Consider the following 71,633-nt stretch of genomic DNA (forward strand, 5'->3'; position numbering starts at 1 on the left):
GGCAAAGGCATGGAAGGCAGAGTAATAGTAATAGTAGGGTACAATGGCAAACACATGGTATGGGTAACAATAGCCAACAAAAGAGGAAACTGTGATTTTAAAAAAACAATTCTTTGTAATGGAATGTGTAATGGTGTGGACATCATATTTTTTTTTTTTTAATTTTATTGATCACTATTTGAAGGACAAGAAGTCTTTATTTTTTTATTTATTTTTATGATCCCACTTCATCTCACATTGGAGAACAATTTTGGTGCTTGGTTATGGACAATAGGTTAAGTGTCTGGTTATGGAGAACAATTTTGGTGTTTGTTTGGCGTAATGATGTGCACGAGGTGTTTGGTGTTTGGTTATGGAGAAAAACATTGAGCAACTTTGTATCTTTTGTTTATGCAATTAAAATGTTTGTAATGTAGACAACTTTGTATTGTACATTATGAATTTACCAACTTGCCAACTTATGGAAAGAGCCATGGTTATTTCATTGCCAACATGAACAAAATATGGCTAACTTAACCAAACAAACACGGCTTTACTATATTTGCAACTTATATCATTGCCATAACTTACACAAACAAACATGGCAACTTACATCATGCCATGTTGCACAAAATATCTTCATTGCTAAACTTATTTTATTTTGCCTTTTCTTTTTTGTTTTACAAAAAACAATGACCATATCATCACTTCCAAAATGTGACATTACAATAGAAAGAAAAAAAAAAAAAACACCACAATGGACAACAAATTCCCTTGGCCATATAATTATATGCATTACAACAAAAGCCATGACCTATACTTCAAAAAACATCATCATTGCATCGAAAACCACCATCATTACATTATAGGTAAAGCAAGATTATCTTCATACCAAAGCCAACAAAAATATCATTTTCATTGCCAATTTAACTTTGTCTCTTTTACGAAACAACAACAGTCATATCATTGCTTTCAAAATGTGTCATTACAATAATTAAAAAGCACGACAATTACAACAACAAAAAAAAACCCCATTACCATAGAACTATATGCCATTACAACAAAAATCACTATCATTACATAAAAAACCACCACCATTACATTATATACTACATGCCCATGTTAGGGACACTATCCTCAAATTTTAAAGTTGGATAACCATCCTCATCCACCAAACCAATACTTATGATATAAACACAAAAACCACCATTAACACACACAAGATCTTTACTTTGAACTTTTCTATTATTAATTCTTCTTAATATCCTCTTCACTTTCCAGAGCAAGCCAAGAGTGACCTCTTTTTACTCTTTCTTCCAAAGCCACATCATAACACTTGAAATACCACAAAATTTACTCACTTGGACAACAAATATCAAAATAAAGACACATTTAACACATGGAGAAACAAAGGCCAACAATATGGAACATTGAATTTACTTAATAACATTCATATTACCCCATAATTTCTATATCCAAGGAATACCCTACTTGGATTAACATCAGTTATGATATTCTTACAAAAGCTATATCGCCATAATAGCAGATTAGAATGACAAGATTTGATGGGTGGCTCTCGGTGTTTGATCTAGGTATACAACTGTAGTTGTTGTATTCCTCCTCTATCGACCTGGGTTTCATCTCTAGGTAATGAAAATTATAAGAAAACAAGAGTCGAAGATTAGGGAAGGCATGCGAGAAGGTTTTGCACATTTACGTTTCATTTAAATAATAAATTTGGATTTATTTGAGTCATTATTAAAGAAAGCACCATGTGAAGGTTTTGCATATTTTCATTTCATTTGAATGATGAATTTAGATTCATTTAAGTCATTGAACTTCCATCCTTATTTTGGTTACCATTTATATATATATAAATAACTTAAAAGTTAAGTTCGGTTTGTTATTCGATCTTCATTTCAATTTCCATTTCCATTTTTCTACTGCGTAACAGTAACAATATTGCAGCGGGTTGGTTATTCTGACTGCTCCTCTCGACTTGAGACTGCAGCAAAAGCTACAAAGATCTCTCATCCTCCCCGTCTTTCTTTCCTCTCCTTCTTCCATTGCACTTGCATGTAATGAACAGTCTGAGCTTTGTATTTGGTACGTCTCAGTCTCAGCTCCCACGCATCGATGCCCACTACTGGCATCATTCTTGCCCTCCGATCTCATGCTCCATTCGTAATCAGAATCCTGCCAATAGACGCTCCCACGCCGCCAAATCTAAACTCAAATTCAAGCCCAAACCCTCCTCCTCTGCCTCTGATCGGAACCTTCATATCGTTATCGACCCTGCTTACCTCTCCCACCAAGTCTCCTCATCGATACAGCAACTCTTCTGCGCATCGCACTCCAAGTTTCGTCACTTTGTGTTCTCCAGCAAAGAGGCTTTTGAAGATCTGCAGACGATGGTCTCCATCGATCGTGATCGGCGAGTCGTCATCTCCTGCCGCCGCTCTACGCTGGAATTCGTCAGTTATTTGATTCTGTGGTGCTGTGCGATTGTTCTTGCTTTTAGGGTTTTTGGGAATTTGAGGGTAGGGTTTTGGAGTCGATTCGAGCTTGGATATGGTGCCTTGGTTCGGAGGGACCGGAGTCTTGCGGGTCGAGAGGTTGTTGTGGGGAAGAATAAGAAGAATAAGGGTTTTTGGGTTATGGGTAATCCACTTTCTCCCGCACGAGGGACCGTCCCTGTAATTTCAGAAAGGTTGCCTATGAAACGGGCGAGGATGGAGGAGAAGTTGCCAGGGTGGTGGCCCGTATCGCTTCCATCTCCGGTTATGACAGGGAACAAGGAGGAGCATCAAAGAGAGGCCAACAGATTAATTCGAGGTAAGTTCTTGTTATTTTAGCATAGAATGTTGGTAGTATTTGTGTAGCATTTTGCAAGGACTGCTGTCCCTTTCAGTATGCTAGAAAACTGTGGCACTCACTAAATGTGAAACGCAAGAAAGTATTAGGAAAGTGCTTTTAAACCAAACTGTACCTAATTGCACTCTGTTATGACATGATCATTTAAAGCATTATGTGTTTTCTAAGTTTCTGACTTGTAGAGTTGCTGCATTTGATATCATCTTGAATTGACAGTTTTTTGTCAAAGGGTGTTGGGGTTTTGTATGCAATTGAATTCGTCATGGTTCTCGTGAGAGGGGTTTTTCTATTTTTATTTATTTATTTATATATATAGAGAGGAAGAGGAGGAGCTTTAATGGACGTAGCAAGGACGCACTCCTTGCTAGTTTTTGTTTGCTTGTTTTTGGTTTTGTTTCTGTTTTTGTTTTTTGGTTCAGGTGGGGTGGGTGAGGGTTATCATCGTGAGAATTACAACAGTGAGGACTAGCTGTAGAATTTTAAAAAGTTAAGAAGTTTATGCTTTATATACCCCAATCATTTTTTCTTCAAATCTATCATTATAATGTTCTCTTTACTATATTACTCAAGGAGCTATCTCAAATTCCTTGTTTTGGGGAGATGCCACAAGCTGGGATCATGTAAGACCCTGATAGTGTAGCCAACAATGCTAACAGTTTATATATAATATATTACAAAATTAAGACAAGTGTGGCTAGGACATTATTTGCTAGTGCTAGGCTGAAATGGTAACTGCATCAGTGAATCAAGGTCTTGTCTATGTGTGTGCGTGTGCATGGCAATAATAACTTTGTATAATTGTTAGGATAGCAACAGGTTGACGTCCCAACGAAATTAATTCTCATATCCCTCCCATTCTCATGGATGAAATTTTTTTCATTCTCATCCTCGATTCATCAGGAAGTAAAGTAGATCCTTGGTCATGCCTCGCACCATCATCCATGTTCTTGCTTTGCACCTGTGCCACCCATAATGATATAAATCTCTCTCGCTGTCTCTCATGCAAGTGTTGGGGGGGGGGGGGGGTTTGTAAGAGGTGTATTGAGTAAAATAAATCAAAAGGGCATATCTATAAATAGATTTTCAATAAAGTTTAGGGAATTAGCAGCATAAATAAAATGAATTATTTTATCTAAAATTAACAATATAAATGAAAAAAGTTATGCTCATGATAAAGAAATTGCCAACATTTAGTTATGGGGATTGGTTTGGGATGGGGATTTACCTGTCTCAGTGCTTATTGGCAGGGTGAAATTAATCTTTTAATGTAAGAGCAATTTGGGCATGTAATTTGGCCATGTGTGCCTGCTAACATGGTTAGATCAGCTGAATAGTTAGCCTAGAATTTAAAGATTTAGTTTTGTTTTAAGTATTTGTTCTTTTTTTAAATTAACTTTAATGACTTTTCTAATGAACTTCTGCCTAGACTTTTAAATAGTCTTATTACTAGCTTGTTACTTTGTAAATGAATGGAGGGCTAGGAATAAAAGCATTAAAAGTGAGATTAAGGCTAGGATTATAGGGCTTCTGCATCTTGATATAAAATACTCTCTTGGAGGCTCTTATATGCTGTTCTCTGGAGTTAATTCAGTTTTTCTTTTGAGTTCCTTAGGGGTGGTTTAGTATTATTGTCAAAAATTATGAAAAGAAAACCAAAACTAAAAAGCAGACACAAAAGCTAAAAATTGAACACCTATTTGGTTAATATTTATAAAATTAAAAAAAATTAAAAAATTGACTTAAATAGCAATTATTATAATTATTTTACTTAAATATTATAATTAAAAAAAAATTCACTGTTTAGTGCTACAACTACAAGAACAATATTTGATGGAAAGATGCTCTATCAATCCAAACTAAATCGAATCAGTGGTTTCACTTGGAGTGGGGATGGTGTGTCTGCTGTCATAGAACCAGGGGCGAAGCTAAAGAAAAATGCAGAAGTGATTTCCCCTTGCAAAACCGCTTCGTAAGTAGATTAGTCTAAGCTAGTCTTAGTCTTTTTTTTTTTTTTTTCCTTTTTATTTTATTTTATTTTTTGAGAGATATTGGTTAAGGAGCTAGTAGTTAGGGTAAATCCTAATGTTATTATACCTCAAGAATCCAAATTGGCAGAAGCAGATGGTTTTTTAGTTAGCTGTATTTGGTAATCTAGGTTCAAAGAAGTTATCCTTTCTTCCTTGGGAGTGTCAGGTGTCAGGCGGTATAGGGGTTTAATGATATGTTGGGGTGGCTATTAGTAGATATTTTATTTATAGGTGCTTTTTCGATGCTTGTGTTGCTAGATGGAAGGCTTGGTGGGAGTGTTGGAGTACATCCATCTACAAGCCCATTGATTTTTTTATTTTTATTTTTGGGGTTGGGGGGGGGGGGGGTCATGGTTCCATATTATTTGAATTTGTGAGAAATCAGGTGTAGACCAGGGTGACTGCTAGCATGAGGAAGTTTTTATTTATTTATTTTTCCAGGTTGTTGGCTTTTAGATATTCTTTTGCTTGATGGTCAAAGTCACTTCGACAGTATCAGGGTATAGGTGATTCCCTTGCATTTATTGTTGCCCTACTTCGGACGATTGTTCTCTGCAATTAGATTCTAAACCAGTTATGTGGGTTCTATTCCTTAATATTTGAGAATATGTGGTCAGCCTGATACTCTTTTAGGAGTAAGATTGAAAAATGGTGGAGAGAGTGTCGGCTTTGTGGTTGGGAAGGTTTCAATTTTATAAAAAAAATGAAATTCTTGAAGAAAACTGAAAACATGGAATCGTAGGCAGGTCCCACTTGCATTTTCTGTTTTTCAAACATTGTTCATGAGGTTTTGTATAAACCTATTTCAGACCATGGTCATGTGCTATTAGATTTATGTGGGTCTCATTCCTTCGCATTTGAGAATTCGGCCCACCACTCATTTATGACAAAAGATTGAGAAATGGAGGAAAGAGTGGTGGCTTTAGGGTTAGGAAGGTTTTGAATTTATAAGAGTTGGAAAGGTTTCAAATTTATAAACAAATTCGATGTTCCTGAAAAATAAACTGAGAACATGGAATAAAAGGACTTTTAAAGAATGAGAGAGAGGAAGAATGATATTGGTTTTTAGATGGGAGGGTTGGACAGATTGGAGGAGTGTGGGCTGCTGAAATAGGAAGATGGGGCTAGAAGGATTCACCTCTGCAATGATTTGGAGGTCACTAGTTGGCAGCAAGTTGAGGTTAAAATTGGTCATGTAGGGAGATTGTAATTCTATGCTGGTGGTCCCTTGGGTGGTTAATGAGAGGAGGAAGAAGAGTTTTGTTAAAGAGTTTTCCCAAATAAATTGGAATTTTCTATTTGATGATAGGATTCCTGAATCAATTGGGATTTCTAATTAATTTATTATGATTCCCAATGAATTCTATTTAATGTTAGGATTATTTATGTAGGAATTTTTATTTAATGTGTTGGGCTTCCCAAATCAATTGGGATTGGGTCCATGAAGGACTTGGATTGGGATATCTTATATTCCTAATAGGATTAAGTTTCTACCCTATATATATGTAACCCTACGGGGCTTTTCCATCCAAGCAATAACATGATTCATAGCCTTCGGCTAATTTGGAGGCAGATCCCCTTGAAGTGATCAAACCCTCTTAATATTTTCCCTTCTTAAAATTTCCCTAATTTCTTCACGATAAAACCCTATGGTCTTATCGTTTGGTATCAAGGCCGACGTTCTTGTGGATGTCATTAACCCGCCATCAAAAACAAGATCTTGGAATTCTTGATCCTCACTCATACGCAATGACCTTAGAAAATTCAGTAGACTCCTAGATGGAAGCTAGCCTAAAACCTGAACTTAGCAATATGTTTAAGTCTCAATTTGAAGAGATCTAGGCATTGCTCTATAAACTACTCATTACATCTTCCCACAAAGAGAGAGAAGATGATGCCTCTACATCAACTAATTGTATGGAGCAGCTGTACTTGCGTGAAGGAGGTTACTAAGGAGAGCGTGATTGTGGTCCTTCTCGTATGAAGGTGGAATTTACTTGATGGGACAGTGATGATCCTACCAGTTCGGTTTCTAGGGATGAAAAATACTTTTGCTTTCACCGCACTCTAGAAACATCTAAAGTTGAGATTGCTTCTATTAGTTTGGACGAAGATGCTATTCAATGGTATAATTGCTTTGAAGCTCATTATGGAATGCCTTCATGGGCAGAATTTGTTTCTAGATTATTTGTCCGATTTGGGTCCACTGGATATGAGAATATCAATGGAGAGCTTGCTAAAATACGCCAAACTAGCATTGTCTTGGAGTACTAGACACAATTTGAGCTACTATCAAACGAGGCTAAAGATTGGAATGAAAGCCACTTTGTTGGTACTTTTATTTGATAGACTCCTACTCGACATTCGACATGAGGTCAAAGTATGTGATGCAATTTCCTTTAAATGGTTAGAAGAAGAGAAGTTGGGGGAAAATGACGTCGTTCCAAGAAGACCATTAGCAAGTAGAATGTCAGCAGCACTATCACACCACATGCTCCTTGCAATCCTCTCATCAAATGATTAACTTAGGAGGAACTTAAAAAGAGAATGACAAAAGGTTTGTGCTGGCATTGTGATGAAAAGTGGCATAGAGGGCACCATTGCAGAAATGGATGACTGTTGATGATTGAACCAGTGTAGGAGGTAGAAGAGGTTGAGAACGACCCGCCTTATTCAGATCAAGAAAGTATGGAATTTGATGATAATGATGAATATCACTTCTTTAGTTCATGCTTTAGCTGGTTGTGCTAAGCCTCAAACCATTACAATTAGTGGCTTCCTAAAATGCCAACTTGTTACTATCTTAATTGATATGAGCAGCACTAATAAATTCATGTACATTAAAATTGCTAAATGGCTAGCCTATCTTGTGGAGCAATGTGAAAAGTTTGATGTGAAGGTTGTAGATGGAAGAACCTTGACATGTTAGAGCAAGTGTCCGAAGGTTGAACTTACTATGCAAAACCATGGCTTGTATGTTGATTTCTTTTTGTTGCCACTAGAAGACTATGAAGTGGTTTTGAGTATTGAACGATTAAGGACTTTAGGTGATATAGCTTGTAATTTCTCTAAACTAGTTATGCAGTTGGCTGTTAATGGCCAAAGAGTGACTCTTAAAGGCAAACATTGTGGTATTGTCACTAAAGTTTCAAGCCATTGTGTGGAGAAGCTCCTTAAAAAGGAGCAACATGGTTGCTTGGTACAACTTTGAGCACCAAAGTTCCAACTTCAATGTGGCCAGAATGAAGGGCTAGACCCTCTTATTTCAGAATTTTCTGACCTATTTATAGAGCCACAAGGATTGCCACCTCAATGAACACATGATCACCATGTTCCTCTATTGCCAGGTAGTGTTCCTACTAATATCTGTCCTTATCGCTATCCTTATTTTCAGAAAGCAGAAATAGGAAAGATAGTGAAAGAATTGTTAGATGTGAGCATAATTCAATCAAGTGTCAATCCATATTCTTCTCCTGTCTTATTGGTGAAGAAGAAGGATGGCTCTTGCTGGATGTGTGTTGATTATCGAGCACTGAACAAGAACATTGTGAAGGATAACTATCTATCCTTCTTGTGGATGAATTTTTAGATAAGTTGGGTGGTGCTCGACAGTTCATCAAACTCAACTTAAGATTAGGCTATCACCAGATTTGGGCACATAAGGATGACAATTAGAAGACTGCGTTTATATAAACTCATGATGGCCATTACGAGTCCTTTGTTATGCCTTTTGGGTTAACCAATGCGCCTTTGACCTTCCAAAGTCTCATGAATGACATTTTCTGAACTTACCTACGTAAGTTTGTTCTCATATTTTTTTATGATATACTGATATATAGCTTATCTCTTGAAGATCCTTTAGGTCATTTGTGAATTGTACTCGTCACTCTTCGTGGGCATCATCTGTTCGTGAAGAAATCTAAATGCAGTTTTGCTTGATCACATGTGGAATTCATTGGGCAATTTTGTTTCTCAAGAAGTTATTTCAATTGACCTTTCTAAAATAAAAGTGATGATAGACTAGCCTATTCCACAAACAATCAAAATGTTGCAAAGAATTTTGGGGTTAAGTAGTTACTACCGCAAGTTTGTCAAGGATTATGGAAAGATTAGCACTCCGCTAACCGCTTTACTGAAATAGGGTGCATTGAAATGGAGTGAGAAAGTTGAACAAGCCTTTGTCAACCTTAAGCATGCAATATCCACCACACTAGTTCTTTGCTTGCCAGATTTCAACAAGTTGTTCATCATCGAGTCTAATGCATCAGGAATTGGCATTGGTGCAATTTTAATGCAAGATAAATGCCCCATTGCTTTTAATAGTAAGGCTCTTTCTCCATCCCACATCAGCATGTTTGTTTATGACAAAGAGATGCGAGCCATAGTGCATGCAATTACGAAGTGGATATCATATTTAATTGGTTAGTATTTTCAAATCAGAACTGATCACTAGAGTTTGAAGTACTTTTTGGAGCAACGAATCTCTTCCATGGAACAAAAAAAGTGGGTCACTAAGTTGTTGGGCTATTACTATGAGATTATCTATGAGAAAGGGACTAAGAATATGGTGGCAGATGCACTCGCATGACTTCTTGAACAAGTTGAACTTATAGCTATTTCTGTACGTGCATGTACTATTGAACAAATTAGGAAGGGATGCTGGAAAAATTTGGAGACTAGAGGCATTATCCAAAAGCTACAAAAAGAGCCAACTTTAGTACCTCCTTAACTTTGGGACTCTTTAAACTTACTATATAAAGGGAGGATTTTATTAGTGCCTAATTGAGCCTACAAGCAAACCGTACTACAAGAATTACACACATTATTGACTATAGGTTACTTTGGTTTTCTTAGAATCTACAAGAACATTTCTTAAGAATTTTATTGGAAGGGAATGAAGGGTTAAATAAAAAAGTTTGTGTCAAAATGCGATGTTTGTCAACGATAGAAAGGAGAAACTGTGGTGAGCCCAAGCTTTCTACAACCTCTTCCTATTCCAAAAGAGGCTTGGACTGATATCTCCATGGACTTCATTAAGGGACTACCAACTTCTCATTGTGAGTCTACTATTTTTGATGTTGTGGACTGTCTCACAAAATATGCTCATTATTATGCCATAACTCACCCTTATACTCCTATAAGTTTTGCTATTACCTTTTTGTTTAGAACATTGTCAAGTTGCATGGAATTTCGTAGTCTATTGTTAGTGATCGTGATAAAATCTTTACTAGCAACTTTTGGAGCTTTTCTGTTTGCAAGGAACACAATTGAATATGAGCACTACATATCATCCACAAGCAGGTGGGCAAACTAAAGTTTTAATAGGTACTTGGGGACTTATCTTCATTGCTTTGCTAGCAACAAATCAAAGGATTGGGTGTGATGGTTCCCATGGGCGGAATGGTGGTACAATACCACTTATCATTCCTCCATCAAGTTGACTCCATTCGTGGCTGTCTATGGTCAAGCTCCTCCTGTTCTTGCTAGGTATTTAGCTGGATCATCCAACGTTGATCAAGTCGACAAGGAGTTGCATGATCGAGACAAAGTAGTTGAACTCCTCAAGGAAAATCTTGTTGTAGCTCAAGATCCTATGAAACAACAAGCTGATAAGCATCATAGTGAAAGGGAATTCTCAGTGGGAGATTGGGTATTTCTCAGGCTACATCCTTCCATACAAATATCTGTGATTGTTCATTCTTTAATGAAGTTGTCTTCTCAATTCTATGGGCCTTATAAGATCCTAAAATGTATTGGCCCTATTGCTTATCGTCTTTACTTGCTAACTGGGTCTAAGGTACATCAAAATTTTCATGTCTCTTACCTAAAAAAGAAGTTAGGGGAGCAAGTTATTGTGCAGCGCCACTTGCCTAATGTTGCACATACGGGTGAGATCAATTGCAGCCACAAGCAATTTTGGTTGCCAGTGGTCAAACGTAGAAGTTGAGACATCATAGAAGTTTTAGTTCACTGGTCTCACTTACCATCTGAAGATGCAACTTGGGAAACTTATCAATCCTTGGAGGGGAGATTCCCAAAGTTTATTTCTGCTTAGCCTTGAGGACAAGGCTGATTTGAAGGAGGTGAGAATGTTAGGATTCCCAAATCAATTGGGATTTTCTATTTGATTATAGATTCCCAAATCAATTGGGATTTCTATCTAATCTATTATGATTCCCAATGAATTCTATTTAATGTTAGGATTATTTAATGTTGGGATTTTTATTTAATGTGTTAGGATTCCCAAATCAATTGGGATCGAGTCCATTAAGGACTTGGATTGGGATATTTTACATTCCTAATAGGAGTAATTTTCCTTACCCTATATATATGTAACCCTATGGGGCTTTTCTATCCAAAAAATAACATAATTCATAGCCTTTGGCTAATTTGGAGGCAAATCCCCTCGAAGTGATCAAACCCTATTTTCTTATACTATTTTCCCTTCTTAAATTTCCCTAATTTCTTAATGATAAAACTATAGGGTCTTATCAAGAGCTTAAGTTAGATTCTGGCTTTATGGTGAGAGATCATGAGCAAATAGGAGAGTTGATTATAGACTTTTATAGGGGCCTCGATTGGAGTCCCACTGAGGAGGAAAGAGCTTTTTGGTTAGTGAGGCCTTTTGAGATTTTGGCAGTGTTATAGACGAAAAGAAATAAGGCCCTAGCCTTTGATAATTTCACATTAGATTTTTTCATGATAGGAGGTGATTAAGGATGGTATTATGGGTTTTTCCATGAGTTTTACACCAATGTGGTGGTTGGTAGGAGCGTGATTTTACTTTCACTAATCTTATTTCTAAAAAGGAAGGCTTCAATAAGGCTAGAAATTTTAGGCCTATCAGTTACTTAACCAGTATTTAATGATTTTGACTGCTACCCAAGAGGTTTTGGCAAGTTTTAGGTGATATGGTGAGTTTGGAGCTGAGTGTTGCTATAAAGGATAAATTGATTTTGAAAGTTGCGTTGGTTGCTAATGAGTTGGGGATGTTGAGAGTAAGTGTGCAAGGGGTGCTACCATTGAATTGGACTTTGAAAAAATTTATGATAGTTTTGTTGGTATTTTTTAAGATAGCGTGTTGGGAAAGGGTTTTGGGTTGGTATGAAGAATTTGGATAAGAGGTTGCCTGTCCTCTAAGATAATGTTTATGATTGTTAACCGGCCTAGGAATTGGTTTTGTGCCTTTTGATGGGTTGAGATAAGGGACTTCTTTTTTCATTTCTATTTAATGTGATGGTCAATGTGTTGTGGGTAACGAGTTGCCATGCCAAGGGGCTATGCATGATTCAAGGGCTTGGGGTAGGCTGGGACAAGGTTGAAGTGTCTAATCTTCAGTTTACAAATGATACCATTTTCTTTTTAGATGATAATTTTGTGTGAGGTTCTTGTTTTGTTACATTTTTATAGAATGGTACTTGGCATTTATATGGATCACTATGAGTTAGGAAAGTTTGTATTATTGTGTCTTGGCCTTCGTCTTATTTAGATCTTGCTTTAGGGGGCGATCCTAGATTTGATACTTTTTGGGATTTGGTGATTGAGAGAGTGGGTGGGATATCAAATGGTTGGAAGAGGGCTGGCTTTGCATGTCATGTCATTAAGGGGTTCCTTACTCTTGTCAGTGCTTGTCTTTTGAATATCCCTATTTTCGTATTATTTTTTAGAATCCCAGTTAAGAAAATGATCCTCAAATCATCACCTGTACCCTATTAACAATATAATCTGTTACAGGATGCTGTTGTTAATCATTGTGAGCAAGATGTGGTAGTGCCATAATGATGAAGTCGAATGGTCAACATGATTATTTCTACTATTTTTGCCTCAAAATGTTTAGAATAGTTTGGTTGGTGTAAGATTTTGTATTTTTCTTGTTCTTATCATTCATATTTACAATATTAAACATATTTTAAATAGCTAAATTAAATTTTGATGAATTGTACATAATTACCATAAAAAATATATATATTTGAATAATTTTTACTAGCAACAAGAAGCATTAAACTTTGGCTAGCTGGAGTCTGTTGTCGTTAAACTCATCATGGCCTCGATCCTTTGAAAAGAGATCAAAAAGGACTTGGAGGACCTGGGTTGTACTTCATAGGATCTCTCTAATGCCTAAGTCAGGAATTCAAGGAGTGAAGAAAGAATGACGACAATACAAAGATTGTGTAGTTGTTCGATCCCTTACCTCCTCCTTAGACTTCCTTTTTAAGTAGTTAAGATGCTCTTGATATTTAAAGGGAGTTACTGGAGTTATCCACTTTTATTACCCCCCCCCCCCCCCCTTTTACTCAAGGGTTGCACAGCCGTTATCAGCCCTTCTTTATACATTTGGTAATACAAAGGTACTTCTTGGTCACACCTTATTGCAGATATTTTTTGCCTCATCAGGGTCAGCTATATGAATTCTTTTCTACTACTTTGCTTAATCTATGGTAATATTCATTGAAAGTTGAGAAACATTTACTAACAAAAATAATTTATTTATGTTTGATTTTTTTTTTAATAAATTTTTTCTCCAGATTATGTTTATAAAATAAATGACTTTTGCCGGATGGTCTTTTTGTTGTTTAGGGTTTGTGTTGGGATGCTGAGGTGGAATGCTCAGTTGATTTTGGCCAACTATTGCACACACGTAATTTATTTACTTATTATGTAATGAAGAATATAGTTTGGTTGCACGTAAGGTTTCCATTGGGGTGAAATTGTATGTATGATTGGCCTTTTTGGTTTGGCATTTTTTGTTGAACATTTCTATGTAACTTTTTTTTAAATGGCAAATTTGTTTCGACAGTTGGACTTAAATGTGGTTTTATTGCTTAACTTTGTGTTTGTTGTAGGTAACAATTCATATTCCTCAAATTTCCATATATCTCATCACAGTGCTTTGCTTCCTCAAATCAGAAACTCTTCAATTTGATTTCCAGCAATCATGGAGCGTAGAATGAGTGGAAAGGATATTTTGGAAGATGATATAGTTCAAGTAAGTGCCTTTGTGAGCCTCATCTGATTTAACATGTATCATGATGTGACAGCTTCTAGAGCTATTCAGTTTTTCCCCGTAAATTACAGAACTTAAAATATTTATGTGAATACTTCAATGATGAATCTTTTTATAAATATTTAAAATATTTCAATTGTGTATTTCAATCCATTATCTTGTCGATGCTTTTCTTTTCCTTCATTTGTACTTTTTATTTTTTTTGTGCAGCAGTTATCGTCGCATCTGCTATACAATTTATTTGTTACACAAATCTTCCATTTGGTTAAAGAATTTTAGATGTTGAATTTGTATCTCTTAATCTCTTATGTCATGCATATTTCATTTGAAAAAAAATTCTTCAGTAGTTTAAATGATTGCTTATTTGCTCACAATCGTCTGCTTAATTTTGTTCTGCCAAATGTCATGCTTAATTTGAACATTGATTATGCACATCTTCTTTGAATCATACTATCTTACTTTGGAATAAGCACTGATTATGCATTCATACGAAGCACAAACAGATTTTGACATCATCAAAATTAATTCATAGGTTCAACAAGCTGTAACCATTGAGATGTATTAGTACTGCCACTCTTTGTTGGCCACATTTATGAGCTGTTAATTTTTTTAATATAAAGAAAAAGAAAGTATACTAAGAGAGAGTACATATGAAAGAGGATAAGAAATCTTTGAAAAGAAAACAATAGAGAAAAATAACCCAAAACAGAACTGCCCGCCCACCCTCCAAAAGAACTGAACAAAAGCTACCTAAGAAAGCCCCTTTTCAAACCCTTCCCATCGTAGTTAATACAGCACAGAAAATTGGCCAATTCCTGTTGTCCCTTCCTAGCTTTACACTTACCACCATCCAAGCGGACCTTCGTCCCCTCCTGATCAGCTAACTGTAAACCCAGTTTATCTAGCAAATGTAATAGTGAGACTCGGACAGGCAAAATACCAGCTTCTGTCTGCTTGATCTTGTCTCATTCCTCGTCTATTCCATTGTACTCCGGAGCATAAACTCCTCTAAAACATCCATTGGATGTGGAGGTCTATAGGAGAGCTTCACGAGTGAATCAGAAGAATCTGGTCCAATCCCAAGTTGTGCACAAAACCTCATCTAGAAGTAACCCCTCATCATAATCAGAATCACTATCCGGCTCACACAGTTAACACTCGTCAGATATATCACCCTGTTTCTCCTCAAAAGAATTATCCTTACTAACCTTTATTATTAAATCTATCTTTGATCCATTCAGGGGCTTTTCAATGTAAAAACTGCCACTACTATGCCCTTTAAAAAATTTGACTACCCTCACAGCTGCTGTTATTTGCCACAGCTGAGGATTCCCTTTTTTTCCATGCCCTTCCACTCTTGAAGAGTATAAACCCTTGGTATTGCAGGTTCTCCTGCAACCCGAGACATTGTCGCCCATTCCATCCCCACCTTGTCATTACCAGAATTCTTGCATTCTAGATCTCCGCCCAGATCAGCCGCATCATTAACCTCCGTCTGATCTTTCTTGCAGCCCTGAATCCTTTGTCTAACATCCATTGGCCATAGGAGCCCCTTCGGAAAACTCACCAGTGTTAAAAAAACAGCCCTTTCCCCTGCTCTCGGCCCTCTAGACAGAGGAAGGGCTTGGACAAGATATTCTTCACTTGAACAGGAGATGCAGTGGCGTGCCACAACACTAGGAGAAGAACATAGCTAAATGGATCAATTCCTTTGACTGGTCCTTTTGAGCTTCCAGTTCTTCTGGAATGGAATCAGGTAATTGAGGCTCTCCAGCAAGTTGGAATTGGTGTCAGGCCCTTGGTTAGGCTGACATAGAGGAAACCATGCCTGATCAATAGGGTTCACCAATTCCCAAGGGTGTATAAGGTGCCTGAATTGGTGCTTTTCTAGGGAGGGGAAAACAAATTGACCATTGAAGACATTGCCCAATTCACAGTGCAATGTGGAGAAGCTGACGACTATTTGAAGTTTAGGTTGGTTGCCAACTCCTTGACTAACTCGGCCTTTACATTCCTTATCCTTATCCTCCAAGCTGATTTGGATACTGGCCGACAGGTTTGGGTTGGAATGGACTGATCATGAGCTTGCCCTCTTTGATTTCAAATTGGCCGATTAAGGACTTGCTCCCTAGTCTGTCCATTTCCAAAAGCTCATGCTGCCCACTTGCACCAACAACTCCTGCCAGAGAAGATGTACAACAAGTCTCTGTCTCCTCTCACCTGTATGCTTTCTGCACAGCAAGCACCCCCTTCCCTGCATAAACCCTAGCATCCCCAAAACTTCCTGAACCACCAGCCGTCGCTGCTCCAATACTCACCAAGCCATCCACCCTTTGCTGCCTATGAACTACTGGAGGTACCTTCCAGCTTTGGCAATTAGGGGCGTACAAAATTTACCGAAAAACTGAAAACTGACCCGAAACCAGACCGAAATAAGTTCCGGTTTGGTCTTTCGGTTTTCGGTTTGGGTTTTCATTCTTAAAAATAGAAAAATATGGTTCTTGGTTTGATTTCGGTTTCCAACCCAAAACTGAACCGAAAAACCGAAAAATCTAATAAATAACTAGCTGAATTAGAAACTGAATTGCAATGGATGCAGTAGAGGCTGCGTCTTAATGGGTGAGAAGCCTTGCGCCACAATAGTTGTGCTACAAAAGCAAAGGCAAATGATCCCCAGCTGATGACTTGCTCTCTGTTCTGGTGTTGCCGCCCTGCTGCCAGATCTTGAAGGGGCATTTACATGGTTTGATTCCCCAAGTTCTCTCTGCATACTCTCTTATTGTTCTATCGCTGCTGAATCTCCCAGAGCCAGCTGCGCTGAGGATGCTCATCTGTGTCCACCTCACTTGGTCGATAAATGCCTTATCAGCAGACACCAGCAGCCTGTGCCTCAAGATAGCTTTTGAAGTCAACCATCCCGCACCATCTATGCTGTCATATAATGACTTTAAGTAGTCTTTGAAGCCAAAATAGCCATCCCGCACCATCCTTACAACACGTGCAAATTGAAGTGATGCCTTAACAGCAGCTCCTTTCTCACGCAATGCTGGAACTTCATGCACTTTAGCACCAAACAAAAACATGTTTTCTGCTCCTACTTCTTCATTAATTTCTATGGTAGACCCATCTGCTATAGCTAAAAGCAAGCATCCATTTATAAAAAATTTCATGCTTCCTGTTCCCGATGCCTCATGTCCAGTAGTGCTTATGTGTTGTGAAAGGTCACTCCCTTGTATTACTAACTCAGCCAGAGTCATTGTAGTCAGGTATGAAAACCAGTTTTAGAAGGTCTCCGACATCTGTATCATTATTAATTTTTTTTGCCACAGCATGACAAAGTTTGATAATCTTCTTTGCATTCTGATAACTGGGTGCAGCTTTCCCTCCAATAATGCAAACGTGAGGTACAACCTTCTTGCTATCATCCTTCCCTATATTCTTTATACAGCCTCCGCACCTATTCTTGTCCCACATCAATGTGGTAGAGATTTGAAGTCTCTCCCCAGTTATAAATACAGGTTATCCCTTCCCTTTATTACCAACCCTTCCCTTTGTTACCAACCCAGCTACTAGCTGATGGGCTGAGGACTTACATTACTGCACCTGACCCACATTGGAATCCCGTGGCCCTCTCCAATAAAGCCCGTTTCCAGTAAAGGCCCAGTTGATTTGTAATGAGCTTTGACCATTACTAACATTGGCTGAGGTTCAATTCAGTTAGAAACCGAAAACCGAACCGGAGAAGTTTTTTTTTTAAACCGAACCGTTGGTTCACAGTTCGGTAATGGTTTTTAATTATAAGAACCGATATGTTTCGGTTCAGTGTTCGGTTTTGGGTAAAAACGAACCAAAAGAAACCGAGTACACCCCTACTACAATCATGAGTCCATGAAGCTTGAGCGACATCATTCCCACCCTAACTTATTTTTTCTATATACCAACTTTAACAAACTCGTATCCCAATTACATGTTATCAGTTAATCAGTTATACAAATGTGTTGACACCTGAGGTCTTGTTCTTTATTGCCTTCCCCTCATTTTCATATTGCATTAAACTTGGACCATAGTACTGTGTGTTGTATGCATTTAGATGTTCTTCCCTGTTTTTTCACTCATCCATGTTGACTTCCTTGTTTTCTCCCTGGGGATGGATGCACCATAATAGGCTTTTATGATCAAACGAGAAACGAATGGAAGGCAAAGGTTATTGGCACCATAGTCGGCTTGTAAGTAGTTCCGGGATTTTCTTGTAAGAAGGTTTTTCTAGTTGTAGTGTCTTATTGTTATGAGAATTTGTTGTATACCTTATTTTTAGAAGTTTCAGTTGAAGTCGTATAATTTTAGTCTTGTTCTGTTACATGTTGAGCTTAAAAGGTTTTTAAGTTTTTTTAAGGGTTTTACCAAGTATTTCATTGGCTTCTTGCTGAAAAATGGGACCAAAAGGATTGGTATGAATAAAGACCGAAAGGAAATTTCAGAAACAGTTTTCTCTCTTCCTTCTTGTTCTTCCAACCCATCAAACTCATTTCGTTTCAATTTACTTTTAGCACGATATCTGGTCCCTGTTATTGAACATGATTTCCTTCACCTTCTTATTTTTTTTATTTCTGATTTGATTTGCTTCTGAGCTTAATGTAAATATTTTTTGATGATTTATGCATATTTTCTTATGCAAGTTACATTAGAATTTCTTGATGACTTCTCCATTACTGAGGAGGAACAGGATATTTTTATAGCTAGGCCCATTTGGATGTTCTTTATGCTACCCAAGATGACTTTCATTGTTGGAATGGTTCTGTGTAAATTTCTTACTGTGGATCAATTGAGTTCAGTGAATTGATCCCTTTCTAATGTATTCTTGTTATCAATTGCAAGGCAGGCAAGCTTCTATAATGACTTTCGCCTTTACAGTCCAGTTTCCCATGGCATTGGTTGACTAGCTCATGTAGAGTTGAAATACCAAACCTGGATTGAAGGATGGAATTGACATTTGAATTATTGAGTGCACCATATGACTTATGGCTGTATATACATTTTGTAACTCAGTCTGTTCACAATAATTTGGGTAACGGTGTTTTATTGAGTTTACGAGTTACGTAATGAGCCAATGTGCCGAGCCCCCCTAGTGAGACTTTTAAGAGTTGGTTGTTCTTGTTGGTGTTTGTTTACAAATTACATTATTCCTTCCTCAATCTGTTATTCAGTTGAAGTTATAACAGATTTTTTATTTGGGAAAAAAAATCTGTTGGTAAGGTGAATTTATTTTACAGTCATTGTGGACTTAGATTCTGAAAATTTTTGATATCCAGTTCTAATCTGTTGCTCCATTAGCTGGCCTAAGTACTGTACTGAATTTTCTTGGCATGTGGGTGAGCAGTTGCGTCAAATATGCAGGAAATCTGGAGCAAGGGTATCCTTTGACACAACCAATACACGAGATTCTTTCTATCGCTTGTCTGTCGAATTTGTCTTAAATTTATGCAGCCGGTATGACTTTTTAGTACGTACATATTAAAGTGGGTCCTATTTGTCTTGTTTGTTAGTTCTACTGTTCTAACACGTTTTGGGAATTTGCAGTGCAACAGTTCCTTCTAGTTTTGTTCAAATTGACGGTGAGGATGCCTGCCAATTTGTCGCAGGGCTTGCTGATAGCATAGGGATTGAGCACATTCGTGCTGCTAGAATTGTGTCTGCAGGGGTGGCTGCACGTACACGTTCATGTTTCTTACAAGCATGGGTAAGCTTTGAGTTCTTATTTTGAGGACATAATGCTGCTATGTGATAGCATTTGGAATGCTATCAATCTTAGGAATTCTTAGGCATAGAAACACTGCTGAAGTTTGGAGTCATTGAACTTGTATTTTTTTTTTTCTTTTCTTCTTTTCTTTTTATTTTTTTTTTCTTTTCTGTTAGTGAAGTTCTCCCTGTGATTTACTAATTTGAAAGGAAACCATCTTAAATTGTAACATATCATATATAATTGGCAGGGTAATTTTCTAAATCATTTATTTCCTGCTGAAAATTTAAATGTTTTGCATGATACATTTATTCTTTTAATGTTGTGTAGCTCCTTATTGCATTTTCTGTTCCACATGGTATCCATTTAATCACAGGCTTTGCAAATGCAAGGTAGAAGTTCAGAAGCAGTAGCAGAGCTGTCAAAGATATGTCTTATTCACCATGTATTTCCTCCTGAGGAGTCCTCTGTATGTTCTTTTTCAGAGTTTAAATTCTATATGCATAAATTTTTTCATGTCAACTGTATAAAAAATTTAAAAATATAGCAAGTTCTTTGTTAATTCTGTGAATCAGTCCATCTTTTCGACCTTTTATTTTATGGAAAAATATACTGTTATTATACATTTGTCATTTCATGTCTATATTTGTCATAACTTCTATTGCCTACCTATCCTTTATTTAATGGGAATTTTGTCATCATCCGTCTTGGCTTATGCCAAATGTGAAATGTTTCAAGTTGGGTTTCTCTCTTCTATTTACTTTTCCATCTCTGTTATTGCTCAAATTTGCAATTTTTAATTATTTTATGGGCTTTGTGGTGTGGGGTGGGGTTGGGTTAAGGTTAATATTGTTTTTAGATATTAAATGCTTGATGAAACCTGGCATGTTTATGTTTATGTTTTTTTTTTTTCGATAAATAAAGGGAATTTTTTGAAAAGGCATCAAGAGATGCTGAACTGAGATACATAAGATTGACTATCCTAAAGGCTGTCACAAAGATTACATTAAAATCATTTACAAAAATTCCAATGCCAACTAGTAGCTGCCGTTAACCACTGCTCTTTGCTTATCTGAAGTGCTGAGGTTTAGTTTTTAAACACTCTCCTATTCCTCTCTTTCCAGACTCACCAAAAAATTGCTAGGGGAATGAGAGACAAAGCCTTTCTTTTCTCTTTTGTTGCCCAAATCCCTCTCCAACCCACCATTGTCCAATCAAATTCAGAGCCAAATTCCAATGATTCCTGGTCCAAGGGCAATGAAGGACAATTTGCTCAACTGATTCAGCATCACCCATACAAAGGGGGCATCTATTAGTGATGGACAGCTGCCTTCTCTGCAAGTTATCCAATGTCAGGGTCTTACCGTGTGTTGCCTCCCAAGCAAGGAAGGCCACTTTTGTGGGGGCAGCTGTCTTCCAAATTTGAGTCTAGGAGAAATTATTACTGTTAGACTTTGAATAACAGAGCTTTCTGTAGGAATGATTTAACAGTGACAACCCCATTCTTATCCAAGATCCAAATTGGGCGATTTGTGCTCTTTTGGTGCTGAAAGTCGTGAAGATAGCTGTAGAAGTCTGTTAGCTGATGGAGTTCTCAATCTTCCACATTTTTGAGGAAGGGGGTGTTCGAAAAGAACCTCTGATCTGTGGTTTGGAGGTGCTGGCTGATGTAGACATCTTTGTCACAAGACAAGTTGTTGGCTGGAAATAAAACAAGAAGGCCTTCTAGTTGCGCCGCACATAATGCCAAAAGTAAATGTTGTCCCCATTACCCACATGGAATCTTGTATAAGAAAAGAAATCATCCCAACCTTTCCTGATGAAATTCCACACCGCATCACTGTGTGGTCCTTTTCCAGCCAGGGAGATCCTATCATTATGATCAAACTCATATTAATGGTGATGATTCCCTGCCAAAGGTGATCCTTCTCTATCGTGAATCTTCATAACCATTTTTCAAGTAGGGCTTTGTTGAAAAGGTTGAGGGACTTCAAACCCAAGCCTCTTGAATGAATGGGCTGTTTCACCATATCCGATTTGACAAGCTGGAGCTTGAATGCTGCCCCTAACCTCCCCGACCTCCTTTGAATTCCTTGAAGTCTTTGGGCAACGGAAGCTAGGAGGGGCAGGAGGGACATGAAGTAAACAAGAAGATTTGTCAAAGGTGTTTTTAATGAGAGTGAGAGTAACACCTTTTGACAAAAAATTCCTCTTCCATCCTTCCATTTTTTTTTTTTTTTTTTTGAAATTTTCAATGATGGGATCCCACACACTTTTATCTTTAAATTTGGCACCGAGAGATAACCCAAGGTAATTGATAGGGAAAGTTCCCATCTTGCATTGCAAAAGGCCAGCAAGAAGAGGCCCATCAGCAGTTCGGAATGATTTCACTTTTGCCAAGGTTAACTTTCAAACCAAAGACCTCTTCCAACCCTGCCAAGATATTCAGAATGTGGAGAGGGTCATCTTCACAAAAAAAAAAAAAAGGAGTCATCCACGAACAAGAGATGAGAGACCTCCAAATACTGTCCATTCTTGCCAACTCTTAGGCCTTTAATTAGCCCATCTCGGGTAGCCTTTTCAACATGAGGCTTAACTCCTCGATAAGCTCAATGAACAAGAAGGGGGATAAAGGATCCCCTTCTCTTAGTCCTCTGGAAGAATGAAAGAAATTAGCAGGGTACCTATTGATAAGCATTGAGAAACTTGGCGTGTTGATGCAATGAGCGATCCATCTATGCCAACACTCCTTAAAGCCCATTTTTTCTAGAACGTAAAGATAAAAGTTCTAGTTAATGTGATCAAATGCTTTTTCCATGTCGAACTTGCACACCACCTCATTTTTCATTTCCCTCCGATAAGTATCCACCACTTCATTAGCAATGAGGGCTGCATCCATGATCTATCTTCCTACCACGAAGGCATGTTGATGCCCAATAACTTCTGGAATGGCTCTTTTGATTTTCGTGGCGAGGACTTTGGCAAAAATCTTTTAAATGCTTCCCACCAAACTAATTGGGCGAAAGTCCTTTATGTAAGGAAAGTGGCATTGATATTGCTAAAAAATCTACCTGATCTAAAGAATTCCTCAAAAGTGTTGATAAAGTCCTGTTTGAGCGTGCCCCAATTTGACTAAAAGAATGACAAGGAGAACCCATTTGGCCCTAGCGCTTTATCCCCTTTGCAATTTCTGATGGCATAGAGAATTCCTGCTTCCTCAAAAGGTCTCTCTAGCCACTCTGCAGTGGAGGAGCTGAGAGATTTAAAGATGATGCCATCGACTATAGGTCTCCAGCTTTCAAATTTAGCGTAAAGAGTTTTATAGAAGTTATAGGTGTCCCTTTTAATTTCTTCTTCCCCTGTTGAGGTGTTCCCCTGGATTTTAATGCTTGAAATGATGTTCAGTCTGCGGTGAGCATTCACTGTTAGGTGGAAAGATCTGGTGTTCAGGTGTCCCACTTTGAGCCATAGGGCTCTATATTCTGCCTCCAAGATCTTCAAGACTGATAGCAACGGTAAGCTCCTTTTTCAAAAATACTTTTTTGGCCCTTTCGTTGGTGTTGAGCCCTTGTCTTAGCTCTGGCTTGTCAAGGACCTTGATGTCATTAAGAGTAGGGGTGTTATTTTTTTATTTTTTTTATTTTTATTTTTGTGAATATCCCAGAAGGTACTTTTATTTTTACACCTTGAGCTTTTCTTTCAAAACCTTCAATTTTGAAACTAACATAGAGCTAGCTTTCCCCTTAGCTTGCAGTGTGGGCCACCAAACCTTAATGAGGTCCAAAGCCATTGTGTTTTAGCCGCATGTGTTTAAAGCGGAATAGGATTGGCCTGCATTTGACTCCTCTTGTGTCAATGAGGATAGGGAAGTGATCTAATGTGGGCTTGGGGGATGCTCCTGAGTGGCTTTGGGGACTTGTGTACCCCAATTTGCTGAAATGAGGAATCTTTCAATTCTTGAGAATGAGGGTGGTTCTCTAGAGTTGGGCCCAAGTGTAAGCACTGCCTATGAGTGGGATACAATGAGGGCATACACATTGATGAAGTCCAGGAACTCTCTTATACAATTGTTCTCCTCTACGTCCCCACTTCTTTTACGAGGATACACAACACCATGTTGAAGTCTCCTCCAATAACCCATGGCATGTCCCATCGGCTTTTAATCTCCAAGAGCTTAGTACAAATAGGTGTCTATTAGGTCCTTTGCTTGGGCCATAGGCCTTTGTGAGAAGCCATAGAAAACTGTCATATATATTTTTGAATTAGCATGAGACAGAGTAGGAGTTGATGGAAGGATCAAGCATCTTGGAAACATTCAGATTCCACAAAACAAGGATGCCTCCTCCGTATCCCACGACACCAAGGGTGATCCAACCACAAGTCTCTCGGACCCAAAGATCTCTGCCCAATAAAAGTTCTATAGTTTCCACTTTGGTTTCTTGTAAACAGACAATGTCACCTCTTCATTCCTTAAGAAAGGATCTGATTAGGCTCTTTTTGGATTTGTCATTTAATCCCCTCACATTCCAAGAGATTGGTTTCTTCAACATGATTTAAAAATGCAGAGCCCTGACTACTACTTGCCTACACCTAATCTGTACATCCTTTCAATTTTTCATAATTTACTGAACGTTCCAGGTGTTTTAGCTCCCTATTAATGTTCAGTTTCTTGTTGCTGCCCATTGATTTTTTTGGAGTTGTGTTGTGCCTCCTCTCTTCTTCTTCTTCTTCTTCTTTTCTTTTTTTCCTTCTGAAAAGGAAGGTGTATTCCCAAGAGGGGGGGTGAATTGGGATTTTAAAATTTCTTTCATTGATTCTTTAACTTATTTTAATACAAGCAAAGAAGGTTTTCAATTTTAAGTTCAGCGGAAAATTAACTTTGTTAAAACCTTTATGAATGTATATGCCAAGTTGTTTATTCTTTTCAGCAACTCAATATCATCCAATCAACACAAACTTAACACAATCCACACTAGAAAAAGAGTTCTGCTCGTCAAGATTCAATAACTCAAAGTAGAGTTTGAGAATGTATGCTTGCTGATAAAAAGCCCTGTGTTTATGAACCTGTTTTCTCAATATAAACCACAATTCAAACTTCCAACAATCTTCCAAAAACTTAGACTTTAAATAAACTTTCAATTAATTAGTCTTGGGTGTTAACCAATCAACGTACTCTCTTTAAGGTTTCCGCAATTTATATTGATCAACCAACGTATTCCCTTTTGGTTTCCGCAATCCCAAAATCAAATTAAATCTTGGTTTATTTAATTTCCAATCCACGTAGTGTATATGATCAAAAAATTAAAATCCAACCACGCAGTTAATATAAACAGGAAATTAAATGAGAGTAGGGAAGAGAGTGAGATGAGAGTTTTTACGAGGTTCGGCTATACCCGCCTACGTCCTCGCTTTAGGCAAACACACCAAAGGATTCCACTATACCACTCCTTTTGCTGGTAGGAGCAACCTTACACATTCATTTGACGGGTAGAAGCAGCCTTTTACAATCTCTCCTTCAATTAAGGTGGAGCCCCCTCTCCAAGCGATACCCCACGCTCGGTCCAACAACGATTCAAGAACCTAAATCGTCTACAAAACAATAACAAGTTTTGGTGTACAAAGACACTCTCAACAAGAGTATATTAGTATAGCAATTCAACACTAAAATATACTTCAATTCAAAATAATAATTGAAAGAGTTTGAAGCCTTTAGAAAAATATCACTGTGAGCTTTCTTTCTTGATTGAAAGAATTTAGTATAGGCTCATAATTGTGTAAGAGATTCCCAGCAAACCTCAGTAGAGAATTTCATAAAGTAATTACACAAGAGAGTTTTTGAGAGTATTGAAAGTTTTGAGAGCAAGAAAGCTTGATTGCTGTAATTGCTTGGTGTGTTTGAATCCTTAGCCTTGGGGAGGTATTTATAGATGATTAATCAAGAGTATGTATTTCGTGTTCCCCAAGTGACTTGGAGTGTTTCCCAAGTTTTCATAATGGTTAGAATTTAAAAAATCAAATTTGGAAAGTACCCATTATGTTTAAAATTTAAAATCTCAAAGAGTCAGTCGACTGGAAAATATGAGTCAATCGCTTGGATCCATTTAAAACACTGTGATTTTCAAAGTCAGAGCGAGTCAGTCGACTGGGTCCTCTCGGGTTGTTTCAAAAACAATTCAAATATTTGTTAGTCACCTGGAAAAACCGTGTCAATCGCCTGGATAGACCAAATTTTGATTTTTAATTTATTTCCAAATTCTTTTTGCTCTCTTGCTTTCCCCAAAATAATTTAAGACTTTTGAAAAGTATTTTCCGGGGTTTTTCAAAACATGGTCTTAAGTCACTGAGATTCCTAATGAGTTTCAAATCCAATCAAATTATCAGTTGAATGAAGTACTTACATAGAGACTCTCTTAAGACTTTAAAACACTTTCAAAGCTTGGAGTCTTCATGCTTGTCCTTTGTTGAGTCATTTCTTGTCTTTGAGCTTCAAATTCTCTAAACTTTTAGCAAGTCCTCTTTGATATTCATGCTCTCATGATCTTCAAGCTTTCATATTCCTTTTCCATGGAGTCTTGCAATCAGCTTTTGTATTCATTTGAACTTGAGCTTAATGACTTGATTTCTGAAGTTTCATCACTTGCAACAAAACATGTTAAGTTCCTCTGATTTGTTATCATCAAAACAAGATTTTAAACCTTGTATGGCCAACACCTTCTTCTTTCAATCTATTCAAACAATTTCATAGCCCTATCTTCAAAACCTTTGAAAGAAGTGCCAATAGCTTTGCTGACCATTTTCACTTTCCAAAGCACCCAGTCAGAGACCTGCTCCATAAAGTGTGCTTTTCAGGTCTAATCTGGTAACTCTTTAAAGTTGGGGATGCCTTGCTCATCAGCTGGACTGGGATTGATATGTAGGGCCTCTGAGTGGATTGTAGGACAGGAAGTAAGGCAAGATCAATGGCAGCAACCAAAGTATTTAGGGGCCTTGAAAATGATTCCTCAGTGTGTTAGAAGCAATGACTAGAGGTGGGGGGTTCCATTAAAGGGGTCTAACATAACAAGGACGCCTTCCCGGTTGGCCTATGTGGACCTTCATGGAGGTTAAAGGGCCTGAAGGAATTGGGTACGGTTGTTGAGGAAGGTTTTGAGACTGGGATCCATAAGGAAAAGCCCCCTCAAACTTGTCTCTGCCCATCTTCAGGTTTGTCCTGATCTTGACAAAAGAGGACTTCCAGTCTATCTAGGCTTGAGCTGTTCTTTTCAATAACACTTGTGAAAGAGTGCAGAAAACTAGATGTTGTCCCCATCCCAAAAATTTCCTACAGCTGGGCTACTCTTGGGATTAGTTGAAGGAGTTTGTCGTGGTAAGGGCAAGCGCAGTGGGGTCATAGCTGAGCAGTGCCAGCTTTAAAAGGATCACTAGGGTTGCAGAAGGAGCTGAGGTACACAAACCCCCCAATCTTGACTTGAGAAGGAGGACAGGGGTTTGTGCTGCAAATCTAGCATTGGGCTTCCAAAAAGAGGGTGGAAGTTGGCGTCAACCCAGTTCGACTGTGGCATCAGAGATTTTGTGCCACCCCATTGAATTGTAATCCTCTGGAAAAGCCAAATTTCTTCGACTTCTATTGTTAGTTTTCAAAAGGGAGATGAACCTTCCATGCTGGTTTAGTTTCAGGAGAAGCAACAGGCTTTTCTTTTTGTTTCTCATCCTTTGAAACCATGTAGTCGAGGAGGTGGTTATTTTCAAGCTCTAGCAATCATCCTAGGCTCGAAGGAACCATGGTAGTTCTTTAATCTCCAGAAACATCTGTGCATCAACCATTGCGCAACTCCATGAGCCTTAGGATGTCAGTGTTTTAACCTTCTATGGCCAAATTGAATGTTTTTCTCTCAATTCACACTGAATGCTTTGCATCAGCCATGGATGAAGGCAGGAAGTTGATGGTGAGGGCGTCCCCACAGTTGCAGGGAACAAAAGGAGCAGAAGGGAGAAAAGGTTTTTAGTGAGGAAGGGGAGAAAGGGATTTCAGCGAGAAGGGGTAAAGAGAAATGGTTTAGGGTTTTTAGTGAGAAGAGAAGGTAGGGGGCAGAAAATATGGGAGTTTAAGGGCTTTCGACGAGGGAGGGATCAGGTTCTAGATTGGGAGAGTCTGTGAAGATGTTGTGCAAATTAATGCGTGCCGAATCGGATCGTGCAATGCAGCAACTAACGATGAACAATACGGAAACACAATCACACAGATAATAAGAGCAATAAACACACGACACAAGAATTAACGTGGTTCGGCAGAATGCCTATATCCACAAGAGCAAGCGGCTGCTGAAATTCACTATCTGTCTAAACCAGGGTTCAACATTGTATTTATGCTAACCCTACACGTACAGAGGGATTAGAAAGTTCCCTAAATACCCCTATATCAATTCTTGGAGGATTTGCCTCTGAATCTCCAACCTATTGATCTTCCCAATTCAAAATTCAAAAGTAGTGCTGAACAAAATCATTGGTGGTTTCATCAAACCGTTGACGGTTTCCTTCTAAATTAGATTTTTCTTGAAACCATCGATGTAACCGTCGATGGTCTATGCAAAATCATTGACGGTTTTCTTCCTGACTTGGCTATTGGAAAATACCGTCGATGTCCCTTGCTAACCGTCAACGATTTTCTTTTGCAGACCAGCTTCCTTGTTTTTCCTTAGCATGTTTTCTCTGTACATGTGTTCCACTGAATATGAGCCACATACTACAACAATTTCCACCTTGGCGAATATTCACCCCTTAGGAGAAAACAAAAACATAACTCGCAGCTCCACCTATGACAATAGGTTGGGATGCCTCCCGTCTAGCATCTAGAGATGTTGATCAAGTCCAAGCAATGCTTGAACTTGTCTGTGGTAATAAGCTTTGTCAATATGTTTGCTGCATTCTCAATAGTGTGAACTTTCTCAAGCAGTAGTTCTCCAGAATAGACCAATTCCCTGATCCTGTGAAACCTCACATCTATGTGCTTAGTCTTCGCATGATACACCTGGTTTTTCACCAAATAAATGACACTCTAACTATCACAATGTAGCTTAACTCCACATTGCTGAATACCCAGCTCCTTAACCAATCTTGTAAGCCACAAGGCTTCCTTGGCAGCTTTAGCCACTGCCATATACTCCAGTTCAGTTGTAGATAGTGCAACTAGAGATTGAACCCTAAATCTCCAACAAATAGGCCCTTCCATAAGAGTGAATACATACCCTGTAGTAGACCTCCTGTCATCCAAGTCTCTTGCATAGATTACATCCACATATCCCACAATTGAAGGATCACCTTGTTGTTTGTCAAACATGATGTCATAGTCTGTAGCACCCCTCAAGTATCTGAAAATTCACCTGACTGCATCCCATTGTTGTTGACCAGCATTTGAAAGAAATTTGCTCACCACACTGATAGCTTGTGCCAAGACCGGTCTTCTACAAACCATAGCATACATCAAGCACCCCATTGCACTAGATTTATTGTTACTTGGTCCGCTCCGGAACTTGCTTCTACCATGTTCCTGGTTACCCTTCACCTTGTGAATTCTCATCGCTGGCTTTCTTCCTCTGATGAAAACCCAAAAGAGCACTTATGATCTCCTCCAATTCAAGAGTTTCATTTCCCTAAATTAGAGTTGAAACCAAATTTTCTTACGTAGGCGACGCAGGTAGGGAATTCAGCAGCATCAACGCCTTGTCTTCGTCTTCGAACTTCACATCAACTCGCTTTAAATCATTGATGATTTGATTGAACACGTTGATGTGTTGGTTTAGATCCGAACCCTTTGACATCTTAAGTCTATACAGTTTCTGCTTAGGATAAAACTTGTTCGTCAACGATTTGAACTTATACCGACTTTTAGTTTCAGCCAAACTGTCGTCATTGATTCCTCATCCATGACATGATACATCACGTCATCAGCTAGACAAGCCTGATAGTCGCCACAACCTCGCTTCCAGTTCCTTCCAACTCATGTCGTACATGCCTTCTGGTTGCCTTCCGTATAAGGCCTTCACCATACCCTGCTGCACTAACAAATCCTTAACCTTCATCTACCATAGTCCGAAATTTTCCGATTCGTCGAACTTGATAATGTCGAATTTCGCAAAAGAAATCCTAGCCATTGTAGCCAATAGCTTTGTTACCAATTTGTTGTGCAAATGCATGCAGAACTGGATCATGCAATGCAGCAACTAACGATGAACAATACAAAAACATAATCGCACAGATAATAAGAGCAATAAACACATGACACAAGAATTAACGTGTTTCAACAGAAGGCCTACGTCCACGGGAGCAAGCGGCGGCTGAAATCTGTCAAAATCAGGGTTACAACATTGTATTTATGCTAACCCTACACGTATAGAGGGATTAGAAAGTTCCCAAAATGCCCCTGTGTCAATTCTCGGAGGATTTGCCTCTGAATCTCCAACCTATTGATTTTCCCAATTCAAAATTCAAAAAAAGCGTTGAACAAAAATGTTGACGGTTTCCTTCTAAATTAGCTCTACCTGAAGCCATCAATGGTCTATGCAAAATCGTCAACGGTTTTTTTCCTGACTTGGCTATTGGAAAATATCATCGACGTAATCATCGATGTCCCTAGCAAACTATCGACGGTTTTCTTCTGCAGACCAATTTCCTTGTTTTTCCTTAGCTTGCTTTCTCTGTACATGTGTTCCACTCAATATGAGCCACATGCTACAACAGAAGAGGTGACCTCCATTGTCGCGAAGCAGGGGGGGAGGATTTGATGAGGTAAGACGATGGGGAGAGGCATTGCGAGAGATTTCCTAGCATGTTTATTATCTGCCTAGAAAATGGAAATCCAAACTAGTGCTATTTAGGATAAGAAAAACACGACTCAGGTTAATACAATACTTTTATCAAAAGCTGCAATTATCTCTAAAATGAGGTTATGTTTTTTGTTTTTTTAATTATTATTATTTTTTTTGGGGGGGTGGGGGAGGTTGAGGTTGTGGTTTCGTTTTGTAAGAGGTTTGACAGCACTTGGTGGATTTCCTTCCCCTTTTTGGAGTTTTAAGTGTTAATTGTCAAACTTCTGAAAGAAAAGGAAAAAAAAAAAAGAGGAAAGAGGAAGAAAAAGGGCAGCATGGTGGTTGTGGTTTTATTATAACTAACTTTTCATGATTGGAAAAGGAAGAGTAGAAAAACCTCATTCACAGCCTTATGCTTTTTAGTGATATTTGTAAATGGTTTGGGATCAATCCTTGTCAGTGACCCTGTTAAGAACTTGAAATGATTTGATGCTTCACTGGGTTTATTTTGTCATGCTCTAGGATTCAGTTCATTTTTGTATGCTCTCGTTCAGTTCATTTTTATATGCTGTCTGCTGGGGGACCCAAGTACCGCAACTTCTTAATGATCTGCTTTGGTTCAGTTCATTTTTATGTGCTATCTGCAGGGCAAGCAAAATAGTGCTACTTTATTATGACCTATTTTGATTCATGATGGATGTTTTTCTCATTGCAGCCTGAGATGGAGATGGTGGCTCTTGGCCTGGAGAAACACTTAAAGGTAGACCAGAGAGAGTCTTTAATGAATATGCTTGTTAGGACTTGTGGTGAGAACTGCCATAGAAGTGCGGCAGAAGCTCTTGGTTTGGTGCGTTCATATATTTCTCTCCCTTACAAATATTGATCTAGCAAAAATGATCTCCTTGGTAAGCTTTTATCATGTGTTCATGCCAAAATGAAAGCATTTGACCAGTTGACCCTATTTGAATTATTGAAAGTGAAAGGAACTTAAAAACTCTTAAAAGTTCTGGAGAAAAGGCAAGGGTCCCTATCCCTTCTTTTTAGAATTACTTGTAGTTTTCCATATTAATAAAATGATCTATTTTCAAGGAACTTTAAAACTCATAAAAGTTTTGGAGAAAAGGCAAAGGTCCCTATCCCTTCTTTTTAGAATTACTTGTAGTTTTCCATCTTAATAAAATGATCTATTTTCTTTATATCTGTAATATCCTATTTCCAAAAGAAGCCAAGTGATTCTAAAACAAGTGTGGCTGAAGAAGACACCTGCATCTCATTTTCCATCTGTTTATTGGCACTTCCTTAGTTGAACTTTGAGAGTTTCCCAGTGCCTCCAACTACTTATAACGAGTCTGAACTATTGTAAGCTCTTCATTAGTGTAATTTGTGGAGTTTGTTTCATTGTAAATATGCTGGATGGAATTGGCAAATACTTATTTCATCAAATTTTCTGTTTCATGGTTCCAATTTATATGCATGTGTTTATTTATGTAGTTTATTTTTCAAACTTGTATAATTTGAGGGCAACCATTGATTAAATAGTAAGGGTGTTACTTTCATTGAAGGTCAGAGATACAAATTACGAAAATGGTGTTTCCAAGAATGGAGGTAAGATTGTACACATCTCACACTCGCTAGCTCCTAGATGGCATGTGGGAGCTTTGTGCATTTTGTCTTCATTGTTTTTTTGGGTGTACGTATTGACCATCTCCGTCCCCGTCCCTTAGGGACATCCAACGGTTAAGGTTCGAGTTTTTTGCGTTTTCAATCTCAAGTTCTAATTTTGTGAGGGGTAGGATTGTGAAATAAATCTAAGATAAGATATGGATTATCACTGTTATATGGATCAGACCGAATGGGGCCTCTAATGGTATAGTAGACCCACAAAAAAATCACTCGTCATAAAATTTGACCCTAACACTTATATTTCATTGTAGCTCATCACTTTTCTTCATTTCCTGTTTTACATTCTTGCAGATGCTCCCCCATGAAGGTCCGGACTGTCAACGTGGAATCCATTGCACTGAAAGTTGATTTCATTAAACAAAAAATTACACATATTTTTTTTATATTTAAATTTTGAAGTTGAATATCTAATCAGATATTGGTGGTTGATTTGTTCCCCTGAAATTACTATCCTAAGAAAAGCTTATGTAATAGGTGTAGCCATTTCATTCTAGAACCCTGCTTATTGGACGAGCTTAGCTCGAAGTTGGAGCTGGGTTCTGATGCTTCCTTGTCTTTTTATCCAACCCAGAGACCAACTTGTAAATAATTTAAAAAAAAAATTAATTTGTTGACATTTAAATTTTATTGAAGTTAGGAGTCGCAGTACATAACTTTAGTTTTAATTTAAAGTCATATATTTTATTTGATAAATAATATTTTCTTATCAGATGTAATAATTATTATTTTCTTGTAATAATATGAACATGTCATGTTGTGAAATAAATATGATCATAACATTTGAATAAATCAATTTGCATAAAGTGTTATGATTATACAAATGTTAAATAATGAAGACGTTTTAGCAAGGAAATTATTATGGCGCTTTCCTTTATAACCTTTCGAAGTAAATTTAGAATATTATGAGATGGGCGAGATGTTCAAGTGGAAAATATCACCACTTATTTGAATCTTTGAAAGTTAACATCTGAGATTTATGTTTACTTTCCAAAGCCCATGTTACAATTGGTGTATTTTCAAGAAGGGGGTGGTGAATTAGGTATTTAAAATTCTATTTAGGTTCAATTTAAATTCACAATCAGTATAACTCAAATTAGGGTTTGTCTAAGTAAATACTAATAACGCAGCAATATAAAACTGAGCAGATAAATAAAACAAATACAATATGCTCAGTATTTTTTAATCATTCACAATAATGAAAATATAAATATTCAAGTACAGAAATTAAATTTGCGAAAATTAAAATCACACAAAATGTTATCAAGGTTAGTCTAGTATATGATTATTTAAAAGGGTTGTATGAGCTTGGGGATGTTTAATAGTAGTTGATTTGGTATTTGAGTTGATAAACTGGGGTTTTTGAATCAGGGTTTGAGTGAGTGTCGTAGGCATCATTTTGGGATCCTTGCTAGTGTAATTTAGTTAAGGGGAATGGATTAAGCCAATTGATTTGAAATTTCACCTGTTAAAATGAAAATTATTTGCATATTTACATGATTATCCCACGAGTATTGAAAGCCAACCGTTTAAACTGAGATTTTTGAGCCTATGACTATAATTATTATTTGCGAAAATGGAATGATTAAAATAATGGGTTTTATGAAATTATGGAGATAATTTGATGTGTATTTTCAATAAAACTGATGATGAACATGGGTTAGCTTTTGTTATTTTTGATGATATAGTTATGAGTATTATTTTAATTGTGTGGCATGAGTAAAATGAATTTACTGTGTTAAAGTATGATATATTTATCAGATGTTGGAAATATTGAAATGTGATTGAAAACTAAGATGTAATCCCAAGAGGGGGGAGTGAATTGGATTTAACAATTTTCTTTTAATTTCTTTTAAAATTCCTTAACCTCTTTTACTTCTTTTATTGAATTCTTGACTTCTTGTTGATTTAATCAATACACAAGAGAATGAAATTTATTTCTTCAACGCTAACCACAACTCAAGTTCCCAACAATTCATAATTTAAATATACTCTTAGTTAATTTATCTTTGGGTGTTAATCAATCAACGTACTCCCTTTGAGGTTTTCGAAAAGTATTGATCAACTAATGTACCCTCTTTCGATTTCCGCAATCCCAAATCAAAATTAAACTTTAAGTTTATTTAATTTTCAAATTTACGTAGTATATATGATTAAGAAATTTAAAACATTCACGCAGTTTTATATATGCTGAAAGTAAAGAGAGTAAAGGAAAGAGAGTGAGATTAGGTTTTTTACGAGGTTTGACTTATCCCCAACTTACATCCTTGCCTTTGGCAAACCACCAAAAGATTCCACTAATTTAGTTCCTTTCCTGGGCGGAACAACACCGTTACACACTCCTTCAGTAGGTTAGAGCCCGCCTCTCCAAGTGATACCCCTCACTAGGTCACTCCTTCAATTAGGCTAGAGCTGCACTTCTCCAAACGATATCCTTTCGTTCGGTCCAACGATTCAAGCACTTAAACCGTCAATCAATCTACAAGACAAGATTGAAAAGAAGGTGTACAAGAGATGCTCTCAAAAGAGCAGATTAGTACAAATTCAATTTATATACTTCAAAGTAATTCAAATATGAAAATCAAATTGAAGCTCCAAGAGTATATCACCTAATGGTTCTTTCAATTGATGAAAAATTTAGAACTTAATGCACAATTTCAAAGGTTTGAGCCCCAAGCAATCTATTTTTCAAAAATATGTCTGTTATAAAATTTAAAATATGCTGCATGGCAGTAGCTTGAGAGCTTTCAGTCAGGCGCCTATCAATAAATTACACCGTTAATTTTCACAGGTAGTAGGGTGGCAGTCATCTGTCACCTTGTGGTCAAGCACCTGTCACTGAAATTCCCTGTTTTAAAAAATAGGCAGAAGAGTGACAACAGCCTGATGAAACCTAGACAGGCATCTCAGTTTGCACTGTCAGGGGCCTGTCAAGGTCCAAACAAGAGTCTAATGACCTTTTTTCTGTGTATTTTAAAAACCTTTAAAGTGTCAGCCTACTAACAATATTCAGTCAGGCTCCTGTCAAGTTAAAAATTTGGTTTTAAAATATTTTTGTATTCACTCTCTTTGCTTCTCAATTCTTGGAATGTCAATTTGTTCTCTTTGAAAAACATGTTCCAAGTTTTAAAATTAAGGTCTCTAAGTTTCTTTATGCCTAATGAGCTTCAAAATGAAATTTCATACTTTGAATATACTTGAAGTACTTACAATACATGTCCTATTGTCTTTCTTCATTTCTTGAGCTCTTTGAGAATCTTTACGAAATCGTTGCTTTGAGTTCTTTTAAATCCTGAGCTTCATTTTTCCTTGAGCTTCCAATATTGATCTTGAATTTGATATGAGCTTTCAAAATTTAATTACTTGACCATATGAAGTATGCTTGACTTCAATATCTATTTTTCCTTAAATATCACAACTTTGAAGAATATTAAATAACCTTACTTTGTTATCATCAAAATTAAGAATCGTAAGCCTTGTTTAGGCCAATAGTGATGAAAATATATACTGCATGTGACTTGTTTAATCAAAGCAGAATGTGAATGTTAAATTACATTGTATGATTTGAGAACTCCGGCGGACCATAATGAGGCACAGTATTGTTGCGCATGTTTCTACAGAGCTTAGTGCACCCACATGTCTTAGAAAGAGTGTGGAGACGGGATGGTCGATTGGGTTGAGAAGGATAGAGTCCCTTTTGGAGTTTAGACCAATATGGGAACAGCCAATCTGACTTACAGACTGAAGAGGTTGTTACTAATTTAACTCTGGTGGGTCGACCAGGGTTAAGTCCAGCCTTCGGACCGCATAATCTGTCATAGGGGGGAAGCATGACAGTGATTATCCATCTAGAAGTGAGTTCTAAATACATAATTGTTAATTTAACCAATTTATAATACGAGAACAGTGAAATGTGAATGTGAAATGTGGAAGTGAGGTTTATGTGATGTGTGATTATTGTGAAAGGTCTTAGGGGACGACGATACATAACGCCCCAATGATGATTAATGTGTAAGGTTGGATTGAGGGACGGTGATATGTAATGCCTTAATCTCAGCGAATGTGAATTGTAATATTAAATGTATTATATATTATAGTATTATATTTATTTGGGGCAAGGTAAACTCTCCGCCCGAGGGCTTGTTGAGAAAGGCGAGTGCCTTAATAGGTATCAAATGTAGCCATACCAGACTGCATGATGTATTAGGGCGGAGGGAAGCTACTTGTATGAGCGCGTAATCTTCCCTATTCTCAGGAACCTTCGCTAGTAAACATTTGTGTGAATGTGTGTGAATACGAGATAAACTATCCACCTGAGGGCTTATCGAGTAAGGTAAGTGCTCTGATATGCTTCAGTTGTAGTTATATGTTGCATAAGGTATTAAAGTAGAGGGTGCTACTTGTATGGGCGGGTAATCACCCAAATCTTTGGGAAGTCTCGTTAGTTAAATATGCTGCATGTGTGTGAGTAGGGATAGAGAATGATTTTATAATTGTGGATTAATTTGTAAATGATGATTATATATTTTGTATGCAAACCTTATGATAGCCACACACTAGTGTTAATCTATTCCTTTTTACTGAGATATGTTTCACTCGATATGAAATTTTATCTTTTTTAGGACCTCCGCGTGATCAAACTCAGTGAGCTCGAGGCTGGCCTAGTGGCGTAGCATTTTTGTGGAGAGATGGTATAGACTTTTGATGTATATATTTGGGTTTTTTTTAAGTTTTTCGAGATGTATATATTTGAATATTGGATGTTGGAGGGTGTTATCTTTTGGGTTATGTATATAGAACTCTGGTATGTCATAAAGGATGTTAGTTTATTTTTCTGTTGCGTAATTGATGTTATAGTATCAGATACATGTAAATGGAAACAAGTGGCACCCAGGCCCCTTTGGGCGGGTTCGAGGCGCAAGGTGGTATCAGAGCATTAGGTTTTAGGTTATGAAGACTTAGGGATGATTAATACCAGAGTATAGGAGCACGTGACAATGAGGATAGGAAATAGGTAGGTTACGTAGTGAGAGTTATTGGATTTTGTCTTGTAGCCTAGAGGCAGAAGTATGCGGACGGTTTTTGTGATTTTTCTGAAGCAATCGACAGTTTCAGACAAACCAAGACAAACCTTAGATGTTTTTCGTTTCTGAGTTGTGAGACTGGTTCTTAAGTTGAGAATTTTGACGTATATTGGATTTTAGTTTAATGATTGTGTTGAATAGGTTATGATAATGGAATTCTTAACTCTTTTCTGTCCTATTTTTAGGATGGATCCTAGAGGTAAAGATGTTGATACTGGAGAAGGAACTTATGACTCAGAGGCATCTAGTGAGGAGGACTTTGATACCTCCACTATCTTGAGGGGTATAGCCCATCAGGTCAGGGCAAAAATGAGGAAGGATCCTAGAGAGCAGAACTGTTCATCTGTAGACCAAGGTTGTAGCATCAAAGAGTTCATGAGATTGAACCCTTTGACTTTTGAGGGAGGACCTGATCTAGTGATTGTAAAGAACTGAGTTTAGGAAATTAAGGAGATAATGGAAGTACTCGGTTGCACGAATGAGTAGAAGGTCTGTTACGCCGCGTTTAAGATGACAGGAGATGCGAAACGTTGGTGGCTTTCTGCGAAACTGTTAGAAGGACAGAGATTGGTAAAGGAGGCACTTGGGAATGATTCAAGGAGTTGTTCTTTGACAAGTACTTCCCTCCGTCCATTAGAGAAGAAAAGGTTGAGGAGTTTACCAATATGACCCAGGGAAATATGACTGTTGGGGAGTATGCATTGAAATTTATGGAGCTATCTCGCTTCGTACCATTTATGACTCCGAATGAAACAAGAAAGGCCAAAATGTTCAAAAAAGGTCTGAGACGAATGATCTTTGAGCTTGTGGTGGGGTTCTAGGTCCAGAACTTCTTGGACTTGGTGGATAAGGCCTCGGTACTAGAGAAGAGCTTGCAAGGTAGTACAGAGCCGACAGAGCAGAGAAAGAGGCCTACACCTCCAAGTTTTCAAGTTGAGGCTAGTCAGGGATCATGGAAGAGAGAAAGGGATGTTGTGGGCCTGAGGCAGAAGATGAGGGATCGAGGTTATTCTGGTTAGCAGGATGATTCATCTTACTCCATATGTCGTAGATGTAACAAGAGGCATAGGGGTGACTGCTAGACTGGGGGTCCTAGCTGCTATAGGTGCGGTAAACCAAGGCACATTGCAAAGAATTGTTGTGAACTACTTCCTATTGCACCTGCACCGATCCAGGGAAACTAGCATGTACCTCGAGGTGGAAGTGGTCCAGCACGTGTGTAAACGATGGTCCCGACCGAGGCAGATATTGCCAAGGGGGCAAGTACAAGTTTATGTTTAAGATAATGAAGATTTTATTTAATTGTAGTTAATGTAGAAATGCAGATAGTGGTATATTTGAATTGTATTAGATGTAGATAGTTAATGAATTGTAGAAATGTGGAGATAATCGGGTAGCGAATTTCGAGGACAAAATTTCATAAGGGGGGAGAATGTAAAGACCCAAAAAACTTATGGAAAATAATGAAGGAATGAAAAAGGGGAAATTTTTTTTAGAAACAATAGGTTTCGTCGACAAATCCCTTGTTTTCGTCGACGAAGGTCCTTCAATGGTTCATCAGCGAAGTTCAGGCGTCATTGACGAAGAGATCTCGAACGACAGAAATTTCAAGATTTGGGTTCGTCAATGAAGTCCTTCTTTCGTCGAAGAACGTCCTTCGCTAACTCATCGACAAAGACATCATTTCGTCGACAACATTGGCCGAGTCAACGACTTATAAAAAGAATTTTTCATTTCTTCATTGTTAAGAAACCTAATTCCTCACTTTCTTTCTCTAAAAAATGACGCTTCTCTCTCTCTCTCTCTCTCTCTCTCTCTCTCTCTCTTTGATTTTCTTGCCATTCGTTGCTCGTTGCGACGATCAGAAGCGCTACGAGGATCTAGGGGAAATTCTCTACAAATCTAGCAGGGTGGATTCTTGAACGGGGTCTTTCCAGGCTTTTACCCAAAGTTGAGGTAAGGGTAGAAATGAGTCATTAGTCTAGTATTTGAAATTTCATCGGTTAAAATGGAAATTATTTGCATATTTATATGATTATCCTAGGAGTATTGAAAGCCAACCGTTTAAACAGAGATTTTTGAGACTAGGACTATAATTATTATTTGCGAAAATGGAATAATTAAAGTAATGGGTTTTCTGAAATTGTGGAGATAATTTGATGTGAATTTTCAGTAAAATTGATGATGAACATGGGTTGGCTTTTGTTATTTCTGATGTTATAATTATGAGTATTATTTGGATTGTGTGGCATGAGTAAAATGAAATTACTGTGTTGAAGTATGATATATTTATGAGATGTTGCAAATATTGAAATGTGATGAAAATATATATTGCATGTGAATTGTTTAATCAGAGTAAGATGTGAATGTTAAATTGCAATGTATGATTTGAGAACCGATGGACCATAGTGAGGCACAGTACTGTTGCGCGTGATTTCTACAGAACTTAGTGCACCCACACGTCTTAGAAAGAGTGTGGAGATGGGATGGTTGATTGGGCTGAGAAGGGTAGAGTCCCTCCTGGAGTCTAGACCAGTATGGGAACAGCCAATCTGGCTTATAGACTGAAGAGGTTGTAACCAATTTAACTCTAGTGGGCCAACTAGGGTTAAGTCCAGCCTTCGGGCCACACAACCTGTCATAGGGGGAAGCATGACAGTGATCATCCATCTGGTAGTGAGTTCTAAATGCATAATTGTTAATTTAACCAACGTATAAAATGTGAACAGTGAAATGTGAATGTGAAATGTGGAAGTGAAATTTATGTGATGTGTGATTATTATGAAAGGTCTCGGGGGATGGACATATGTAACACCCCAATAACGATTAATGTGTAAGGCTGAATTAAGAGATTGCGATATGTAATGCCTCAATCTTAATGAATGTGAATTGTAATATTAAATGTATTATATATTGTAGTATTATATTTATTTGGTACAAGGTAAACTCTCCACCCGAGGGCTTGTTGAGAAAGGTGAGTGCCCTGATAGGTATCAGATGTAGTCATATTAGCCGCATAACATATTAGGGCGAAAGGGAAGTTACTTGTATGGGCGGGTAATCTTCCCTATTCTCGAGAACCTTCACTGGTAAACATTTGTGTGAATGTGTGTGAATACAAGATAAGCTATCCACCTGAGGGCTTACTGAGTAAGGTAAGTGCTCTGATATTCTTCCGTTATAGCTATAGGTTGCATAAGGTATTAGAGTATAGGGGTGCTACTTGTATGGGAGGGTAATCACCCCAATCTTTGGGAACTCTTGTTAGTAAAATATGTTGCACGTGTGTGAGTAGGGATAAAGAATGATTTTATAATTGTGGATTAATTTGTAAATGATGATTATATATTTTGTACACAAACCTCATGATAGCCACACACTGGTGTTAATATATTTCATCTTAATGAGATGTGTCTCACCCGATATGAAATTTTATCTTTTTCAGGACCTTCGTGTGATCGAGCTTAGTGAGCACAGGGTTGGCCTAGTGGCATAGCATTTTTGTGAGAGAGAGGGTATAGAATTTTGATGTATATTTTTGGGTTTTGTTTAAGTTTTATGAGATGTATATCTTTGAATACTGGATGTTGGAGGATGCTATCTTTTAGGTTATGTATATAGAACTCTGGTATGTTATAAAGGATGTTAATTTATTTTTCCACTACGTAATTGATGTTATAGTATTAGATACAGGTAAATGGAAACATGTGGCACCCGGGCCCCTTTAGATGGGTTCATGGTGTCACACAAGTGTCTTTGACAATACAACAGTATATGGCCAAATTTGTGGAGCTATCTCGTTTCGCCCTATACATGATCCCAGACAAGCCGAAGAAGGCCTAGAGGTTTAAGAGAGGCTTGAGGCAGGGAATACGTGTGCAGGTAGTGGCATTGTTGGCCCAGAGTTTCTTTGAGCTAGTAGACAAGGCCATGGAAGTGAGGCCAGTATTCAGGAGAGTGAGGGGGTTGCGAACCATAGGAAGACACCCCTTCCACATGGGTTTCAGACCTGCACCAGCTAGGGATCATGGAGAAGGCTTGGTATTTTCATGGGCCAACGACAGGCGATGGGACATCGAGCCCATCAGGGGAATTCATCACGTTCTACTTGTCCCATATGCCATCAGAGACATTGGTGCGAGTGCAGGGGTGGATCAGTTAGCTGCTTCCGCTGCGGTAGGGCCGGACATATGGCGCGAGACTGCCGCGCGACGTTGAATAACGCACCCCCACAGCATCAATATCGAGGAGGTACCTAGGCACCGCGCGGGAACTACTGAAGGGGCACCGCCCAGGCATGGTTGTATTCCTTGACTCCAGACGATGCCAAGAATGCGGGAGATGTGGTAACAGGTAACATTTATGTGTTTTCAAATAAAGCTATTTTGTTGTTTAACTTAGGAGCGACACACTCTTTTGTATCTCGTGAATTTATCAAATTGTGCGGGGTAGAGACTCAGTTGTTAAATGTCGAGTTAGTGGTGGTCACTCCTATAAGGTCAGTTTTAGTGTGTAATAAGGTGATCAAAGACTACCTAGTGGAGATTTAGGGGAGAACGCTGCCTACTAGCTTGATTGTTTTTGACATGAATGGTTTTGATGTCATTCTGGGGATGGACTGGTTAGCATCCAATTAAGCGAGTATTGATTGCCACAGGAAGTAGGTAGTGTTCAGATCTCTTGAGGAGCAAGAGTTTAAATTTGTTGGGTCGTGTGTGCACTCTGTACCACAGATCGTTTTAGCTATTCAAGAAAAGAGGCTACTTCTGGAGGGATGCCATAGGTACCTAGCATTTATGAAAGAAGCATTGAATGAGGAACTTAAGCTAGTGGATATTCCCCTTGTAAGGGAGTTCTCAGATGTTTTTCCTAAGGACTTACGGGGATTGCCTTCTAATCATGAAGTAAAGTTTGCCATTTATTTAATTCAAGGGATGGCACCGATTTCTAAGGTTCCATACAGAATGGTTCCGTCTGAACTAAAGGAGTTAAAGGAACAATTACAGGAGCTACTTGACAAGGGGTTTATCAGACCGAGCGTATCACCTTGGGGAGCATCGGTGTTGTTTCTAAAGAAGAAAGATGGATCGATGAGGATGTGCATCGACTATAGGAAAATCAATAAAGTGACAGTAACGAACAAGTACTCGTTACCTCGTATTGATGACTTGTTCAACTAGCTACAGGACACATAGGTTTTATCCAAGATTAATTTGCGATCCAGGTACCATTAGGTGAAGATTAAATCATAGGATGTACCAAATATGGCTTTACGCTCTAAGTATGGCCATTATGAATTTTTGGTTATGCATTTTGGTTTGACAAATGCTCCTGCAACATTCATGGACATGATGAATAGAGTGTTCCACGAGTACTTAGATTAGTTCAAGGTTGTGTTCATCGACGATGTCCTAGTTTATTCGAGGAGCCCTGTGGAGCATGAAGCTCATTTGAGACTGGTACTTCAAGTCCTTAGAGAAAAGAGGTTATTTGCTAAATTTAAGAAATGCGAATTCTTGTTGGAACAAGTTGCATTTCTAGGACATGTGGTGTCAAAGGAAGGTATTTCAGTAGACCCGAGCAAAATAGAGGCGGTAGTTCATTGGGCAAGACCGAAGAACGTGCAAGAGGTCATAAGTTTCTTAGGTCTAGCAAGATACTATCGCCAGTTTCTGAAGAAATTTTCTAGATTATCAGGTCCTCTGACATGACTTACGAGGGAGAACATGAAGTTTGAATGGATTGGTGAGTGTGAGCAAAACTTTCAAGAATTAAAGCAACGTCACTGCCCCAGTTTTGACCATTTCGTCAAGAGAGGGTGGATTAGTGATCTATAATGACGCATCTCAGAAAGGCTTTGGGTGTGTCTTAATGCAACAGGGAAAGGTTGTATGCTTGTTGCCAACTTAAAGAGTACGAGAAGAACTATCCGACACATGATATGGAGTTGGTGGCAGTAGTTTATGCGTTAAAGATCTGGAGGCACTACCTATACAGTGAAAGGTGCGAGATCTTTACTGATCATAAGAGTCTTAGGTACATTTTCACTGAGAAGGAGCTGAATATGAAGTAGCGGAGATTACTTAAGTTGATAAAGGACTACGACCGTACCATCAGTTACCACCCAAAAAATGTTAATGTGGTCGCTGAAGCTTTGAGTTGGAAGTTAGTGGATGTGTCAGTGACAGCATTTGGAATGCAGTATCGGATCGGGATGGACCTAGAAGGGTTGGAGTTAGTAGAAGGGAATCACTATGCATTTATTGCAAATCTGGTGATCTAACCCACTTTGTAGGAAAGAATTAAATCCGCTCAGATGAAATATGCAAAGTTTATGGAAATTGTGGAGAAAGTGCAGAGTGGACAACCAACAGAATTTAATGTCTCAGACGAGGGAGTGCCAAGGTTTCACGCTAGACTGTGTGTACCTAATGATGTAGAGATTAAAGAGGTAATTCTATAAGAGGATCATCGCTCTCTCTTTATACTTTACATCTAGGAAGCAAAAAATGTATAGAGATCTACGACAATCCTTCTGGTGGAGCAATATGAAGAGAGAGATTGTCCGATTCATGGAACAGTGTTTGACATGCCAGCAAGTGAAAGCAAAGCACTAGAGACCAGCGAGACTACTGCAACCACTTGGTATTCCTAAGTGGAAGTGGGAGCATATCTCTATGGACTTCATAATGGGGCTATTATGTGGGTGGCCATCGGCTCTTCCTAAAGTCGGATAAGCAGATTAATGATAATTCAGTGGATGTGATGAAAGTTAGTTAGAAAATTTCGAGGACGAAATTTTTATAAGGAAGGGAGAATATAGTAACCCGAACCAAGAAAATATAAGAAAATAAATAAAAGAAAAGAGAAATAAGGAAAAAGAAAAGAAAAGAGGGAAGTCGGTTTGGAACAAGACCAAACCGTTGACGGTTTCAAGGAGCCCAGAAAAATTGTCAACGATTTTCCTGCGGGTTGAGTTACTTAAGGGCTAAGCAAGGTTTTATTTTTCATAACTTAACATTTCTCTCTCTCTCTCTCTCTCTAAATTAGGTTTTTGAGACTCTCTCTCTACTCCCACTCTCTCACTTGGCTCTCTCTCTCTCTCTCTCTCTAAGCTTACTCGGAGCCTGTCCTCGCACTCCGATCATCTCTCCCTCCTCTCTCGGCTTGCCGACTTACTTTTGGCCGCGGGTTCGGAAGCTAGGGTTTTGGCTCTTCAAGGGTTTTAGGCAGATTTTTCCAAGAAGCACGTAAGGGGATTAAATTTTTTCAGGTTTTTATTGAATCTAAACCGATTAAACTAAAGTGTTTTGTTATAGGAAAACTATGTGTGACTTTTGGGTGAATCAGGTTTATGAAAATGTTGTTTTTTGATGGTTACGTATTTGGGGAAAAATCGATGGGAATAGGGTAATCATCTCTGTTTTCTTAAAAATAATATACTTGAGTTAAATTTAGACCTAGAGATGATTATATCCTTGTTTTCAGTAAATTATACTTTTCTAGACTATTTGTTACATTATGGTGTATTACTCAAATAAGTGTGGCATGAGATTGATGTTTTGGTTTAAATGAAATTGTTGGTTTCTTATTGAAATGTGGAAATTTATGGTTTCAAACTGTTTTCAGGAAATGTCGAAAATGATATGTTGATTTAATATCGAGGGTTTGATATGCCGGTTTAATACAGAGGACTTGATATGCCAGTTTAGTACTGAGGGTTTTGATATACCGATTTAATACCAAGGGATTATGATATGCCAGTTTTATGCTGAGGAATGAATGATTTTGTGAAAATACTGAATTGTTTTGAATGTCTTAAGAAATGAAACTATGTTACAATTTTTATTACTTAAATTGCATGATATGGTTTAAGAACCCTGAGGACTGGTTGTATTGTGAGTACGGTACTGTTGCTAGTGAATTATTTGGTCAGGTGCAACCACACTGTAGTGGAAGTGTAGGGGGTTTTTGCCGGTTGGCCAATGAAGAGTTGTTGTACCTTCCTTGGGGTCCGGACCAGGATGTGGTAAGGCAATCAGAGCTGCAACAGAGCTTGCAGACATACTTACAGATGGTTACTTTGACTTTGTTTGAACTGATCACCTAGACTAAGTCCAGCCTTCAGGCTACACAACCCGTTATGGGGGTTAATCATGTCCTTCGTTCAAGGGGGTGTCTTCTATGCATATATGTGAATTTATGTAAATTGTGTTATCTATTAATTGAACTAGTTTATACTATGGGAATAAAAGTGTATTTTTAACTGTATAGGTGTGAGTACAATTCGGCAAATGCTATTTTTGATTAAATGGAGAAATGAATATTTTCTGATGCTACTAAAACTCATGTTGACCATACCCTGATATTAACTTAATTCATCTTAGTGAGAGGTGTCTCGCCCCAATGATCATTTGACTTTTTAGGAGGTGCCAGGGATCGTGCTTAGTAGGCTAAAAGGGCTAAGTTTAGTTTGTCTAGTTTATGTACATGGTTTGTATGGATGAAGTTGGTTTCTATCTTTTATTTTTGGGTTGTAATATTAAATGCTTGGAGAACCTTGGGAATAATGGTAGTCTATAACTCTGGTAATGTTTTGGAAAATGTTTAAATTATTTTCGAAATTTTATATGATGAATATGGTATCAGAAATATAGATATTACTAAAGTAGCACCCGAGCCCCACGTGGCAGGTCGGGGCGTTACAATATGTATTACGTGTGATATTATGAATTTTACGGTGATATATTTATTACGTGGTTGGTTGTAAATAATGATAAGATTTGTTTACAAATTGTTTATTGGAAAAGATGATGGGAATTATTATATTTAGAAAATGATGACATTAGTATAATGTTTTTATTGCATAAATTCTATTTATATGTTTTAAGAACCCTAATGCAGAGCCGGCTCTTCCTTTAGGTAGCTGAGGTGCTCGCCTAGGGCCCCAAATATTTTTTTAATATAATAATATATATTTGGGGCCCCAAATTTTTTTTAATTAAATAATATTAACATTATTTATTATGCTCTCCTCCCATACATTGACTTCCCAAACTAACAAATAAATGAAATTGTATTTTAAAATGTAAAATAAATGCAATTTAATTCTTCTTCTTTTTCAAGTCTCATTGACTTCCCAACTAACAACTTTATTATATTTCTAACTATCTATTAGTCTCATCTCTCTCTCTTAGTCTCTCTAAAAAAATCTTTTCATCTCTCACACTCTCTCACTCTCATCTCTAGGTCTCTCTATGATTTTTGCTCCAACTTGTGTGTTCATCATTTTCGGGCCTCCGATTCTCTGTAATTTTCATCAACCCTAATTTTGATTTCAATGTTTGTGCATTATTTTTCTATTATTTTCACTCTTAATTTTTTTTCTTATTTTTTCTTAGATTTTGGAAGCTTTGAGGTTAGAGCGTTGTATCCGGCAAGAATCTGATATCTCTAAAGTCTCGCTCGCTAATCGATTTGCAATAATAATAATAATCAGGTTATATTGTTTCAATCTATTATTTCTATAGATTCATTAAATTTATTTTTATTTGTTTACATAATTTTTCAATTTATAGTTAGTGTCAATTTTGAAATTTAATTATGTCAACGAGAAAATATGAATACGGATATGAAAAATGAAGAAAGAAAAAAAATATATTAAACAAATATTAAGGGTTCTTGATTAAATCGCTTAAGGCCCCATATTGTGAAAAGCTGGCCTTGCCCTGATGGTCTGAATGTGGTGAATGCTTGGTATCGTAGCTAGAGATGGATATAAGTGTAGGCACACTGTTGTGGAAGTGTTGGTGGTGGATAGTCGATTTGGCCGGAGTAGAGATGGAGAACCCACTTGTTTTTGGACTAGGATGTGGTAGGCAAATCAATCTTACAGACATATGATATTTGACTTAGCTGCTATTAAGTCCAGTCTACGGACCGCACAACCCGGTCATGGGGGTTAAACATGATAGGCATAGGCCAAAAGGAGTCTTTTATACAAATTTATATATTTATGTGATGAGGACCATTTATTAGGCCTAAGTTATGATTTGAAGGAAAGTAAGTTTAATTTTATACAATTGATTTACAATTATTCAAATGCAGTTTTAATAGTTATTATTATTAAATTATTTTTACACTAAAGCTTATTTTAGCCACACACTGATAATAATCTAGTCCATACTTACTGAGAGGTGTCTTACCCAATTATTTTCATACATTTTAGATATCTTGAGGAGCATAGTCAAAATCAGAGTAGCTTAGCGAAAGCGTGGGTGGGATAGAAGAATAATTTAGAATAGATATTAAATTAATTATGTTCTTATTGTTTTAGAATTTTAGGGATGTTAATTTTGATATTGGAGATATTGTTGTAATAAAAAGTTTTTAGTAATCTGGTAAATATATATGAGATTTTCCATTGTGCAAATATTCAGGTCGTCACACTATCTCCCTCTCCCTATTTGGGAGCACCACTAACTGCCTCATCTGGTTCTTATACAATACTTCCATCTCCTTCACCATGACACCTATCCACCTACCCTTCTCCTAGTTGTGCACTACCTCCTGAAAGGTAGTAGGATCCTTCTTGGTAGTAATGGTTGCATAAGACATTAGATCACACCTGGGTGGTGGCTTGATAGCACCACTATGCCCTTTGTGATCCTGCTGGTCTCCCGAGCTCAAACTCCCTGCATCATAACCAACGTCATCTCTTCTTTGAGTCTAAAACTCCACCTACATCACAGTCTTCTTTCTACTCCAGTTTATCTTGTGATACTTGAAGTCTCCGGAGTTAGAACTCCCTGCACTTCCGCCCCGAGTCTCCAACTACACTTGCATAACATGCTCATTGTTGCTAGTGCAGCTTTCTCACACCCATTTCTCTTCATCTACCTGATTACGTTGTCCCATGGCTTTAACACCTAAAACTATATCTCCACGAATCACCACCTTGTTTTTCATTGGATCACCCAACTTGAACCCATATTTATTATATACCAAAAAGATGCATCGTCTAGACATCATACCAAGCCTAGTTCCCACCTCACTAGAAACGTGCATGGCTAGACCTCCAAAGTTCACCACATAACCAGTCCAAGTCCCTTGTGCAACTCTCCCATCTAGTTATTCCTTTGGCAATCGATTAATCAAGAAACACGTCATACTCGCTAACTTCACCAAGAAGTCAATTGAGAGCCTTGCATATACCATGCCCTACTCACAAAACTCCTTGAGCACCAGCGTACTCAACAACAATATCTGACTTGAGGATCATTCTCCCGATTTGGTACTCCACCTCTGCCACAAGTTACACCTGGTAAATAACTCTAACTTGTGCCGCATAAGATACCCCCAGACCTTTTTTGATAACCACATGAAATACCCATGTCCAACCTATGATCCTACCCTCAACGGTCCCCAAACATCCACACCAATGTAGTTAAGAATATCCACCATTTTGTGTGTGGCTATATTACACAAAATAGTATTTCCTGACTCAGAATTCTCAGTTGTAGCTCCACCTACAACTGTGTTAGCCTGTAGTGCATAGAGATTTCTTGTTATCCTCTATCCATTCATCACCATCAATACGCCATCACATGCCATCATCGTCCCGCCTTTTGAATTGTAACTATATTTCTCACAATCCAAAGCACCCAATGATATCATGTTCTTCTGTAGATCGGATACATGCCTTACCCCACATAATGTCCTTACCACACCGTCATACATCTTGATCCAGATATCCCCCAGTCCAATAACTTTGCACACCACATTTTTCCCATCAAATGAAACTAGGACTCATCAATCTATAAGTGGTGAACCAAGCTTTGTTGGGCGTCATGTAAAAAGAACATCCCGAATTTAGTATCCAAGAACCCATGAGGTATTCTGAGCATGTTTAAACAGTAAGCATCTCACCATAACTACTCCCTGAGTCCCCTTCTTCAACTACATTCAAGGATTTTGACAAACCCTTTTAAGCTTTTGCCTTTCCCTTCTCCCACTCTGAACATTCTGGTTTTATGTGCCCTAGTTTCTTGCACTTAAAATAGTGAACATCCTTTTTCCTCCTGTACTGAGTATTATTACCACTTGGTCCACTTTAGGATTTACCTCTCCCATGATCTTGATTAACCTTCATCACAAGCCCTTCATTACATGAACCCTCATCGTTGGCCTTCTTCCTTTGATGGTACGCCAACAATGCACTCGTGATGTCCTCCAACTCTAGGGTTTCTTTCCCTCAAGTCAGTGTCGTAACTAGATTCTTGTATATAGGCGACGTAGGTAGGGGATTTAGCAGCATCAACGCTTTGTCCTACTCCTCAAACTTCACATCAACTCGCCCTAGATCACTAGTGATCTGATTAAATATGTTGATGTGCTGAGTCAAGTCTAAACTCTCCACCATTTTAAGCCTATAAAGCTTTTGCTTAAGATACAGCTTGTTCGAAATCGACTTGGACATGTATTGACACTCCAGTTTCAACCAAACCAATACTAGCAAGTCCTTATCCATGACGTGATATAACACGTCATCAGCTAGACATAAGCTGATCGTAAAAACCATCTTTGCTTCAAGCTCCTTCCAACTTGCATTATTCATGTCATCCAGCTTCTTTTCGTATAACACCTTCACCATCCTTTGTTGCACTAGCAAGTCTTTCACCCTTCGTTGTCAAAGCCCGAAATTACCAATTCCATCGAACTTGTTCACATCGAACTTAATCGAAGAGACCCCAACCATTGTAGAACTAATAGCTCTGATACCACTTGTTGATTCTAGTTCCCCGTTCAAGTTGAATTCTAGTTCAAGTTCAACTTGAATTGTAGTTCCCGTTCAACTTGAACACATGCACTGAAAGCACACAATCAATCACGAACGAACCAACAACCACTAATGCAAATACTTGATAATAAAATATACTCAAGAAGCAATCAAAAAGTAATAAGAAGAAGTAAAAACACAAGTAGAACACACAAGATTTAAGTGGTTTGGCAATAACCTACGTCCACGAAGCAGCACTCGGGTTTTCACTATGATCAATGTCAAAGCTTACACTTTTGGGTTACAATATTGTTTATATAACAATTTAATGCCAATAGAAGAGTTCTAGTAAAACTAAACTACATCTATAGTGATCCCCCAGAGGTAAAATCCCTAGATAACCTGCAGGTAAAATCCCCATATAAGCCTAATCTACAAGCCCTCGAATTCAAAATACGTGAATTGCGCCGATGGAAACCGTTGACGATTTTGTACTGAGTCATCCTCCTGCGTATTGCCTGAAACCTCTTCTCATGCAATTGTACCTCGCTTCACGTAGCTCTCTGCAATACATGTGATCGCTCTGAATATGAGCCACATCCCCAACATATTAGAGTGATTGTTGTTATGGCATTGGATACTTTGTCTGCAAAATTTGACGTTGTCAAATTTGATGGAACCAATAACTTTGGTCTATGGAAAAGAAAGGTGAAAGATCTACTTGTGCAACAAGGGATGGTGAAATCCTTGTGTGATGTTCAATTGGAAGGCATGGATGATGCAAATTGGAAGGAATTAGAGGCAAAGACTGTGGCTACTACCAAGTTATGTTTGGCGGATGACGTGCTGTATCACGTCATGGAAATGGCTTCTCCTGCGACTATATGACAAAAGCTTGAAAGCCAGCACATGTCTAAATCTCTTATGAATAAACTTTTTCTTAAGAAAAGACTTTATTGGCTTAAGATGGTGGATGGTTCGGATTTGAACGAATACATCAACGCATTTAATCAAATGATAAGTGATTTAATGTGAGTTGATGTGAAATTCGAAAAGGAAGATAAAACATCAATGTTACTAAATTCCTTGCCAGCGTCTCACATGTATGAGACCTTGGTTACAACTCTTATATGGGGCAAAGAGACCCTGAATGTGGAAGAGGTGACAAGTGCATTGCTTGGATTTCATCAAAGAAAGAAAGTCAGCGATGAAATATATCATGCAGAGGGACTTGTTGTGAAAAGTAACCATGAATGTGGGGGAGGAAAATTCAAAAATGGATTGAGTCAAAAATCCCGATCTAAATCCAAGAAGAAAAAGGAAATTCGATGTTTTAAGTGTAGAAAAAAAAGGCACATTAAACTATAGTTTTCGGAATGGAAGAAAGGGGATGCTGAAAATTAGCAAGGTACTTCAAAATCAGCAAATGTAGTTGAAGAAAGAAATTCAGATTGTAGTGATGGTGATATACTTTTAGTTTCATCAGGGTTAGATCACCTCACGGACTTGTGGATCCTTGATTCGGCATGTTCTTGCCACATGACTCCAAATAAGGAGTGGTTCAACACTTACAAGTTAGTAAATCCAGGTTCAGTTCTTATGGGCAATGATGTATCATATAAAATCATTAGCATACGAGATGCAAGAATCAAACTGTTTGATGGTGCTGTAAGAACCTTAAGGAATGTAAAACATATACCAGACCTATGGAAGAGTCTCATTTCACTTGGCACTTTGGATTGTAATGGATTCAATTACAAGTTCGAAAGTGGAATAATGAAGGTGTGCAAAGGCAATCTAACAGTGATGAAAGGGTAAAAGTTAGATGGAAATATTTATGCACTGTAGGAAACTACTGTTTTAGGTGAAGCTACAACCATATATTCTGAATTTGATGAAACCACTTTTGTGGCATATGTAGCTTGGGCATATGGGTGAGCATGGCATGAAAGAACTTCACAAGAGAAAAATTTTGAAGGGCAACATGTAAACTAAACTTCTACAAGTTTTGTGTTCTAAGGAAGCAAAATAGGTTGCAATTCAAATCAGTTGTTCACAAGACAAAAGATATTTTTGACTACACACACTCTGATATTTGGGGCCGGTGAGAGTAGCATCAAAGGGTGGTCATGTTTATTTTTGTGAGTTTTATTGGCAATTACTTACGGGAATTCTGGGTTTACTTCATGCAGCACAAGTCAAATACATTTGCCAAGTTTAAGTTGTGGAAAGTTGAAGTGGAAAACCAGGCGAGGAGGAGAATAAAATACCTCCAATTAGATAATGGGACTGAGTACCCTGATTCTCGTTTCATGGAGTTTAGTGCGCAGTAGGGCGTTAGGAGACATTTCACTATTTGCTGGACACCTTAGCAAAATGGTGTGGCTGAAAGGATGAACTAGACTCCAGTTGAGAGAGCTTGGTGTCTTAGGCTAAATGCAGGGCTAGTTAAGAACTTCTAGGCCGAGGCAATTAGTATGACTTGTTTCTTAGTAAACCGCATCACTATAGGGGAAAGTGGTGGAAGAGGTATTGACGGGAAATGTGGTAGAATATTCTAGATTGAAGGTATTCAGGTGTCCAGTTTATGTCCACGTGTCCAGTGAGGAGAGATCGAAGCTTAACACAAAGTATAGATGCTGCATCATTTTGGGGCATCAAAAGGGTGTGAAGGGGTTCAAGCTATGAGATCCAATGGAAAACAAGGTGGTGATCAGTAGTGATGTAGTTTTTGGTAAAAAAGTTATGGCGAAGCATACTCATGTTGATGATAAAGAGAAACAGGAGCTAGAAATCTAGAGTAGAGATAAACATATTATGTAGATGGAGTTAGAAACTCAGGGCAATGACAATGATTTTGGTTCCCCGATTGTAGGGAGTTCTAGCTCAGGAAACCAGTAATTCGACAATGTTCCTATACAGATATACAAACGCACTATCTGACCACCACCAAGTTATGGCTTAGATGATCTAGTATCTTATATGTTCATTACCAGTGGCAATGATTTGACTACATTTCAAGAAGCAGTGCATGGTTAGGAGAAAAGTAGGTGGATGACTACTATGATGGAGGAAATGGAGTCGTTGCATAAGAATCAAACTAGGGTTTTGGTGGAACTTCTAGATGGGAAGAGGGCAATATGTTGCAAATGAGTATATATGAAGAAGGAAGCAATTTTAAAAAAGGAATGAGAGAAATTGAAGGCACAGTTAGTGGCAATGGGGTACTCACATAAGAAGGGAGTAGATTATGATGAAATATTCTCACCTGTGGTCTAACACACTTCCATCAGAGTTGTGTTGGGATTAGTAGCTCATTATGATATGCATTTAGAACAAATGGATGCGAAGATGACATTTCTCGATGATGACTTAGAGGAACAAATTTATATGATACAACCGGAGGGATTCAGTGAACCTGGGCAAGAGCACTTAGTTTAAAAGTTGAAGAAGTCTCTTTATGGGCTAAAACAGACTCCAAGGAAATTGTACAAAAGATTTGATTCCTATATGATTAGGATAGGCTATAGGAGGTGAGAGTATGACTTTGCGTGTATGTGAAAGACCTTGATGACGATTTTCTTATTTTCTTATTTTTGTATATTGATGACATGTTAATAGCTGCGAAGGACTTAACTAAGGTAAATCAGTTAAAGGATTTTTTGTATAAAGAATTTGACATAAAGGATCTTGGTGCTTCCAAGAAGATACTTGGGATGGAAATTCATGGGGACAAAATTGTAGGGAGGTTGTGGTTATCTCAGGGCGGTTATGTGGAGGAGGTGTTAGATAAGTTCATCATGGCAGATGCTAAACTTGTATGTACACCTCTAGTGAATCACTTTAAATTATCTACCACAGAATGCCTAAAGATGGATGATGAAATTCGGGACATGTCAAAGGTCCCCTATGCTAGTGTTATGGGGAGTTTAATGTATACCATGGTGTGTACAAGACCAGACTTGGCACATGCAATGAGTGTGGTGAGGAAGTTTCTCTTTAATCCAAGTAAATGACATTGGGAAGTTGTTAAATGGATATTCAGATACTTAAGGGGTACATCTAATTATGGCATCATGTTCGGCAAGCAATAGGATAGTCCATTAGTTGTGGGGTTTGTTGATGTTGATTATGCAAGGGATATGGATTACAGAAGGTCTACAACAGGTTATGCTTTTACTCTTATGGGAGGACCAATCTGTTGGAGGTCCATGGTAAAATCTCTGGTGGTATTGTCTACAACTAAGTCTGAATATATGGCAGTTGCCAAAGCTGCAAAGGAAGCCTTATGGCTTACTAGTTTGGTCAAGGAGCTAGGTATATAGCAAAGCGGGGTTGTGCTGCGTTGTGACAGTCAGAGCGTCATCTACTTGGACAAGAATCAAGTGTACCATGCTAGAACCAAGCATATGGATGTAAGGTTCCACATGGTCCGGAAATTGATTACTTCATATGAACTTGTACTGGAGAAGGTTTACACATCTAAAAATGCAGTAGACATTTTGACAAAATCGGTTACTACTAAGAAGTTCAAGCATTGCTTGGACTTACTTCATGTCTCCAAGTGCTAGAAGGGAGACGAACCCAACCTAACGTTCCAAGGTCAAGGTGGAGCATTGGGCTATGTTTTTTGGACTTCTCCTAGGGAGCAGATATTCGCCAAGGAGGAGATTGTTGTGTTTTGTGGCTCATATCTTTGAGTGGATGATTTACAAAAGGAAGAAAAGTATAGTAGAATCAATACTAGGGGAAAACGTCGACGATTTTGCTCTAACCGTCAACGGTTTGGCTAAATTTCAGAAGGTCTGCTCTCGAATTTTATCCATTGAAGGAACTGTCAATGGCTGACTGAACATGCAAATACGATTTGGTCTCAGTATCTTTCTATCAACAGTTTGACCATAAATCGTTGACGGTTTAGGCTCTAACCGTTGACGATTTGTTTAAACTGTCGATGGATTTGCTTGGGAGACTAGCGCTGATTTCAAATTTTGAATGTGCACGTTAGTGCGGTTGGGTGTTTGGAGGGAAAGTTCTGAAGTGTTTATAAATACAACATTCTGGGTGTATTCTTATTGTAAGAAGATCATTGTATTGTGTCCTTTGACACCAAGATAATGAAATTTTGTCGATTGCTCTCGTGGATGTAGGCATTGTCGAATCACTTAATTCCTTGTGTTCTTGTGTTGATTTTTATTTGCTTTCATATATACTACGTATGTGCGTTCCATATTTGGTTCTTCATTGATTGTTGCATTGATATTACGCTATGCAATACGATTCTATACACAATAAAGTCCTATATTCTACTATAATTTTTTTTTTGTTTTTAAGTTTGCACCAAGTTTTAGGGAGTTTTTTTTTTTTTTTTTTGTCTATTTGTTAAAAAAATTGTAAAAATTTCAAAAAAAAGTGTCATACAGATTTTCAAAGAAGTTTGCATAGATTTTGAAAAAAAGAAATCTGCCTCTAGCAAACAACTACTACAAGAGACACATAGTCCCCTAATGGGACAAACATACTCCCTATAGGAACAATTCTTATGCAGCTTGCACTCCCCATGTGTAATTTATCGAGAGCTCACTCTTTGTGCGCAATCTCAGTAGGACTCACAATTGCCCATGTGTCCACACCCTGTAGGACTTGCAGTACTCATGTGCATAATTCCCACAAAATCGCAATGTCAACATATACATTTCCCACAAGACTTGCATATTTGAAAATTCAAAAATTTTTAATATCTAAAATTCAAAATTCAAAAATATAGTATCATTTTTTTTTTGGGAAAAAAAATATGATTAAAAAATCATGAATTTCAAAAAAATCCTTACCCGTGTGCAACTCCTATGAGACTCCTACAACTCCCTATACGCACGAAACTCCCAAGGAACTGCTCAACCTCCCTATGCAAATATTGTTGAATTATGGCTCATTTCTAGAAGCTCACCATTGTTGAACTTGAGATTGCCATGGAAGTCTTCAATGGTGGGCTAGTTTTCAATGGTAGGTGATGAGTTATTGTAATAGAGTTATTTTATAACCTATATAAATCCATCACTTCCATTTGTAAATTTATCCCCAAATTTGCCTACTTCTCTCTTAGGCACATTCTCTCTTCTCTCTCTCCTTTTGTAATATTTCTGCAATAGAGGAATATTAGTTGATAGTGTCCGAGGACGTAGGCACAATTAGTCGAACCTCATTAAATTCTAGTGTTCTACCTTTCATCTATTTAGTAGTTAGCTATTGTTGGGTATAGTTGTAGTAATATTTGTGCTAATTACATGTATAAGGAAAATTCTGTCTAGGAAAGTGGGACTTAAGCTGTCCGTTGTGACCCCCCACTTCCCTGGGAATTTACCTGGTGTAATTTTGCACAATCATTCACTCTCTATTCACCTGTGCAATAGTAAACTGTGGTGAAGGTAGGTGGAATAATCCCGAGTTTCACAACAATTGGTTTTAGAGCTAAGGTTATTCTTAGTATGCTCTGTGGTTACAGCTTAGTTTGATCTTCCACATCAGAAAATTTTTCATTGGGCTATTGGCATTCCGCATTGGCAACTATTGAATAGCATTTATGGCAGGGATGGCAGATAGTGCAAAAACATCCACATCAAACTCATCTATTCTGGAAAGAACTACTGCAACAAATGCCAAATTTGCAGTGGAGATTTTTTACGGCACCGGTCATTTTGGTATGTGGCAAAGTGAGGTTCTAGACACTCTCTTTCAGCAAGGTCTAGACATTGCCATTGAAGAAGAGAGACCAGAAGTTATTGAGAAGATAGAATGGGGGATCATTAATCGGTTAACATGTGGTACAATTCGATCGTATCTTTCAAAAGAGCAAAAGTATGCATTCTGTAAGGAAACTTTTGCAAATAAGTTGTGGAAGGCACTAGAGGAAAAGTTTTTGAAGAAAAGCTCTCAGAATAAACTCCATATGAAAAAGAGACTATTTCGCTTCACTTATGTCCTGGGTACCACTATGAATGATCATATCACCAACTTTAATAGGTTGGTTACTAATCTAGTTAATCTGGATGAGATTTTAAAAATGAAGACCTGGCTTTGATGTTGTTGGGATCTCTTCCTAAGGAGTTTGAGTTTCTTGAAACTACTTTGCTCCATGGAAAGGATAAAGTGTAGTGACCTGGAGAAATTATAATATTTAAATAATAAAAGAAGGGAAAAAGTAATATGGAAAATAGGGCCTTGTCGACGAATTCAGGGGGTTCGTCGACGAGAGAGCATGAGGGGCTCGTCGACAAGGGAGCATTTCGTTGACGAGAAAATAATGAGAGGATGTTTTGGGCATCTCTAAATTTCATTGACGATGAAAGAGTTCGTCTACAAATTGTCTTCTTGACCTCATCGACGAGATGACGTGGCTCGTCGACAAAGGTTAGTGTATAAGTAGCCCTAAATGCCATTTCTTAGCTGATTTTTGCCGCAAAACTTCTCTCTTTTCATCCCTTTTGGTTCCCCTCACTTCTCTCTAATATTTCGGGCTAATCTTTTGCCGATTTGACGATCTAAAGCCACCATGACACTCCTGGGGAAGTTCTCTGCATATCTGCCGAAGTGGATCGTTGGTGGGGCTAGTTCAGAATCCATCCCAGATTTAGGGTAAGGTTTTCTATTTAACATTTGACTTCTTGACAGTTGTAGAAAGCGTAGTACGTGTAAAAATACTAAAGTTTAGTTCTGAAAAATATCATTTTCAGGGTGTTGAATGGGGAACCCTGTGGGTGCGGGACTGTTTATTTTAGGGGTTTTTTCAGGAATCAGATAAGGGGATAAACTAAGATAGATGTTTTATGAAAATATAAGTATAATTTATAGCATTTGATTTCAGAGAAATGTATATATGTAAATATGTGTTATGTTGGAAAATACTGCTAAAACTGATAAGATATTCTGAATATATGTAAAACTCATTCTGTGTGACATGAGTAGAATTATTGATAAATTACTGTTTTCTGGGAATATGTTGATGGTACGAATTTTTATAATGAAAAACTAGCGTACGGGCCGAGAGTTTTATATGATTTTTCGGTGTATGGACCAAACTATAGATATATTTTGTCGGCATACGGGCTGAGTTATGGATATGTTTTGCCAACGTATGAGCCAAGCTATGGGTATGTTTTTCCGGTGTAAGGGCCGAGCTATGGATATGTTTTTTCGGCGTACGGGCCGAGTTATGGATATGATTTGCCAACGTACGGGCCAAGTTATGGTAAAATATGAAATGTCTGTGTACGGGTCGATGATTTTCATGATGTATATAAATGCAAAATGATGTGATGATTAATTTGGCAATTGCTAGTATGAAATATTCATGTATCACAGTTTGATTATATGCTATATGTTATCAGAACCTGGTTGGCTTGGTCTAGGCTAGCATTTGCACGATACCGCTGCTATGTGTTCATGATCATCATGATATTGTGTTAACACTACTGTACGGAGTAGCGTGAGGACGGATAGTCAATGTGGTTTTAAGAAGTGTGGACACCCTTGGTGTACGGACTATGTCTAGCAGTCCTATCGAACTTACAGACTATACTTTTGACTTGGCAATGGTCAGCCAACCATTGTCAGGTCCCGCCTTCAGGCCACACAACCCAATCATGTAGGGGTAATACATGACAACAGCCAGCTAACCTACTAGGATTTTTTTCATATTATTATTATATGAGATGAATTATGCTTTTAGAAATCCAGTATGTTCTGCTATGCTATGATTAAACATGTTTTTCCGAAAAATGATTATTACAATTACTGAATATGTTTACGTTTATGATTTTATATATGACACAGAATTACTCACGTTGCCACACACTAATATTAGTTTATTTCCCTTACTGAGAGGTGTCTCACCCCAAAATTTCATAAACATTTCAAGAGCCCCGGATAGGAGAGCAGATAAAGCTTTACTGTGATAGTTACGGCCTATTTGCCCTCTATGAAGGGTATGTATTTTGTGATAGGATCAGATGGATTTTATAGGAAATGACCCTAGGACTCTTTTGGGTGATTTATATATGTAAATACATTGGATATAGCAACTCTGGTATTGTGATGGATGGTATTGTATAGGGTATTATGAGTTGTATATGATTTCATGTTTCTTGCTGCTTTGGCTTCCGTACTATACTTCTGATGTATCCTTGGCACCCATGAGGTCATGTCGATTATGATCTACTAGAATTTTTATAATGAGTTTCATTATATAATAAAATAAAATAATATATAAGTTAAAATTAAACAGGTCGTTATAGTTTGGTATCAGAGCCTAGGTTGCTAGGTTCTGTAGACTTTAGAGTGTAGCGGAAACGATACTAGAGTATAGGAAAATGATTTAAGGCTTTGTTCTATAGTCTAGAGGCAGGACTTTCATGGTGGTTTTTTTGTTTTTCCTGGGGTGACGATTTCAGGAAAACCATAGTAAATTATTATCGAGTTATGTTCCTAGAATGTAAGACTAGGGTTAGGAATAAGTTAAGAATGTTGAGATAAGAGGCTAGGCTAAGCGGGTAAATTATAAGAATAAGATTTCTGAGTTATGTTTGTTGTTTTTCAGGATGGATCCAAGAGGAGGTAGTTCCCAAATGAATGGCAGTGATGGGGCAGGGCCCTCAGGTGCAGGTGGGACGAACTCTGATGCAGTACTACGTAGCATGGCTCAGCGGGTTATGACTGAGATTGCTAGGAGCTCTAGGGAGCAGGGTGGTCTGTCGGCAGGTCAAGGGTGCATTATAGAGAAATTTATGAAGATGAATCCTCCAGTATTCTCAGGAGGAGTCGATCCTGCAACCACTGAGAACTGGATGCAGGAGACCGAGAAAGTCTTAGCTGTGCTACAATGTACGGAGGAACATAGGGTCCTCTTTACCATATATAGACTGACAAGAAAGGCTAAGAGGTGGTGGGCTGCTGTGAGACTTCTGGAGCAGCAAAGGACGACGCCGATAGCCATGACTTAGGATCGGTTTAAAGAATTATTCTTTGACAGGTATTTTCCCGCTTTTATTAGGGAGGCTAAAGTGGAAAAATTCCTGAGTCTGAAGTAGGGATAGTTATCAGTCCAACAGTATGCAGCACGATTTATAGAGCCTTCTTGCTCCGCTCCATATATCGTGCCGAATGAGGTGAAAAAGGCGAGACGGTTCGAAAGAGGCTTGAGGCGAAGCATATTCAAGTAGGTGGTAATGCTACGGATCCAGGATTTTGCTGAATCAGTCGATAGAGCAGCCTTGGCAGAGGTTGGTGAGCGTCTAGATGCAAAGGAGCAGGGATTGAGGAAGAGATCTGCATCTTCGGGCAACCAGAAGGGTCCTAGACAGGGTCAGTGGAGGAGAGGAAACCATGGCAGAGGACGAAGGTAGGAGACTAAAGGACGCGAGGTTCAAGCAGTGCAGGGTCCTCCTGATGAGAATCAATGAGCACCATTGAAGGATCCATTGCATGTTTCACTTGGGCCTATCACCAGAGCGAAATCCAAGAAGATCGAAGAAGTACTTCATGGGCTGATTTAAGATATTTGGGCTTATTCAAAAACGGGGCACTCCGAGCTTGGCCCAAAGAAAAATGCAAGGTTAATAAATTTAATCCATGTTTTTTATGGAGCTAATCTTGCTTAATGGTTGTAATCCCCTTATTAATGGTGTGCTAGTCAATTAGGGGATTTGACTTTTTGGCTATTTATCTTTACATTTAATTTGTAATTTGTAAGACAACTTAGCTTGCATGGGTTTTTAGTAAGTTGTGAGAGTCATTAATGTGTCTAGTAAGTTGGCATTTTTAATATCCTTGTCCCCCATGCTAGCTATATATATCTCACCATTGTAAGAATTGATCATTGAATAGAAATCAAGAAAAGTGAGGATTTGTTTCTTCTTTGGTTCTTTAGAGAACTTGCAAACTTATCAAGGATTCTTCCTTGTGGCGTTCAAATTTTATTCCTTCAGTTCATGATTAATCTATAATCATTGGGTCGGGGTTTGTTACTTTATACTTTCGGTTCACGTTTCATTTATAAACGTTGGGTCGGAGTTTCCTATCAAATTTTGAATTTTAGCTTTCTTGGGCAAACATTCCAACATTGTTTGCTGGGTCTTAATGCGTGTCGATTGAGGTTTGCATCATTGGTCCTCCTGTCTGTCAGACTTGTGGGAGGAGACACTGGGGAGAGTGTCGAGCAGGCAGAGCTGTTTCGCTATCATTGTGGTAAACCGAGATATATGGTGCGAGATTGTCCTACACCACCAGATGCAGCTCCAGCTCCCAGACCATACCGGGGTGGTTATCAGGCTCCACATGGAGGCCAACAGAGGAATATGGCTCGAGCCAGAGTGTTCGCTCTGATGCCGAGTGATGCTAAGATGGCGGGTGACGTGGTGACAGGTATGGTTAGTATGCTTTCTTTTAAAGTTATTGCATTGTTTAATTCAGGAGCCACACACTCGTTTATGTCGCACTAGACTATGTGGGGCAGAAACACAATTGTTAGATACTGAATTGTCGGTATCTACACCAACTAGGACAGCAATGAGGTGTAATAGGGTGCTCCGGGATTGTTCAATTGATATTCAGGGGAAAATCTTGTCTGTCGATTTAATAGTGCTGGATATGCATTTGTTCAATGTATTATTTGGTATGGATTGGCTAGCAGCTAATTTTTCCAGCAAAGATTGTTATGCATGAGAAGTGATATTCAGACCTCTAGGAAGATCAGAATTTAGGTTTGTAGGGTCGCGAGTGCAATCCCCGCCTCACCTAGTTTCAGCTATTCAGGCGAGGAGACTATTGCTGAACGATTGTCAAGGGTTTGTGACTTTTGTGAAGGAGATGTCATAGAATGAATTGAAACTTGCTAGTACGCTTATAGTAAAGGAGTTTAAGATGTTTTTCCAGATGAGTTACCAGACTTGCCACCTAATCATGAGGTAGATTTTTCTATCGATCTACTTCTAGGTACATCGCCAATTTCTAAAGTACCTTACCGAATGGCACCAGCGGAGTTGGCAGAATTGAAGAATCAGTTGCAATATTTGTTGGATAAGGGCTTTATATGACCTAGTGTATCTCCATGGGGAGCTCCAGTACTATTTGTGAAGAAGAAAGACAGGACTATGAGGATGTGTATAGATTATAGGAAGATTAATAAAGTGACGATCAAGAACAAATATCCTCTACCCCGTATAGATGATTTGTTTGACCAGCTCTAGGATACACGGGTTTATTCAAAGATTGATCTTAGATCTGGCTATCATCAAGTGAAAGTGAAAGCAGAAGACGTATCGAAGATGGCCTTCAGAACCAGGTACGAGCATTACGAATTTCTTATTATGCCATTTGGTTTGACGAATGCTCCTACGGTATTTATGGATTTTATGAATAGGATTTTTTATCCATATTTAGATCAGTTTGTTGTTGTGTTTATTGATGACGTACTGGTCTATTCGAGGAGCATAAGGCGCATTTGAGGCAGGTTCTATAGACGCTTCGGGAAAAGAAGTTGTACGCTAAATTCAGTAAATGTGAATTCTGGCTTGAGAAGGTTGTGTTTTTGGGGCATGTTATTTCTGGAGATGGTATTTCTGTGGATCCTAATAAAATTGAGGCAGTTGTGAATTGGGCTAGACCGAGGAATTTCCAGGAGATCGGGATTTTCTTGGGGCTAGTTAAGTATTACTGTTATTTCGTAGAGGGATTCTTAGCATTATCAGGGCCTCTGACACGACTGACTAGGAAGAATATCATATTCGAATGGGACTACAGCTGTGAATAGAGTTTTCAGGAACTAAAGTAGAGGCTAGTCACAGCACCAGTATTGATCATCCCATCAAGGGGTGAGGGTTATGTCATTTAGTGATGTGTCTTTAAAAGGACTTGGCTGTGTATTGATGCAACATGGCAAGATAATGGCATATGCTTCCAGGCAGTTGAAAGAATATGAAAAGAACTATCCTATCCATGATCTTGAATTGGCTGCAGTAGTACATGCATTAAAGATTTGGAGACATTATCTGTATGGCGAGCAGTGTGAGATCTTTCCCGACTGTAAAAGTTTAAAGTACTTTTTCACCCAGAAGGAACTGAATATGAGGCAAAGAAGGTGGTTGGAACTAATTAAGGATTTTAATTGTACCATCAGTTATCACCCAGGGAAAGCTAACGTGATAACTGATGCATTAAGCAGGAAGTCCAGGGAACCAACGTTGGCAGCTATGGAGATCCAGTATCCAATTATGATGGATCTAGAGAGACTCAGCATTGAATTAGTTGAGAGTGATTCTTAGGTATGTATCGCCAGTTTAGTAGTGCAACCTATTTTGCAGGAAAGAATTAAAACTGCTCAGAAAGAAGACCTATAATTAGCAAAGGTGATGGATAGAGTGCAGAGTGGTCAGAGAGAGGAATTAAGTGTTGCAGATTACAGAGCTTTGCGGTTCCGTTCCAGATTATGCATTCCTGCCGACATTGAGATCAGAAAGACTATTTTAGAGGAAGCTCACAAATCTTTGTATACAGTTCATCCTGGTAGTACGAAAATATATAGGGATTTGCGATAGTCGTATTGGTGGAGTGGTATGAAAAAAGAGATTGCCGAGCATTTAGCTCAGTTTTTGATGTGCCAGCAGGTAAAAGCTGAGCACCAGAGGCTGGCCGGGCAGTTGCAGCCATTATTTATCTCAGAGTGGAAGTGGGATCATATATCTATGGATTTTGTGATAGGACTGCCGATGGTGTTGCACGGCCAAAATGCCATTTTGGGTGATTGTTGACCATTTGACTAAGACCACCCATTTCTTACTTATCAAGATTAGCTACTCCCTCAACCGTTTGGCAGAGATTTACATTCAGGAGATAGTTCGTTCTCCCGGAGTGCCAGTATCTATTGTGTCAGATCGAGACTCGCGTTTCACGTCACATTTTTGGAAGAGTTTGCAGGAAGCACTAGGGTCTCAGTTGTCTTTTAGCACGACATTCCATCCTCAATCTGATGGAAGACTGCGAGGACGATACAGATATTAGAGGATATGCTTCAAGCGTGTGTATTGAATTTTGGGGGTAGTTGGACTCAATTCATGCCGCTAGTAGAATTTGCGTATAATAATAGTTATCAGACCAGCATTGGCATGGAACCATTTTAAGCATTGTATGGCAGGAGATGTTGTTCTCTTTTATTTTGGGATGAAGTGGGTGAGCGGCGAGTTGTGGGGCTAGAGCTAGTACAGCAAAGCGTGTAATAATGTTCGATTCATCAGAGATAGAATTAGTGCAGCTTAGAGCCGACAAAAGAGTTATGCTGATAACCGTTGTAGGGAATTGGGATTCGATGTTGGTGATCGTGTATTTCTAAAGATAGCTCCGTTGAAAGGGGTTATGAGGTTCGGGAGAAAGGGTAAACTTAGCCCTAGGTTTATTGGCCCATTTGAGATTCTAGATAAAGTGGGGTCGGTTGCCTACAGGCTAGCTTTGTCACCTACATTATCCAAGATACACGACGTATTTCACTTTTCCATGTTGAGGAAACACGTCCTAGACCCTTCTCATATCATCAGCTATGGTGAATTAGAGCTCAATGATTCATTAGTGTATGAGGAGGTGTCAGTACAGATTCTGGATAGGAAAGTGCAAAAGTTACGTAACAAGAACATTCCTCTGGTAAAAGTTTTGTGGAGGAATCATACAGTGGAAGAAGCTTCTTGGGAATCCGAGGAGCAGATGAAGCAGAAGTATCGGGCAATTATTTCAAGAAGCTTAAGTAGTTAGGTAATATTTCTTTTGCAGGTGCATGTAATAGTTAGTAAGTAGTATGTTTGTTTTGGAGGAATTTTATTTTGTATATGTAATCTCCCAAGACTTGGAATGTAACCACGGTATTCCTCTGCCATAAGTGAGGGTAAGTAATAAAATAAGTAGACCGTTTGTTTTTCAGGGATGATGAATCACATGAATAGTAAATTTCGAGGACGAAATTTTATAAGGAATGGAGAATGTAGTGACCCGGAGAAATTATAATATTTAAATAATAAAAGAAGTGAAAAAGGAATAAGGAAAACAGGGTCTCGTCGACGAGGGAGCATTTCGTCGATGAGAAAATACCAAGAGGATGTTTTGGGCATCTCTGAATTTCGTTGACGAGGAAAGAGTTTTTCGACGAATTTTCTTCTTGACCTCGTCAATGAGATGACGTGGCTCGTCGACGAAGGCTAGTGTATAAGAGCCCTAAATGGCATTTCTTGGCTGATTTTTGCCGCAGAACTTCTCACTTTTCCTCCCTTCAGTTCCCTTCACTTCTCTCTAAGATTTCGGGCCGATCTTTTTTTGGTTCAACGATCTGAAGCCACCATAACACTCCTAGGTAAGTTCTCTACATATCTGCCGAAGTGGATCGTTGGTGGGGCTAGTTTGGAATCCATCCCAGATTTAGGATAAGGCTTTCTACTCAATATTTGACTTCTTGACAGTTATAGAAAGTGTAGTACGCGTAGAAATACTGAAGTTTAGTTCTAAGAAATATCATTTTAAGGGTGTTGAATGGGGAACCATGCAAGTGCGAGACTGTTTATTTTGGGGGTTTTTTTAGGAATCGGGTAAGGGGAAAAATTAAGTTAGATGTTTTATAAAAATATAAGTATAATTTATAGCATTTGATTTCAGAGAAATATATATATGTAAATATGTGTTATGTTGGAAAATACTGTTGAAACTGATGAAATATTCTGAATATATGTAAAACCCATTCTGTGTGGCATGAGTAGAATTATTGATAAATTACTATTTTCTGGGAATATGTTGATGGTACAGATTTTTATAATGAAAAATCGGCATACGAGCCGAGAGTTTTATATGATTTTCCAGCGTACGAGCCAAGCTATAGATATGTTTTGTCGGCGTATGGGCCAAGCTATGGATATGTTTTGCCGATGTATGGGTTGATCTATGGGTATGTTTTGTCGGCGTACGGGCCAATGATTTTCATAATGTATATAAATGCAAAATGATGTGATGATTAACTTGGAAATTACTAGTATGAAATATTAATGTATCACAGTTTGATTATATGCTATATGTTATCAGAACCTGGTTGGCATGATCTAGGCTAGCACTTGCACAGTACCACTACTATGTGTTCATGATCATCATGATATTGTGTTAACACTGTTGTACGGAGTAGAGTGAGGATGGATAGTCGATGTGGTTTTAAGAAGTGTGGACGCCCCTAGTGTATGGACCAGGTCTGGCAGACCCATCGAACTTATGGACTGTACTTTTGACTTGGCAATGGTCGGCCAACCATTGTCAGGTCCTACCTTCGAGCCACACAACCCAATTATGTGGGGGTAATACATGACAACATCCAACTAACCTACAGGGTTGTTTTCGTATTATTATTATAAGAGATGAATTATGCTTGTAGAAATCTAGTATGTTCTGCTATGCTATGATTAAACATGGTTTTCCCAGAAATGATTATTACAGTTATTGAATATGTTTACGTATATGATTTTATGTATAACACAAAATTACTCATGTTGTCACACACTTGTATTAGTTTATTTCCCTTACTGAGAGGTGTCTCACCCCAAAATTTCATAAACATTTTAGGAGCCCCAGATAGGAGAGCGGATAAAGCTTCGTTGTGATAGTTACGGCTGATCTGCCCTCTTTGAAGAGTATATATTTTGTGATAGGGTCAGATGGATTTTTTGGGAAATGACTCTAGGACTCTTTTGGTGGTTTATATATGTAAATACGGTGAATATAGCAACTCTAGTATTGTGATGGATGGTATTGTATAGGGTATTATGAGTTGTATATGATTTCATGTTTCCTGCTACTTAGGCTTCCGTATTATACTTCTAATGTATCCCTAGCACCCATGCGGTCAGGTGGATTATGATTTGCTGGAATTGTTATAACCGGTTTCATTATATAATGAAAAAATAATAGTATAAGTGGAAATTAAGCAGGTCGTTACATAAAGTGTCTCTTAGCGAGGTCTGTGCTGCTTTATATAGCTGTGAATTGAGGAAGAAGGACAAGTTTGAAAGCACAAGTGGAGCGAACAAGGCTCTAGTAGTTCGAGTCCATTCACAAAGCCAGAATAGAAGAAAGAAAGAGAGATCCAAGTCAAGGTCCAGACCAAACAAAGATGAATGTGCCTTTTGTCAAAAAAAAGGGCACTGGAAGAAATATTGTCCAAAGCTAAAGAATAAAGGCAAACCTGATAAAGGAACGGCCGTCTTAAATGTGACTGAGTACAAAGATGGAAGCTCAGATCTTTCACTTGCTATTACGCCATCAACTAGTTCTTCGAGTAAATGGCTACTAGATTCTAGGTGTAGTCATCATATGTGTCCCAATCGGGATTGGTTCTTTGATTTTAAAGAACTAGAAGGTGAAGTCGTCTACACAGCAAATGATATCCCTCTTACCACACATGGGATTGGTTCAGTCCTCTTGAGGAATCAAGATGGATCAATCAAAATATTGACGGGCGTTAGATATGTACCAAGTTTGATGAAGAATCTTATTTATGTGGGAACCCTAGAATCAAAGGGATTCAAAGTAATAATAGAAAACGAAGTCATAAAGATCATCTCTGGTGCACTCATGGTAATCAAAGGAATTCGAAAGAACAATAACTTGTATCACTATCAAGGTCGTACAGTTATTGGGACGGCAGCAATAGTTTCCACTAATGATAATGAAATAAAAGCAACTAGGTTATGGCATATACGCTTGGGGCATGCAGGTGAAAAATCCTTGAGACTTCTTACAAATCTAGGATTATTAAAGGGAGCAAAGACCTGCAAGCTAGATTTCTGTGAACATTGCATCAAAGGGAAGTAAACAAAGTGAAATTTGGTACTGCAATCCATGATACTATGAAAACTAAGGATGAAGTGTTAGGAGTCTTCCTTAAATGGAAAAATATGGTGGAAACTCAAACAAGCAGAAGGATCAAGCGCCTCCATACAGATAATGGTGGAGAATATAGAAGTGATCCATTTCTTAAAATCTGCAAAGAAGAAGTATTGCACGACACTTCACAGTGATAAGTACACCACAACAAAATGGAGTGGCAGAACGTATGAATCGAACATTATTGGAGAAGGTTCGGTGTATATTGTCCAATGTTGGGTTGGGTAAAGAATTTTGGGCAGAGGCTGTAACATATGTCTGCCACCTCATCAATCGCCTACCATCTACCGCTATTTTTGGTAAAACATCATTGGAGAAATGATTTGGAAAGCCTGTTGCATATTATGATTCCTTACATGTAGTCGGTTCCACTGCCTACTATCATGTCAAGGAATCAAAGCTGGATCTGAGGGCTAAGAAAGCAATCTTTATGGGAATCACCTCTAGAGTAAAAGGATATCGTATTTGGTGTCTAGAAACAAAGAAGATAATCTTCAGCAGGGATGTTACCTTTAATGAATCTACTTTTTTAAAAAAGGTGACAACAGAAAGTGTTGAGCAAACAGATGGTGCTCCAAAACAGGTGGTGTTTGATAAAAGAATTGTTTTCCCAGAAAATGAAGACTCTCCTATAGTAGAAGAAGAGTCCCCTAAAGAAGAGGTGTCCACCCAAGAACCTCCACAGCAACATGAATCTATTGCATTGAGTAAGCTAAAGAGAAAAATTAGAAAGCCTGCTCGCTTTGTTGACATGGTGGCTTATGCATCTCCAATTGCAAACGATGATACTCTTGTCACTTGCAATGAAGTAATCGAAAGTTTAGAAGAAGAAAAGTGGAGGGGAGCCATGAATGAAGAAATGCAGACCCTTCATAAGAATCAAACATGGAAGCTTGTTAGTCTTCCAAAGGGAAAGAAGGCAATTAGGTGCAAATGGGTATATACAAAGAAAGATGGATTTCCTGACAAGAATAGTGTTTGCTACAAAGTAAGGTTGGTGGCTAAAGGCTACGCACAAACGGAGGGAATTTATTACAATGAGGTATTTTCTCCACTAGTAAAGCATTCCTCCATTAGAATCTTATTGACTTTGGTACATAAATTGGATATGGAACTAGTTCAATTGAATGTAAAAACTGCATTTTTACATGGAGACTTGGAAGAGGAAATCTACATGACTCAACCAGGAGGTTTCAAAGTTGCTGAAAAAGAAAATATGGTGTGCAAACTTGAAAAATTGTTGCATGGATTAAAGCAATTTCCAAGGCAGTGGTACAAATGATTTGACAAGTTTATGATGGGGCAAAAGTACATAAGAAGAAAATATGATCGCTGTGTGTATTTTTGCAAGCGACAAGATAGATCTTACATATATCTTCTTTTTTTAGAGTCAAACAGAAATTAACAAACTGAAGGCTCAGTTGAATAGGGAGTTTAAGATGAAGGATCTAGGTGAAGCAAAAAGATTCTCGATATGGAGATAAGTATAGATAGGAAATTGGGGAGAATTTATTTGACTCAAAAATAATATTTAAGGAAAGTATTGAAGCTTTTTGGTATGAATGAGAAGTCAGAACCTGTTAGTATTCCGCTTGCTCCTCATTTCAAACTGAATGCATTTATGTCTCCAAAACTGAAGCAGAACGAGAATACATGTCAAAAGTACCATATTCAAGTGTTGTTGGTAGCTTGATGTATGCCATGGTGTGTACAAGGCCCAATATTTCACAAGCCGTTGGAGTTGTGAGCAGGTATATGCATGATCTTGGAAAGGAACATTGGTAAGTTGTGAAATGGATTCTACGATACATTTTGTATATGGTAGATGTTGGACTGATATTTGAGTAGGATAAGCAAGATGGTCATAGTATTGTTGAATACTGTGATTCTAACTACACTGGTGATTTGGATAAGCGTCGGTCAACTACTGACTATGTATTTACTCTTGCAAAAGCGCCGGTTAGTTGGAGGTCTACCTTACAGTCAACAGTTGCTTTGTCCACTACAGAGGTAGAGTATATGGAAGTCACAAAGGCTACGAAGGAGGCAATTTCGCTTCAACGATTGATGAAAGAATTGGGAATTGAACAGAAGCACATCAAGGTGCATTGTGATAGCCAAAGTGCTATCCATCTAGCAAAAAACCAAGTCTACCATTCAAGGACAAAGCACATCGATGTTCGATATCACTTTGTTTAAGAAATTCTGGAAGAAGGTGGAGTAGTAATCCAGAAGATTTGAATCACTGAGAATACTGCTGATATGATGACAAAAGTAGTGACTGTGGTCAAGTTTCAACATTGTTTGAACTTGATCAACATTGTTGAAAATTGAAAGATTGGCACTACAAGCGCGTTTGAAGACACTATGGAATCCATAAGAGATTTTAAGAGATGGAATTTCGCCAAGGTGGAGATTTGTTGAATTATGACTCATTTCTAGAGGCTCATCATTGTTGAACTTGAGATTGCCATAAAAGTCTTCAATGGTGGGCTAGTTTTCAATGGTAAGTGATGAGTTGTTGTAATAGTGTCATTTTATAACCTATATAAACCCATCACTTCTATTTGTAAATTCATCCCCAAATTTGCCTACTTCTCTCTTAGGCACATTCTCTCCTCTCTCTCCTTTTTTAATATTTCTGCAATAGAGGAATATTAGTTGATAGTGTCGAGGACGTAGGCACAATTAGCCGAACCTCGTTAAATTCTGGTGTTCTTCCTTTCATCTATTCAGTAGTTAGCTATTGTCGAGTATAGTTGTAGTAATATATTGTGTTAATTACATGTCTAAGGAAAATTCTATCTAGGAAAGTAGGACTTAAGCGATCCATTGTGACCCCCCACTTCCTTGGGAATTTACCTGTTGTAATTTTGCACAATCATTCACTCTCTATTCACTTGTGCAATAGTAAACTGTGATGAAGTTAGATGGAATAATCCCGAGTTTCACAACAAATACAACTCCCACAGGACTCCCAAATCTCCTTGTGGCCACACGAGCCTTATGAAACTCTCCAGACCGCCCTACACCACTGCAATTCACACACAAAATTCTTACTGAAGTTACAAATGCCTTAATGCGCACAATCCACGTAAGAATCATCTTCTAAAAAAAAAATCGAGATAAATTTTTTTCTTACTTGGACTTGAAGGGTAGTCCATTTAAGACATGTTCCTCTCTCCTCTCTCTCAACTTTCCTGTGTCCTTAATTCCTTTTAGGTGAAATTTCTAAAAGCAAAAGTATGGAAGCTTCTCCTATTAAGAATTGGATTGGGATTTATAGTCCTACTAGGAGTAGGATTCCCTACCTTGTCCTTATCATCTCTTATTTTCATACCCTAAGATCTTATCATCTCTTATTTTTTGAAAGTTTAAACTTTAACCTAATTTTACAAATATATATATATATATATATATATATATATATATATATATATATCTTTGCATAATTTACATGATTGCATTTAACAAATTTTAATACACAGAAATTTCTTCGAGATAATTGAAAAATAACTTCTTGTTTTGTAAAGGGGCTAAATGTAAATGCATAAAATTACTACCTTGCCCTAGAAGGTCAATATCAATAGCGAATGTGGCCATAGAGACACACTAGTCTTGGGATGTTATAGAGAGTTTTTTCTTAGTGGACTCAAGTCAAGGTTCGCTAAGTGGGTTTCTACCCCTAAGCCTTTTCTTAAGTTGTTCAATTCATG

The 71,633-nt window shown here is 38.1% G+C and overlaps 1 protein-coding gene across 9 annotated transcripts; it reads left to right on the top strand.

Moving 5' to 3' along the window:
* The first annotated feature begins 1,769 nt into the window (after positions 1-1,769).
* On the top strand, positions 1,770-32,741 carry LOC131150543 (uncharacterized). 9 transcript variants are annotated; one of them, XM_058101322.1, is made up of 8 exons: positions 1,809-2,814; positions 13,811-13,866; positions 19,262-19,371; positions 19,462-19,621; positions 19,998-20,090; positions 31,142-31,273; positions 31,989-32,031; positions 32,401-32,741. In XM_058101322.1, the coding sequence occupies exons 1-8, from the start codon at positions 2,061-2,063 to the stop codon at positions 32,412-32,414; spliced, it is 1,362 nt and encodes a 453-aa protein (XP_057957305.1). In that variant the 5' UTR covers positions 1,809-2,060; the 3' UTR covers positions 32,415-32,741. The 9 variants fall into 9 exon arrangements, with proteins under 9 accessions (XP_057957307.1, XP_057957305.1, XP_057957303.1 ...); XM_058101320.1 differs by having other exon boundaries at positions 31,994-32,031; XM_058101326.1 differs by having other exon boundaries at positions 19,998-20,066.
* Positions 32,742-71,633: the final 38,892 nt, after the last annotated feature.

Source organism: Malania oleifera, chromosome 3 (assembly GCF_029873635.1).
Source record: "Malania oleifera isolate guangnan ecotype guangnan chromosome 3, ASM2987363v1, whole genome shotgun sequence".
Taxonomy (NCBI): domain Eukaryota; kingdom Viridiplantae; phylum Streptophyta; class Magnoliopsida; order Santalales; family Ximeniaceae; genus Malania; species Malania oleifera.

Excerpts from the sequence above, each read along its gene's own strand:
- LOC131150543 (XM_058101319.1), top strand. The coding sequence starts at position 2,061 with ATGAACAGTCTGAGCTTTGTATTTGGTACGTCTCAGTCTCAGCTCCCA. Across the intron at positions 13,867-19,261 it reads TGGAAGATGATATAGTTCAA|TTGCGTCAAATATGCAGGAA; the intron begins GTAAGTGCCTTT and ends GTGGGTGAGCAG. Across the intron at positions 31,274-31,988 it reads CGGCAGAAGCTCTTGGTTTG|GTCAGAGATACAAATTACGA; the intron begins GTGCGTTCATAT and ends CTTTCATTGAAG.